This window comes from Palaemon carinicauda, unplaced genomic scaffold (assembly GCF_036898095.1).
Source record: "Palaemon carinicauda isolate YSFRI2023 unplaced genomic scaffold, ASM3689809v2 scaffold390, whole genome shotgun sequence".
Lineage (NCBI taxonomy): Eukaryota > Metazoa > Arthropoda > Malacostraca > Decapoda > Palaemonidae > Palaemon > Palaemon carinicauda.
The window spans coordinates 47,501-99,049 of NW_027171567.1; the positions used below are offsets into that span (position 1 = coordinate 47,501).

Consider the following 51,549-nt stretch of genomic DNA (forward strand, 5'->3'; position numbering starts at 1 on the left):
GCTCATGAACTCCGATTGTGGATGAACAAATATGTAGGCAAGATTTTCCATTTGGTCTTTTGGTTGAACACTGCTCAATTTATTGAATTCGTAAACGGAATTTGTGTATTTATCATAATTGACTTAAGAAAAGTAAGATAAACATATTAAATTTAGATGTTGACGTCATGAACATGAGGAAGAAGTAGAAAGGTAAAATCTATATTTGTTATAAAGCATTACTCCTATGAAGTTAAACTTAGTCTACGATGTACATAAGAAGGAGAGACAAAGTGGGTCCTATACATAGTCTACAGTGTACATAGGATACGATGTACAGAGGAGGAATTCTATAAGGGATTGTCCAAGATAACTAAAACTATAATGTTGGATTTTCCTTTTCATTGCATGTATTAATTCTCTTATTTTCTCGTTTCCTTTCCTTTCCTCATTGGGCTATTTTCCCTATTGGAACCCCATGGGCTTATAGCATCTTGCTTTTGGAACTACGGTTGTAGCTTAGCAAGTAATAATAATAATAATAATAATAATAATAATAATAATAATAATAATAATAATAATAATAATAATTAAAGATGTATGAATGTGCCAGAAATGTATCAATCTTTAGTGACTTTAAATTTGTATGTAGCTGATTAAATTTAAATTTTACAGGTGCTGTTTTAACCTGGAAGTTACGAACGAAAAGCTTCTAACTTCATCAGTGAAAATCAAACTATAACCTTTGCCGTGACTTCATTTAAGGTGAGAGTAACATGATTCTTCTAACTTCAAAAGATAATGTACTAAATTAAAGTTTAATCTTGAGTAATATTTAAGATGAAAAGAAAGCAGCATTAAATTTCTATAGCCATTAACAATTACGAACAAAGTGAATATTTAATTCATGATTTCCCAAAGTGTTTGTGTAATCATCATTGTGAGGAAGGATTTTGCTTTCCAGAGAACTATAAACTGTTAAAAAATCGTATTAAAAAAGGTAAAAATCCTTGATTAAATGTCCCCAGGCCTTTAACCTTTTAAAGATACCCTTTTAAAAACTTGCATTATAAAATGGTAAAAATCCTTGAATAATTGTCCCCAGGCATTTAACCTTTTTAAAGACAAATATATTGACGTAAAGGAGTGATATTACGGTCACCAACCCGTAAAAAATAATGATAAAATAGGGTATAAATTACGGTCACCTGTATCTTACTGAAATACAGCTGAGAACAGTATATTTTCAAGGAGAATTTCTGATTAGAATTACGGTTTTTTAACTGTAGTTTTAGGACTATTGTAGTTTTGGTGTGTATTTTGAATGAGATGGGGGTATCTATATAATGTCTTTGGTATTTTATCTGAATTTAATTATATTAATTTGTATAAAGTTTGTCATAGTTATTATTTTATTTCCAAAATCTTGTTTGCCATTTAGTCTAGCTGTACAATGATGATGATAATGTTGTTACTATTCTGAAATATTTAATTTTTTTTCCTTATTTCCTTTCTTCATTGGGCTATTTTCCCTGTTGAGGCCCCTGGGCTTATAACATTCTGCTTTTCCAACTAGGGTTGTAGCTTAGCATTTAATAATAATAATAATAATAATAATAATAATAATAATAATAACAATAATAATAATAACAACATTGGAAGGTTTGTTGTCAGTATAGTCACTTCATCTAGGTGTATGGCATAATAGGTTGAATATTTTTATGCTGCATGGGTTACCCAATAAACAGTATCTATATTCATTGGTTTATATTAAAACAATGTGTTTAAATAGTGACACTTTAGCCCCACTCTTAACTACGGTTGATTATTCATTGGATAAATATAAATGTTAACATTGAGCAGCTATATGTTAAATGGATTTAGATTATAACTATCCCTTAAGGTGCGTTCACACGGACGGACACTGTTGCCAATTAACAATGGGAAGCTGAAAGAAGAGCTGGTGACGTCAATAACGAGTACCAAGGGGGAGTAAATTCATTGCCCATGTTCGTACTCTCCGGAGGGACATGATGGACGGAGTTATACTTATTTACCAGATGAACTTTAGCTGTTGGTTAATTAGGTTCCACTTGCCCTGTAAACATGGTTATTTGTAATTCTGTTACGAGAGAAATCTGCCATTGGGATCCGATAGAAGAGAAACAGAGTTGCTAATCGAATTTAATCGAAGGACCCATGCTGATGAAACTAAAACAGATGTTTCCAGGCAGAAATAAACGTGTAGAGGCAATGTATAAAATAACGCCAGAACGTCAGAGAAGTTGATTATATGTTACTGGTTTAGAGGTCAAAAAAGAAAATTCAATCCAGTCGCGGTCAATGCAGGAGAGAGAGAGAGAGAGAGAGAGAGAGAGAGAGAGAGAGAGAGAGAGAGAGAGAGAGAGCGCCTTACTTATTGCCTTATTCTATGTTTGGGTTCCCCCAGATCCCTCAGTGTGAGGCACCTCGTATATCCACCAGAGAGAGAGAGAGAGAGAGAGAGAGAGAGAGAGAGAGAGAGAGAGAGAGAGCCTTACTTATTGCCTTATTCTATGTTTGGGTTCCCCCAGATCCCTCAGTGTGAGGCACCTCGTATATCCACCAGAGAGTTGCATATGCAGAGAGAGAGAGAGAGAGAGAGAGAGAGAGAGAGAGAGAGAGAGCCTTACTTATTGCCTTATTCATTGCCATATTCTATGTTTGGGTTCCCCCAGATCCCTCAGTAGGAGGCACCTCGTATATCCACCAGAGAGTTGCATATGCAGAGAGAGAGAGAGAGAGAGAGAGAGAGAGAGAGAGAGAGAGAGAGAGAGAGAGAGAGAGCTTTACTTATTGCCTTATTCATTGCCATATTCTATGTTTGGGTTTCCCCCAGATCCCTCAGTGTGGAGGCACCTCGTATATCCACCAGAGAGAGAGAGAGAGAGAGAGAGAGAGAGAGAGAGAGAGAGAGAGAGAGAGAGAGAGAGAGCGAGCTACGCAAATTGGAGACATGGAAAAAGTTGTGGGCTGGTATAGGAGACATTTGCACCCCTAACTCATGGCGATGATACAAAATGACAATCAGTTTCAGTTTTTGAACATCCACGTCTCTCGTATGCCTGAAGAAGCGTTTGGTAAACTTATTAGGTTCAGTCAGAAAAAGGAATTTGCTGGCCAGCTCTTCCAGGGGAGAATTCGTTTTATCTTCCCAGGGGAAATTTTATTATTCTGTTTTACTGGAATTGACTTTTTCCAGTTTTCCCAGGTGTATTGAAATGTCTTTTGTCATGTAGGCAATTATCTTCGATTTTGGCGACAGCAACTAACATGCGGCAATTGTTATTCTTTTGGAAATTTCTAGTTAGTTTACGTTTGGTATAATTTTGATATTAAAAATTCGATGTTGGGTTTGTGTAGACTAATAGGACCTTATATAAGATACTAGGTCGATTACATTTGCATTTTATTTAATAATGAAATCAATTTACCCATTTACTCTGTCGTTGTAACAGCTTGATTTTATTTTTCAGACAAACCATGGTACTGAAGCAGTTTTTGTCGTAGCAGTTGTTAAGAAGAGACTCCTAAAAACGTAAGCATTTACCTTGGATACGATATATTTTTTTTATGTCAAGTTTCGATTCCTGAGTCATTGATAGCAACTATTTAAATAACTTTACGAGCGAGGGGCTTAGGAAACTTGATTGGCGTTTAAAAAATGTTGGGTATAATTTATTATATTTTGGTTTTGCTGGTAATGTAGGGGCATTTGAAGGCAGTTATGGACTGAAAACACCACTCTCTCTCTCTCTCTCTCTCTCTCTCTCTCTCTCTCTCTCTCTCTCTCTCTCTCTCTCTCTCTCTCTCATTAGACGTATTCCTCATTTCTCTGCATTCCTTATGGTATTCCAATTTGACGTAGGAGTGTATCAGACCTTTTCCAAGATTTTTTGGACCATCTGCCACCCCCTTAATGATATGTTCTCATCTATAGAGAAATTCCAGCTGTACAAAATATAATGTCTGTAGAGCCTCTATTGAGGTCTATTTCAAGATGTGATATGCAGGGCCATTCTTTTCCTATTGTAGTCTATAGTTCACTTAATATATGTAGCATTTTTTTAAGCCTTGCAAGACAAAGAAAGTGTAGCCTGAATTTTCCGGTTGTGACATTATTAAGTCTACCAGGTAACTAAATTGCTTAGTTTTGTATGTTGGTGTAGTAGGATCGAGTTTGTTCTGTCTGTTTATTAAAAGAGGATTTTCCTTGTCCTTGATTTTTAGTAAGATTTCGTATAAGTCATAGATCTGGCCCCATGGTTTTACTTACAAAAAATGAATTTTCCTCTTTGAGCGAAGTTGTCGTACGAATGAAGATGCGTTATCTTGATTGTTACGTTATTTTGTATATCATGCTTAAACTAATATGTAAAAGAAGCCCCCCCCCCCTCTCTCTCTCTCTTCTCTCTCTCTCTCTCTCTCTCTCTCTCTCTCTCTCTCTCTCTCTCCTCTCTCTCTCTCTCTCTCTCCTCTCTCTCTCTAATGTGTTTCACGTTAATATCTCCCAGTGCAGCGAGTTTGGCTTTGCTGTTCAAAATGTATTTTGTGGATGTTTTTGGTCAGAAAACTTTATCCGATTTTGAGTTTTTTTTCTTTAAGATTTTAATTTTGTAAGCAGCAGACGTTTAATAGGTATTATTTGAATATTATTTATTATAGGTTTTTCATTTCTAAAATTTTTATCAACAAGATTTAAGATATTTTTTAGCTCATAAATTTATTACGGCATAATCCGTAGGAATTTAGCCGATTCATTGGGCCTGTTAATGTATTTTTCGTTTTTAGTTTTTTGGCGAGTAGAAATGGAGATGTTGCAATGAGCTTATTGAAAAATCTCTTAAAAATATGGAAAAACAATTTCTATTCCTCCTATGTGTTCCTAGAATATTCTATTTTTCCATGTTTCCTTTCCTCACTGGTCTATTTTTCCGTGTAAGAGCCCCTGAGCTTATAGCATCCTGCTTTCCCAACTACGGTTTTAGCCTAGCAAGTAATGATAATAATAATAATAGTAATAGAAAATACACATTTCAAATAAATAAACAAAACTTCAATGGAAAGAAATCTAAGTAAATGATAACACAACCTTTAATAGCAGAAACGTAGCATTAATTCTATTCTCTCCTATTTTTTTTCTATCTGTTTGGTTTCTTTCTGTTATTCTTGTTAAATGTTTTTCCTGTTTATATTAATCCTGAAAAGTTTACTTGCTCGATAAGTTTCCCCCTATTTTTATCATTACTTCATGACTTAAGATTTCTTCTGTAGTTTTTCATAGTTCAAGTTCATTTCTCCCCTATTTTTGGCATTGTTGGGTAACATTTAGGATCCTGAAATCTTTGTACAGAGGTCTGCTATATATAGTTTTTGTGTGGTTTAGTTTTTGTGAGATTCTGGGAAAGTTTTTTTTTTCAATTGAATCCTGATGAAAATGTTTATCAGCAGTTAGTTTTGGCATACGAAGCTGTTTTGACGAGTTTATTAATTTGATTCTTAATAATGTAATGCTTGATTTGTATACGTTATAATGCACAGGAAGGAAAATAGACATTTTGTTTATATTATCCATTATATGCAGGACGACTTTTTTTTTTATATTGTATTAGTGGTAATTCCTAATAAAAAAAAATACAATGGACACAAGTAAAATTCTTGAAAAGCCCTCGCAGACCTCACACTAGTGTTCTCTTAACTACCTGTTTCCTCAGGGACTTACAACCCCTGACTGACTGACTGATTGACATACTACCTTACAACCTTTCAACCTTACTACCTTACAACCTTACTACCTTTCAACCTTACTACCTTACAACCTTTCAACCTTACTACCTTACAACCTTACTACCTTACAACCTTACTACCTTACAACCTTACTACCTTACAACCTTACTACCTTACTACCTTTCAACCTTACTACCTTACAACCTTTCAACCTTACTACCTTACAACCTTTCTACCTTTCAACCTTACTACCTTACAACCTTACTAACTTACAACCTTACTACCATACAACCTTTCAATCTTACTACCTTACAACCTTTCAACCTTACTACCTTACAACCTTTCTACCTTTCAACCTTACTACCTTACAACCTTACTAACTTACAACCTTACTACCATACAACCTTTCAATCTTACTACCTTACAACCTTTCAACCTTACTACCTTACAACCTTACAACCTTTCAACCTTTTAACCTTTCAACCTTACAACCTTTCAACCTTACTACCTTACAACCTTACTACCTTTCAACCTTACTACCTTACAACCTTACTACCTTACAACCTTTCTACCTTTCAACCTTAATACCTTACAACCTTACTACCTTTCAACCTTACTACCTTACAACCTTACTACCTTACAACCTTACTACCTTTCAACCTTACTACCTTACTACCTTACAACCTTACTACCTTTCAACCTTTCTACCTTTCAACCTTACAACCTTTCAACCTTTCAACCTTACTACCTTACTACCTTACAACCTTACTACCTTACAACCTTACTACCTTGCAACCTTACTACCTTACAACCTTACTACCTTACAACCTTTCTACCTTTCAACCTTAATACCTTACAACCTTACTACCTTTCAACCTTAATACCTTACAACCTTACTACCTTACAACCTTACTACCTTTCAACCTTACTACCTTACAACCTTACTACCTTTCAACCTTACTACCTTTCAACCTTTCTACCTTTCAACCTTACTACCTTACAACCTTTCTACCTTTCAACCTTAATACCCTTACAACCTTACTACCTTTCAACCTTACTACCTTACAACCTTACTACCTTTCAACCTTACTACCTTACAACCTTACTACCTTTCAACCTTTCTACCTTTCAACCTTACAACCTTTCAACCTTACTACCTTACAACCTTACAACCTTACAACCTTACTACCTTACAACCTTACTACCTTACTACCTTACAACCTTACTACCTTGCAACCTTACTACCTTACAACCTTACTACCTTACAACCTTACTACCTTACAACCTTTCTACCTTAATACCTTACTACCTTACAACCTTACAACCTTACTACCTTACAACCTTACAACCTTACTAACCTTACAACCTTACTACCTTACTACCTTACAACCTTACAACCTTTCAACCTTTTAACCTTTCAACCTTACAACCTTTCAACCTTACAACCTTACTACCTTACAAACCTTTCAACCTTACTACCTTACTACCTTACTACCTTACAACCTTCTGACTAAACCCCCCCCCCCCCTACCCCTTTCAGCTTGTCCAAAAACTAGTCCACTCTGGAATTCCTGCCGGTTCCCTGACACGAAAATCTAATTAGTTATAGAAGTCAAAGCGTTTGGGTACACAGACCAATACATTTCTCTAAAATAAATACCAGTGTACATGTATATTATTTTACTTTATATAATTAAAAATGTTTAGGTACATTTAATTCTGCTATAATCAAAATTGTCTCGATTTTAGGAATTTTCTCCATTTTACCATAGCCATTTTATTTTTAATCATATTTAGTGTTGAGGTTTACTTTTCAAGAGTTTTGTGGTTATTCATAGTTTTGTAGTTATACACTTTTCTAATTTGAAAGTTTGTAGTTACACATTTGTCACACACTTTTCTACTTTGAAAATTTGCTAAAAATTTGCAATTACTTTTCTTCTTTGAAAATTTGCAGTTACCTCTCTTCTTTGAAAAATTTACGGTTACTTTTCTTCTTTGAAAATTTTACGGTTACTTTTCTACTTTGAAAAATTGCAGTTACTTTTTCTACTATTGACATTTTGGGTAACATATTTTGGTCCCTCATTTCTTAATACCACCAGTTTCATTTGTATTTTTTCAAACACAATAGAGAAATTTATGGGTTAAATAAAACCAAATGTTTAAACAACCATATAAAGTTTTCTCTAGTCATTTTTTAGTTATAATTTATTGATAAAGTTCGTCGTGTTATAAGGAAATCTAAAATTTCCATATTAATTTTAGAACAACTTTGATTACACTGCCAGTAAGGTTACAAAACACAATAAACCATTTCAATTAGTATATTTATCGATTTCTTTACAGTTTTAAATGTAAATGGAAATAAATATCCCTTCATACAGATTTTGGTTACAATGTGAATGAAGCAAAACTAATTATAAAATAAGCTCATACAACTCAAATGAATATCAATCTACTGTCAGTTCACAATCGAGTATTTTTAACAGTCAAATCTAGATGTATTTAGGTATAAACAACAGAATACAATTATCATACAATGATCATAAATCAACACCAAAACACTCCTTGAGGTTACTGGCAAGTTCCACGTAGCATTCCTTTTCTGCTGCTTGTGTCTCTCTTGTCCCCTTCTAGCTTGAACTGACCTCTTCCCTCGAACTACCTTCTGGCGAAACAGAAAACTAGTCCAAGCCAGGATTTCTGCCGGCTGTCTGTCAAAAGATATAATTAGCATTTTATATTAGTCGATTATTTTTATATATTCACAGCAAAATACTAGATGGCTATGACTCCAGTTTATGCATATATTTTACTAAACGAAATGTCATGTATGTTTAGACTTTGATACTGAAAATCGAAGGCCTTTCAAGCATTTAATGTAGAATCTCTCTCTCTCTCTCTCTCTCTCCTCTCTCTCTCTCTCTCTCTCTCTCTCTGTTGGTTTTAGTTATGAACTGCTTTTACAGAATCACTACTGCTATTAGGAATACAAAAATTACTGCTCTCGTTGGAACTCGCGCGGTGTACTGTAGGCATTGGTTACAGATCTTTGTACTGTTATTATTATTTATTATTTATTATTTATTATTTATTATTTATTATTTATTATTTATTATTTATTATTTATTATTTATTATTTATTATTTATTACTACTAGCTGAGCTAGAACCCAAGTTGGAAAAGCAATATGCTCTAAGCACATGTGCTTCAACAGGGGAAAATAGTCCAGTGGGGAAAGGAAATAAGGAAATAAATAAACGATATGAGAGGTATTGAACAATTGAAATAAGATTTCTTTAAAAAACAATAACATTAAAAACAGATATTTCATATATAAATCATAAAAAGATTTGTTAGCCTTTTCAACATAAAAAACATTCGCTGCAAGTTTGAACTTTTGAATCTTTGGCAGGTGTGTACTGAATATCACCCTTGGATCTCTCTCTCTCTCTCTCTCTCCTCTCTCTCTCTCTCTCTCTCTCTCTTTCATGGTTACTGAAAATATTTTTACTTGACTGTGTTTAGAAAAGTTCTTTGTTGATTAACTTTGAAGTTTGGAATCTTTGGCAGGTGTGTACTGAATATCACCCTTGGATCTCTCTCTCTCTCTCTCTCTCTCTCTCTCTCTCTCTCTCTCTTCCATGGTTACTGAAAATATTTTAACTTGACTGTGTTTAGAAAAGTTCTTTGTTGATTAACTTTGAAGTTTGGAATCTTTGGCAGGTGTGTACTGAATATCACCTTTGGATCTCTCTCTCTCTCCTCTCTCTCCTCTCTCTCTCTCTCTCTCTCTCTCTCTCAAGTTGGCCACTTGTTATTGATAATTTTAGCCACGCTTACGATACTCCTGCATCGTTTCAATGTGAACTCTTGTAATTATCATGGGGTTACCGTTAGCTCAAAGTGAATGCCTTCACTACCTGGCATTCAAAGCCTTTTGGTATTAGCGCCTTATACAATGCACAGATTTCCTAAGCAAGATTAATCGATTTAACTATATTCTTTGACTTGCCTCTCTGGATGACCCTGTGTGTCTCAATCCTTACGTTCTGTTTATAAAATTCCACACAGTCTTCGACTCCGGTACCTTAAAGAACACAATTTCAATGCGGGTAGACTTTTGGATGGTAATTTGGTTCCTCTATTGTTGTTGGGATTCGAAACAATTGCTTATTCATTATTTTTTTTTATTAGAATGATATAGGCGATAGGCATTTTGAATTAATAATCTGTCAGTCAATCAAGATTGGCAAGGCTAATTAATTCTGTTCATTTTGAGGGCAGGGTGATTCGATGTTGATTTCAAAGGCTGTGGTAATTTTATATTTTTTAGGGCAGGGTCATTAACATGATTTTGACAGTAGGGTCATTATAGGTTATGATTTTATATTGGGATAGGAACGTACTGTCTCTTCAAACTGCTTAGCTCTTTGTAGTATGTCTGAAAAGTTGCCTTTCGAGTTTTTGAAATTACGAATATAAAAAAAACTTTATTGGTAATGTTTGACAGTAGTTTGGAAGGGGAATATCTCTCTCTCTCTCTCTCTCTCTCTCTCTCTCTCTCTCTCTCTCTCTCCAATTCAAATAGGTTTTTTACTTACTTTCTATCCCTCATATTAAAAATAGGGTTTCTTCATTCTCTCAAGCGTTTTTTCTCAAGAAGCAATTTGAAAACTTGACAATTTCACTCAAAAAGCAGTATGTTTATTGCCATATTTGTTTGTATTTGTCTCTCTCCAGGTCCAATATTTTGTTCCCCCCTCTCTCTTAATGTCCAATGTCTTTTCATTTCACCTCTATATTCATGGCCACATTTTGTTCTCTCCTCTCTACGCTCTTATAAGTCCCTTATCTAAATTTATTTTCTTAATACCAGTATTTATTTCTTTAAGTCAAAATTTATATGTTGATCTTCCATTGATTCTCCTTCATTTGTTTTATTGTTGGGTTTATATGTGGTGATTTGTTCCTTATTCAATTTCAACGATACCATTTTTTCTCTTTCATAGTAGTTTCATATCTAGTTTTAGGAAATAATTGTTTGACTCGAAGCTCTCAGAATTTACCTTACTGATCAGGGTTCATTTTAGGGAAATAATTGACTCAAAGCTCTCAGAATTTGACATACTGAACAGGGTTAATTTTAGGGAAATAATTGACTCAAAGCTCTCAGAATTTGACATACTGATCAGGGTTTATTTTAGGGAAATAATTGACTTGAAGCTCTCAGAATTTGACATACCAATCAGGGTTTAATTTTAGGGAAATAATTGACTCAAAGCTCTCAGAATTTGACATACTGATCAGGGTTTAATTTTAGGGAAATAATTGACTCAAAGCTCTCAGAATTTGACATACTGATCAGGGTCTATTTTAGGGAAATAATTGACTCAAAGCTCTCAGAATTTGACATACTGATCAGGGTTTATTTTAGGGAAATAATTGACTTGAAGCTCTCAGAATTTGACATACCAATCAGGGTTTAATTTTAGGGAAATAATTGACTCAAAGCTCTCAGAATTTGACATACTGATCAGGGTTTAATTTTAGGGAAATAATTGACTCAAAGCTCTCAGAATTTGACATACTGATCAGGGTCTATTTTAGGGAAATAATTGACTCGAAGCTCTCAGAATTTGACATACTGATCAGGGTTTAATTTTAGGGAAATAATTGACTTGAAGCTCTCGGAATTTACCTTACTGATCAGGGTTTATTTTAGGGAAATAATTGACTCGAAGCTCTCAGAATTTGACATACTGATCAGGGTTAATTTTATGGAAATAATTGACTCGAAGCTCTCAGAATTTGATATGCTGATCAGGGTTTAATTTTAGGGAAATAATTGACTCAAAGCTCTCAGAATTTGACATACTGATCAGGGCTTATCTTAGGGAAATAATGGACTCGAAGCTCTCAGAATTTGACATACTGATCAGGGTCTATTTTAGGGAAATAATTGACTCAAAGCTCTCAGAATTTGACATACTGATCAGGGTTTATTTTAGGGAAATAATTGACTTGAAGCTCCCAGAATTTGACATACCAATCAGGGTTTAATTTTAGGGAAATAATTGACTCAAAGCTCTCAGAATTTGACATACTGATCAGGGTTTAATTTTAGGGAAATAATTGACTCAAAGCTCTCAGAATTTGACATACTGATCAGGGTCTATTTTAGGGAAATAATTGACTCGAAGCTCTCAGAATTTGACATACTGATCAGGGTTTAATTTTAGGGAAATAATTGACTTGAAGCTCTCGGAATTTACCTTACTGATCAGGGTTTATTTTAGGGAAATAATTGACTCGAAGCTCTCAGAATTTGACATACTGATCAGGGTTAATTTTATGGAAATAATTGACTCGAAGCTCTCAGAATTTGATATGCTGATCAGGGTTTAATTTTAGGGAAATAATTGACTCAAAGCTCTCAGAATTTGACATACTGATCAGGGCTTATCTTAGGGAAATAATGGACTCGAAGCTCTCAGAATTTGACATACCAATCAGGGTTTAATTTTAGGGAAATAATTGACTTGAAGCTCTCAGAATTTAAAATGACCTTACTGATCAAGGTTTATTTTAGGGAAATGATTGACTCCAAGCTCTCAGAATTTGACATACTGATCAGGGTTAATTTTATGGAAATAATTGACTCAAAGCTCTCAGAATTTTACTCAACTGATCATGATATATTGTCTGAGAGTTTGCGTTAAAGTTTTTGCTTAGATTTATTTCGTATACAAAATAAGTAAATAATTATAGCCACGAAAAGGAAAATGGAGACTTGATTGGTTAATACCAAAGTCCAAATGAGTAACATGGACGGACTTGAGTCCGTCTATATCACCAATTTGGACTTGGGTGTAAAACTCCTAATCAAAGTCTTTCATTTCTCATTTCGTAGCTATGGTCATGACGTGTCAGTGAATTCAGCGGAGAAAGAAGGGATGTTTTGTTTAGTCTCTAGTAAAATTTCATCAGTCAGGAATTCTTTCATGTAAAACATGTTACACGTGAAATATTCGACAAAACTAAATCCAGTCCTGTGAGCCATCAAGAGGAGTGCGCTAGTCCTGTGAGGCATCAAGAGGAGAGCCCCAGTTCTGTGAGCCCACAAGAGGAGAGCGCCAGTCCTGTGAGCCATCAAGAGGAGAGCGCCAGTTCTGTGAGCCATCAAGAGGAGAGAGTGGTAGTCCTGTGAGCCATCAAGAGGAGAGAGTGGCAGTCCTGTGAGCCATCAAGAGGAGAGAGTGGCAGTCCTGTGAGCCATCAAGAGGAGAGAGTGGCAGTCCTGTGAGCCCTCAAGAGGAGAGAGTGGCAGTCCTGTAAGCCATCAAGAGGAGAGAGTGGCAGTCCTGTAAGCCATCAAGAGGAGAGTGCCAGTTCTCTGAGCCCTCAAGAGGAGAGTGGCAGTCCTGTGAGCCATCAAGAGGAGAGAGTGGCAGTCCTGTGAGCCATCAAGAGGAGAGAGTGGTAGTCCTGTGAGCCATCAAGAGGAGAGAGTGGCAGTCCTGTAAGCCATCAAGAGGAGAGTGCCAGTTCTCTGAGCCCTCAAGAGGAGAGTGGCAGTCCTGTGAGCCATCAAGAGGAGAGAGTGGCAGTCCTGTGAGCCATCAAGAGGAGAGAGTGGTAGTCCTGTGAGCCATCAAGAGGAGAGAGTGGCAGTCCTGTGAGCCATCAAGAGGAGAGAGTGGTAGTCCTGTGAGCCATCAAGAGGAGAGAGTGGCAGTCCTGTGAGCCATCAAGAGGAGAGAGTGGCAGTCCTGTAAGCCATCAAGAGGAGAGAGTGGCAGTCCTGTGAGCCATCAAGAGGAGAGAGTGGCAGTCCTGTAAGCCATCAAGAGGAGAGAGTGGCAGTCCTGTGAGCCCTCAAGAGGAGAGAGTGGCAGTCCTGTGAGCCATCAAGAGGAGAGAGTGGCAGTCCTGTGAGCCATCAAGAGGAGAGAGTGGCAGTCCTGTAAGCCATCAAGAGGAGAGAGTGGCAGTCCTGTGAGCCCTCAAGAGGAGAGAGTGGCAGTCCTGTAAGCCATCAAGAGGAGAGAGTGGCAGTCCTGTAAGCCATCAAGAGGAGAGTGCCAGTTCTCTGAGCCCTCAAGAGGAGAGTGGCAGTCCTGTGAGCCATCAAGAGGAGAGAGTGGCAGTCCTGTGAGCCATCAAGAGGAGAGAGTGGTAGTCCTGTGAGCCATCAAGAGGAGAGAGTGGCAGTCCTGTAAGCCATCAAGAGGAGAGTGCCAGTTCTCTGAGCCCTCAAGAGGAGAGTGGCAGTCCTGTGAGCCATCAAGAGGAGAGAGTGGCAGTCCTGTGAGCCATCAAGAGGAGAGAGTGGCAGTCCTGTGAGCCATCAAGAGGAGAGAGTGGTAGTCCTGTGAGCCATCAAGAGGAGAGAGTGGCAGTCCTGTAAGCCATCAAGAGGAGAGTGCCAGTTCTCTGAGCCCTCAAGAGGAGAGTGGCAGTCCTGTGAGCCATCAAGAGGAGAGAGTGGCAGTCCTGTGAGCCATCAAGAGGAGAGAGTGGTAGTCCTGTGAGCCATCAAGAGGAGAGAGTGGCAGTCCTGTGAGCCATCAAGAGGAGAGAGTGGTAGTCCTGTGAGCCATCAAGAGGAGAGAGTGGCAGTCCTGTGAGCCATCAAGAGGAGAGAGTGGCAGTCCTGTGAGCCATCAAGAGGAGAGAGTGGCAGTCCTGTGAGCCATCAAGAGGAGAGAGTGGCAGTCCTGTGAGCCATCAAGAGGAGAGAGTGGCAGTCCTGCGAGCCATCAAGAGGAGAGTGGCAGTCCTGTAAGCCATCAAGAGGAGAGTGTGGCAGTCCTGTGAGTCTTAGAGAGGAGAGCGCCAGTCCTGTGAGCCCACGTCCTGTGAGCCCACAAGAGGAGAGCGCCCGTTCTGTGAGCCCACAAGAGGAGAGCGCCCATTCTGTGAGCCGTCAAGAGGAGAGTGCCAGTTCTGTGAGCCCTCAAGAGGAGAGCGCCAGTTCTGTGAGCCCTCAAGAGGAGAGCGCTAGTTCTGTGAGCCCTCAAGAGGAGAGAGTGGCAGTCCTGTAAGCCATCAAGAGGAGAGAGTGGCAGTCCTGTAAGCCATCAAGAGGAGAGTGCCAGTTCTCTGAGCCCTCAAGAGGAGAGTGGCAGTCCTGTGAGCCATCAAGAGGAGAGAGTGGCAGTCCTGTGAGCCATCAAGAGGAGAGAGTGGCAGTCCTGTGAGCCATCAAGAGGAGAGAGTGGTAGTCCTGTGAGCCATCAAGAGGAGAGAGTGGCAGTCCTGTGAGCCATCAAGAGGAGAGAGTGGTAGTCCTGTGAGCCATCAAGAGGAGAGAGTGGCAGTCCTGTGAGCCATCAAGAGGAGAGAGTGGCAGTCCTGTGAGCCATCAAGAGGAGAGAGTGGCAGTCCTGTGAGCCATCAAGAGGAGAGAGTGGCAGTCCTGTGAGCCATCAAGAGGAGAGAGTGGCAGTCCTGTGAGCCATCAAGAGGAGAGAGTGGCAGTCCTGTGAGCCATCAAGAGGAGAGAGTGGCAGTCCTGTGAGCCATCAAGAGGAGAGAGTGGCAGTCCTGTGAGCCATCAAGAGAAGAGAGTGGCAGTCCTGTGAGCCATCAAGAGGAGAGAGTGGCAGTCCTGTGAGCCATCAAGAGGAGAGAGTGGCAGTCCTGTGATCCATCAAGAGGAGCGCCGCACCCCCCCCCCATATAAAAAAAAGTCAGCCGGTAATCCAGGGCTTATATAACGCAGTTTCTGGACACTCTTCGTAAACGTTTTGAATATATAGAGACAATTTTAATTTTTTTTTTTTTTTTTTTTTTTTTGGCTGCTGCTTGGGCAGTTTTCTGGCAGTGAAGTTTTCCATTATGTATAAAATTTGCCTGTTAACTTTGTGTATTAAATGTTCAAGTCAAGCAAAAGTCATAATTTTTTTGCCAGTCAACTTTGTATTTCCGTGTTTGAAGTGTTGCCTTGAATTTGTATTTCCGTGTTTGAAGTGTTGTCTTGAATAATTTTATTTGCCCTAAATCTTTTGCCTGTATTCATTTTTGCCTGTATTCATTTTTGCCTGTATTCATTTTTGCCTGTATTCATTTTTGCCTGTATTCATTTTTGCCTGTATTCATTTTTGCCTGTATTCATTTTTGCCTGTATTCATTTTTGCCTGTATTCATTTTTGTCTTTATTCATTTTAGACTTATTATATTTTCCCTGTCAACTATGTATTCCCCATGTTCATTTTTCCTGTCAACTCTGTATTCCCATGTTCCCCTGTCAACTATGTATTCCCCATGTTCATTTTTCCTGTCAACTCTGTATTCCCATGTTCAAGTCTTTTCAATGTGAAAAATAAAAGAAAAATTGATTTTTCAAACTTTCATTTCAAAACCACAAAATTCCAAAAAAAGGGGTGTATTCAAAGAATAGAAGTATTGAATAGGTTTATTTTATTTGAAGGTTTCTCACAGATACAGCATAGAAAATGGTGTTTAAGAGTTCAATGAGTTAGTCACTTTTGGCCTCTTGAGTTGCCTTTAGCTCTCTTGAGTTGCCTTTAGCTATTTTGTAAATGAATTTTTAAAGAAAGGTCTGCAAACCCTTTTAGTACGAGGGAAGAATGAGCGACCAGGGTCCCCCTTCACTGGTGTGGTCTGGTTCCAGGTTCTTCCAGTACCGGCCGGAGGAGGGGGCAGTGCATGTTACCCTTCCAGGTGTACCCCAATCTGCTGCTGGAGGCACCAGGATTTCAGCCATTTCTGGAAAATTTTACATATACTTGAGACATAGAAAATGGGAATCAGCTATATGCCAATTGGGCTGGAATACTTATACTTATATGCATAGAATATGGGGAAAAAATGCAAATTTGCCAAGTGGCTTGGAAAAGTAATAGTTATACATAAAATTAAAACATAGAAAAATTTCTGAGGAGGAAATGGAGAACATAGAAACTGGGAATTCACCAAAGGAAACTGGAAAAGTTATCAAAGCATATATACTTTCTTATAAAGTGGGAATCATATATGCAAGTTAGCCAAGTGGCCTGGAAAATTTATAGTTATACATATACTTGAAACATAGAAAATGAGGAAGAAAAGGGGAACATAGAAACTGAGAATTCACCAAAGGAAACTGGAAAAGTTATCAAAGCATATATACAAGAAACTTACAAATTGGGAATCATATATGCAAATTAGCCAAATAGACTAGAAAAGTTATGCATTCATATACTTGAAGCATATAAAATGAAGTTCATAATTATTAGCCAAATGGAACTGATAAATTACTTATTGACAAATCATGATATGGACACGAAATTTTAGGAAATATTTTAGGAAATCAATTGAATTATGTAAGATGATCTTATTGTTTGGCAAGGTAAAAAAAAATTTGTGCAGTATAGGAATAAAATATCCAAATATGACAAAATTCATAAATAAAAAATATTGAGATTAAATTTAACCTTATTACAGAATAAAGACAGATAATTGTTTATGCTTTAAATAACGAAACCAGCCTATTTTACACATGAATGTGATGAATAGAATGTATAAAAAAATCCATGATTCATTTGAAAAAATTTTATGGTGTGACTGAACGACGATGTGCAAACTACGGTTCTGGAAATAGTAAAAATTTTAGCTGCATTTGGAATGGAATATAAATTGCCAATTAAAAATTCTATATGATTGTCAACAGCAGTCAATAATGGAAAAAGTAAGGTCTTTTATAGTATCACAAGTGAGATACAGTATATGAATTTATGTGGTTTAGTGTACAATACAGACTGGGGAAATACTGATATTTAGTAATCGTATTTTCAAACAAATAAATTTGGGTCCCTATATCCTAAAAACGATGTAATGAAAGCAGTCTTTATCATTAACTACTAGAACCCTACTCTGAGAAGACACAGAGGAACAGAACCCTTCTATTATTATTACTTGCTAAGCTATAAGCCCAAGGGCTCCAGCACAGAAAATAGCCCAGTGACGAAAGGAAACAAGAAAAAAATACAAGAAAAAAATAAAATATCTTAAGAACAGTAACATTAAAACAAATATCTTGTGTAAACTATAAATTTTTTTTTTTTTTTTTAAAAGAGGAAGAGAAATAAGATAGAATAGTGTGCCAGAGTGTACTTATATTTAGGGTGAAGACGGTGGTAGATGTTTCAAAAGGATTTAAGATTATTATTATTGTTTTTATTTACTACAAAAATGGACGAAGTAATGTTGAAGTTGCCTGAAATGCAGAGATGGTGACTGGAAATGAAACGAAGAAAGAACGCTAATTGGATGATGCTGTGAATAGAGAAGAATGGAGGGAAGGTGAATTAGAGTTTTAATATATTTGTAGGAGATTGACCTCTGCAAACAGGTGATTGAAATGGGGAAAGGCTGAATTTGGTCATGTGAGAAACTTGAATCTGAAGGAACGTATGTTTTAAGAGTAACTTTGGTCAGAATGATTGTGATTGAGAAGGGAAAGGTTGAATAGTGGTCATGTGAGAAACTTAAATCTGAAGGAACGTATGTTTTAAGAGTAACTTTGGTCAGAATGGTTGTGATTGAAAAGGGAAAGGTTGAATGGTGGTCATGTGAGAAACTTAAATCTGAAGGAACATCTGTTTCAAAGTCACTTTGGTCAGAATGGTTGTGATTGAAAAAGGGAAAGGTTGAATGGTGGTCATGTGAGAAACGTAAATCTGAAGGAACATCTGTTTCAAAGTCACTTTGGTCAGAATGGTTGTGATTGAAAAAGGGAAAGGTTGAATGGTGGTCATATGAGAAACTTGAGTCTGAAGGAACGTATGTTTTAAAAGTAACTTTGGTCAGAATGATTGTGATTGAGAAGGGAAAGGTTGAATGGTGGTCATGTGAGAAACTTAAATCTGAAGGAACGTATGTTTTAAGAGTAACTTTAGTCAGAATGATTGTGATTGAGAAGGGAAAGGTTGAATGGTGGTCATGTGATAAACTTAAATCTGAAGGAACGTATGTTTTAGGAGTAACTTTGGTCAGAATGATTGTGATTGAGAAGGGAAAGGTTGAATGGTGGTCATGTGAGAAACTTAAATCTGAAGGAACATCTGTTTCAAAGTCACTTTGGTCAGAATGGTTGTGATTGAAAAAGGGAAAGGTTGAATGGTGGTCATGTGAGAAACTTGAGTCTGAAGGAACGTATGTTTTAAGAGTAACTTTGGTCAGAATGATTGTGATTGAGAAGGGAGAGGTTGAATGGTGGTCATGTGAGGAACTTGAGTCTGAAGGAACGTATGTTTTAAGAGTAACTTTGGTCAGAATGATTGTGATTGAGAAGGGAAAGGTTGAATGGTGGTCATGTGAGAAACTTAAATCTGAAGGAACGTATGTTTTAAGAGTAACTTTGGTCAGAATGATTGTGATTGAGAAGGGAAAGGTTGAATAGTGGTCATGTGAGAAACTTAAATCTGAAGGAACGTATGTTTTGAGAGTAACTTTGGTCAGAATGATTGTGATTGAGAAGGGAAAGGTTGAATGGTGGTCATGTGAGAAACTTAAATCTGAAGGAACATCTGTTTCAAAGTCACTTTGGTCAGAATGGTTGTGATTGAAAAAGGGAAAGGTTGAATGGTGGTCATGTGAGAAACTTGAGTCTGAAGGAACGTATGTTTTAGGAGTAACTTTGGTCAGAATGATTGTGATTGAAAAGGGAAAGGTTGAATGGTGGTCATGTGAGAAACTTAAATCTGAAGGAACATCTGTTTCAAAGTCACTTTGGTCAGAATGATTGTGATTGAGAAGGGAAAGGTTGAATGGTGGTCATGTGAGAAACTTAAATCTGAAGGAACGTATGTTTTAAGAGTAACTTTGGTCAGAATGATTGTGATTGAGAAGGGAAAGGTTGAATGGTGGTCATGTGAGAAACTTAAATCTGAAGGAACATCTGTTTCAAAGTCACTTTGGTCAGAATGGTTGTGATTGAAAAAGGGAAAGGTTGAATGGTGGTCATGTGAGAAACTTGAGTCTGAAGGAACGTATGTTTTAAGAGTAACTTTGGTCAGAATGGTTGTGATTGAAAAGGGAAAGGTTGAATGGTGGTCATGTGAGAAACTTGAGTATGAAGGAACGTATGTTTTAAGAGTAACTTCGGTCAGAATGATTGTGATTGAGAAGGGAAAGGTTGAATGGTGGTCATGTGAGAAACTTAAATCTGAAGGAACGTATGTTTTAAGAGTAACTTTGGTCAGAATGATTGTGATTGAGAAGGGAAAGGTTGAATGGTGGTCATGTGAGAAACTTAAATCTGAAGGAACATCTGTTTCAAAGTCACTTTGGTCAGAATGGTTGTGATTGAAAAAGGGAAAGGTTGAATGGTGGTCATGTGAGAAACTTGAGTCTGAAGGAACGTATGTTTTAGGAGTAACTTTGGTCAGAATGATTGTGATTGAAAAGGGAAAGGTTGAATGGTGGTCATGTGAGAAACTTAAATCTGAAGGAACATCTGTTTCAAAGTCACTTTGGTCAGAATGATTGTGATTGAGAAGGGAAAGGTTGAATGGTGGTCATGTGAGAAACTTGAGTCTGAAGGAACGTATGTTTTAAGAGTAACTTTGGGCAGAATAATTGTGATTGAGAAGGGAAAGGTTGAATGGTGGTCATGTGAGAAACTTAAATCTGAAGGAACGTATGTTTTAAGAGTAACTTTGGTCAGAATGATTGTGATTGAGAAGGGAAAGGTTGAATGGTGGTCATGTGAGAAACTTAAATCTGAAGGAACGTATGTTTTAAGAGTAACTTTGGTCAGAATGATTGTGATTGAGAAGGGAAAGGTTGAATAGTGGTCATGTGAGAAACTTAAATCTGAAGGAACGTATGTTTTAAGAGTAACTTTGGTCAGAATGATTGTGATTGAGAAGGGAAAGTTTGAATGGTGGTCATGTGAGAAACTTAAATCTGAAGGAACGTATGTTTTAAGAGTAACTTTGGTCAGAATGATTGTGATTGAGAGGGGAAAGGTTGAATGGTGGTCATGTGAGAAACTTAAATCTGAAGGAACATCTGTTTCAAAGTCACTTTGGTCAGAATGGTTGTGATTGAAAAAGGGAAAGGTTGAATGGTGGTCATGTGAGAAACTTGAGTCTGAAGGAACGTATGTTTTAAGAGTAACTTTGGTCAGAATGGTTGTGATTGAAAAGGGAAAGGTTGAATGGTGGTCATGTGAGAAACTTGAGTCTGAAGGAACGTATGTTTTAAGAGTAACTTCGGTCAGAATGATTGTGATTGAGAAGGGAAAAGTTGAATGGTGGTCATGTGAGAAACTTAAATCTGAAGGAACGTATGTTTTAAGAGTAACTTTGGTCAGAATGATTGTGATTGAGAAGGGAAAGGTTGAATGGTGGTCATGTGAGAAACTTAAATCTGAAGGAACATCTGTTTCAAAGTCACTTTGGTCAGAATGGTTGTGATTGAAAAAGGGAAAGGTTGAATGGTGGTCATGTGAGAAACTTAAATCTGAAGGAACGTATGTTTTAAGAGTAACTTTGGTCAGAATGATTGTGATTGAGAAGGGAAAGGTTGAATGGTGGTCATGTGAGAAACTTAAATCTGAAGGAACGTATGTTTTAAGAGTAACTTTGGTCAGAATGATTGTGATTGAGAAGGGAAAGGTTGAATGGTGGTCATGTGAGAAACTTAAATCTGAAGGAACATCTGTTTCAAAGTCACTTTGGTCAGAATGGTTGTGATTGAAAAAGGGAAAGGTTGAATGGTGGTCATGTGAGAAATTTGAGTCTGAAGGAACGTATGTTTTAAGAGTAACTTTGGTCAGAATGATTGTGATTGAAAAGGGAAAGGTTGAATGGTGGTCATGTGAGAAACTTGAGTCTGAAGGAACGTATGTTTTAAGAGTAACTTTGGGCAGAATAATTGTGATTGAGAAGGGAAAGGTTGAATGGTGGTCATGTGAGAAACTTAAATCTGAAGGAACGTATGTTTTAAGAGTAACTTTGGTCAGAATGATTGTGATTGAGAAGGGAAAGGTTGAATGGTGGTCATGTGAGAAACTTAAATCTGAAGGAACGTATGTTTTAAGAGTAACTTTGGTCAGAATGATTGTGATTGAGAAGGGAAAGGTTGAATGGGGGTCATGTGAGAAACTTAAATCTGAAGGAACGTATGTTTTAAGAGTAACTTTGGTCAGAATGATTGTGATTGAGAAGGGAAAGGTTGAATGGGGGTCATGTGAGAAACTTAAATCTGAAGGAACGTATGTTTTAAGAGTAACTTTGGTCAGAATGATTGTGATTGAGAAGGGAAAGGTTGAATAGTGGTCATGTGAGAAACTTAAATCTGAAGGAACATCTGTTTCAAAGTCACTTTGGTCAGAATGGTTGTGACTGAAAAAGGGAAAGGTTGAATGGTGGTCATGTGAGAAACTTGAGTCTGAAGGAACGTATGTTTTAGAGTAACTTTGGTCAGAATGGTTGTGATTGAAAAGGGAAAGGTTGAATGGTGGTCATGTGAGAAACTTAAATCTGAAGGAACGTATGTTTTAAGAGTAACTTTGGTCAGAATGATTGTGATTGAGAAGGGAAAGGTTGAATGGTGGTCATGTGAGAAACTTAAATCTGAAGGAACGTCTGTTTCAAAGTCACTTTGGTCAGAATGGTTGTGATTGAAAAAGGGAAAGGTTGAATGGTGGTCATGTGAGAAACTTGAGTCTGAAGGAACGTATGTTTTAAGAGTAACTTTGGTCAGAATGATTGTGATTGAGAAGGGAAAGGTTGAATGGTGGTCATGTGAGAAACTTAAATCTGAATGAACGTATGTTTTAAGAGTAACTTTGGTCAGAATGGTTGTGATTGAAAAGGGAAAGGTTGAATGGTGGTCATGTGAGAAACTTGAGTCTGAAGGAACGTATGTTTTAAGAGTAACTTTGGTCAGAATGATTGTGATTGAGAAGGGAAAGGTTGAATGGTGGTCATGTGAGAAACTTGAGTCTGAAGGAACGTATGTTTTAAGAGTAACTTTGGTCAGAATGATTGTGATTGAGAAGGGAAAGGTTGAATGGTGGTCATGTGAGAAACTTAAATCTAAAGGAACATCTGTTTCAAAGTCACTTTGGTCAGAATGGTTGTGATTGAAAAAGGGAAAGGTTGAATGGTGGTCATGTGAGAAACTTGAGTCTGAAGGAACGTATGTTTTAAGAGTAACTTTGGTCAGAATGATTGTGATTGAGAAGGGAAAGGTTGAATGGTGGTCATGTGAGAAACTTAAATCTGAAGGAACGTATGTTTTAAGAGTAACTTTGGTCAGAATGATTGTGATTGAGAAGGGAAAGGTTGAATAGTGGTCATGTGAGAAACTTAAATCTGAAGGAACATCTGTTTCAAAGTCACTTTGGTCAGAATGGTTGTGATTGAAAAAGGAAAGGTTGAATGGTGGTCATGTGAGAAACTTGAGTCTGAAGGAACGTATGTTTTAGAGTAACTTTGGTCAGAATGGTTGTGATTGAAAAGGGAAAGGTTGAATGGTGGTCATGTGAGAAACTTAAATCTGAAGGAACGTATGTTTTAAGAGTAACTTTGGTCAGAATGATTGTGATTGAGAAGGGAAAGGTTGAATAGTGGTCATGTGAGAAACTTAAATCTGAAGGAACGTATGTGTTAAGAGTAACTTTGGTCAGAATGATTGTGATTGAGAAGGGAAAGGTTGAATGGTGGTCATGTGAGAAACTTAAATCTGAAGGAACGTATGTTTTAAGAGTAACTTTGGTCAGAATGATTGTGATTGAGAAGGGAAAGGTTGAATGGTGGTCATGTGAGAAACTTAAATCTGAAGGAACATCTGTTTCAAAGTCACTTTGGTCAGAATGGTTGTGATTGAAAAAGGGAAAGGTTGAATGGTGGTCATGTGAGAAACTTAAATCTTAAGGAACGTATGTTTTAAGAGTAACTTTGGTCAGAATGGTTGTGATTGAAAAGGGAAAGGTTGAATAGGGGTCATGTGAGAAACTTAAATCTGAAGGAACGTATGTTTTAAGAGTAACTTTGGTCAGAATGATTGTGATTGAGAAGGGAAAGGTTGAATGGGGGTCATGTGAGAAACTTGAGTCTGAAGGAACGTATGTTTTAAGAGTAACTTTGGTCAGAATGGTTGTGATTGAAAAGGGAAAGGTTGAATGGTGGTCATGTGAGAAACTTGAGTATGAAGGAACGTATGTTTTAAGAGTAACTTCGGTCAGAATGATTGTGATTGAGAAGGGAAAGGTTGAATGGTGGTCATGTGAGAAACTTAAATCTGAAGGAACGTATGTTTTAAGAGTAACTTTGGTCAGAATGATTGTGATTGAGAAGGGAAAGGTTGAATGGTGGTCATGTGAGAAACTTAAATCTGAAGGAACATCTGTTTCAAAGTCACTTTGGTCAGAATGGTTGTGATTGAAAAAGGGAAAGGTTGAATGGTGGTCATGTGAGAAACTTGAGTCTGAAGGAACGTATGTTTTAGGAGTAACTTTGGTCAGAATGATTGTGATTGAAAAGGGAAAGGTTGAATGGTGGTCATGTGAGAAACTTAAATCTGAAGGAACATCTGTTTCAAAGTCACTTTGGTCAGAATGATTGTGATTGAGAAGGGAAAGGTTGAATGGTGGTCATGTGAGAAACTTGAGTCTGAAGGAACGTATGTTTTAAGAGTAACTTTGGGCAGAATAATTGTGATTGAGAAGGGAAAGGTTGAATGGTGGTCATGTGAGAAACTTAAATCTGAAGGAACGTATGTTTTAAGAGTAACTTTGGTCAGAATGATTGTGATTGAGAAGGGAAAGGTTGAATGGTGGTCATGTGAGAAACTTAAATCTGAAGGAACGTATGTTTTAAGAGTAACTTTGGTCAGAATGATTGTGATTGAGAAGGGAAAGGTTGAATAGTGGTCATGTGAGAAACTTAAATCTGAAGGAACGTATGTTTTAAGAGTAACTTTGGTCAGAATGATTGTGATTGAGAAGGGAAAGTTTGAATGGTGGTCATGTGAGAAACTTAAATCTGAAGGAACGTATGTTTTAAGAGTAACTTTGGTCAGAATGATTGTGATTGAGAGGGGAAAGGTTGAATGGTGGTCATGTGAGAAACTTAAATCTGAAGGAACATCTGTTTCAAAGTCACTTTGGTCAGAATGGTTGTGATTGAAAAAGGGAAAGGTTGAATGGTGGTCATGTGAGAAACTTGAGTCTGAAGGAACGTATGTTTTAAGAGTAACTTTGGTCAGAATGGTTGTGATTGAAAAGGGAAAGGTTGAATGGTGGTCATGTGAGAAACTTGAGTCTGAAGGAACGTATGTTTTAAGAGTAACTTCGGTCAGAATGATTGTGATTGAGAAGGGAAAAGTTGAATGGTGGTCATGTGAGAAACTTAAATCTGAAGGAACGTATGTTTTAAGAGTAACTTTGGTCAGAATGATTGTGATTGAGAAGGGAAAGGTTGAATGGTGGTCATGTGAGAAACTTAAATCTGAAGGAACATCTGTTTCAAAGTCACTTTGGTCAGAATGGTTGTGATTGAAAAAGGGAAAGGTTGAATGGTGGTCATGTGAGAAACTTAAATCTGAAGGAACGTATGTTTTAAGAGTAACTTTGGTCAGAATGATTGTGATTGAGAAGGGAAAGGTTGAATGGTGGTCATGTGAGAAACTTAAATCTGAAGGAACGTATGTTTTAAGAGTAACTTTGGTCAGAATGATTGTGATTGAGAAGGGAAAGGTTGAATGGTGGTCATGTGAGAAACTTAAATCTGAAGGAACATCTGTTTCAAAGTCACTTTGGTCAGAATGGTTGTGATTGAAAAAGGGAAAGGTTGAATGGTGGTCATGTGAGAAACTTGAGTCTGAAGGAACGTATGTTTTAAGAGTAACTTTGGTCAGAATGATTGTGATTGAAAAGGGAAAGGTTGAATGGTGGTCATGTGAGAAACTTGAGTCTGAAGGAACGTATGTTTTAAGAGTAACTTTGGGCAGAATAATTGTGATTGAGAAGGGAAAGGTTGAATGGTGGTCATGTGAGAAACTTAAATCTGAAGGAACGTATGTTTTAAGAGTAACTTTGGTCAGAATGATTGTGATTGAGAAGGGAAAGGTTGAATGGTGGTCATGTGAGAAACTTAAATCTGAAGGAACGTATGTTTTAAGAGTAACTTTGGTCAGAATGATTGTGATTGAGAAGGGAAAGGTTGAATGGGGGTCATGTGAGAAACTTAAATCTTAAGGAACGTATGTTTTAAGAGTAACTTTGGTCAGAATGATTGTGATTGAGAAGGGAAAGGTTGAATGGGGGTCATGTGAGAAACTTAAATCTGAAGGAACGTATGTTTTAAGAGTAACTTTGGTCAGAATGATTGTGATTGAGAAGGGAAAGGTTGAATAGTGGTCATGTGAGAAACTTAAATCTGAAGGAACATCTGTTTCAAAGTCACTTTGGTCAGAATGGTTGTGACTGAAAAAGGGAAAGGTTGAATGGTGGTCATGTGAGAAACTTGAGTCTGAAGGAACGTATGTTTTAGAGTAACTTTGGTCAGAATGGTTGTGATTGAAAAGGGAAAGGTTGAATGGTGGTCATGTGAGAAACTTAAATCTGAAGGAACGTATGTTTTAAGAGTAACTTTGGTCAGAATGATTGTGATTGAGAAGGGAAAGGTTGAATGGTGGTCATGTGAGAAACTTAAATCTGAAGGAACGTCTGTTTCAAAGTCACTTTGGTCAGAATGGTTGTGATTGAAAAAGGGAAAGGTTGAATGGTGGTCATGTGAGAAACTTGAGTCTGAAGGAACGTATGTTTTAAGAGTAACTTTGGTCAGAATGATTGTGATTGAGAAGGGAAAGGTTGAATGGTGGTCATGTGAGAAACTTAAATCTGAATGAACGTATGTTTTAAGAGTAACTTTGGTCAGAATGGTTGTGATTGAAAAGGGAAAGGTTGAATGGTGGTCATGTGAGAAACTTGAGTCTGAAGGAACGTATGTTTTAAGAGTAACTTTGGTCAGAATGATTGTGATTGAGAAGGGAAAGGTTGAATGGTGGTCATGTGAGAAACTTGAGTCTGAAGGAACGTATGTTTTAAGAGTAACTTTGGTCAGAATGATTGTGATTGAGAAGGGAAAGGTTGAATGGTGGTCATGTGAGAAACTTAAATCTAAAGGAACATCTGTTTCAAAGTCACTTTGGTCAGAATGGTTGTGATTGAAAAAGGGAAAGGTTGAATGGTGGTCATGTGAGAAACTTGAGTCTGAAGGAACGTATGTTTTAAGAGTAACTTTGGTCAGAATGATTGTGATTGAGAAGGGAAAGGTTGAATGGTGGTCATGTGAGAAACTTAAATCTGAAGGAACGTATGTTTTAAGAGTAACTTTGGTCAGAATGATTGTGATTGAGAAGGGAAAGGTTGAATAGTGGTCATGTGAGAAACTTAAATCTGAAGGAACATCTGTTTCAAAGTCACTTTGGTCAGAATGGTTGTGATTGAAAAAGGAAAGGTTGAATGGTGGTCATGTGAGAAACTTGAGTCTGAAGGAACGTATGTTTTAGAGTAACTTTGGTCAGAATGGTTGTGATTGAAAAGGGAAAGGTTGAATGGTGGTCATGTGAGAAACTTAAATCTGAAGGAACGTATGTTTTAAGAGTAACTTTGGTCAGAATGATTGTGATTGAGAAGGGAAAGGTTGAATAGTGGTCATGTGAGAAACTTAAATCTGAAGGAACGTATGTGTTAAGAGTAACTTTGGTCAGAATGATTGTGATTGAGAAGGGAAAGGTTGAATGGTGGTCATGTGAGAAACTTAAATCTGAAGGAACGTATGTTTTAAGAGTAACTTTGGTCAGAATGATTGTGATTGAGAAGGGAAAGGTTGAATGGTGGTCATGTGAGAAACTTAAATCTGAAGGAACATCTGTTTCAAAGTCACTTTGGTCAGAATGGTTGTGATTGAAAAAGGGAAAGGTTGAATGGTGGTCATGTGAGAAACTTAAATCTTAAGGAACGTATGTTTTAAGAGTAACTTTGGTCAGAATGGTTGTGATTGAAAAGGGAAAGGTTGAATAGGGGTCATGTGAGAAACTTAAATCTGAAGGAACGTATGTTTTAAGAGTAACTTTGGTCAGAATGATTGTGATTGAGAAGGGAAAGGTTGAATGGGGGTCATGTGAGAAACTTAAATCTGAAGGAACGTATGTTTTAAGAGTAACTTTGGTCAGAATGATTGTGATTGAGAAGGGAAAGGTTGAATAGTGGTCATGTGAGAAACTTAAATCTGAAGGAACATCTGTTTCAAAGTCACTTTGGTCAGAATGGTTGTGATTGAAAAAGGAAAGGTTGAATGGTGGTCATGTGAGAAACTTGAGTCTGAAGGAACGTATGTTTTAGAGTAACTTTGGTCAGAATGGTTGTGATTGAAAAGGGAAAGGTTGAATGGTGGTCATATGAGAAACTTGAGTCTGAAGGAACGTATGTTTTAGAGTAACATTGGTCAGAATGGTTGTGATTGAAAAGGGAAAGGTTGAATGTTGGTCATATGAGAAACTTAAATCTGAAGGAACATCTGTTTCAAAGTCACTTTGGTCAGAATGGTTGTGATTGAAAAAGGGAAAGGTTGAATGGTGGTCATGTGAGAAACTTGAGTCTGAAGGAACGTATGTTTTAAGAGTAACTTTGGTCAGAATGATTGTGATTGAAAAGGGAAAGGTTGAATGGTGGTCATGTGAGAAACTTGAGTCTGAAGGAACGTATGTTTTAAGAGTAACTTTGGTCAGAATGATTGTGATTGAGAAGGGAAAGGTTGAATGGTGGTCATGTGAGAAACTTAAATCTGAAGGAACGTATGTTTTAAGAGTAACTTTGGTCAGAATGGTTGTGATTGAAAAGGGAAAGGTTGAATGTTGGTCATGTGAGAAACTTGAGTCTGAGGGAACGTATGTTTTAAGAGTAACTTTGGTCAGAATGGTTGTGATTGAAAAGGGAAAGGTTGAATGGTGGTCATGTGAGAAACTTGAGTCTGAAGGAACGTATGTTTTAAGAGTAACTTTGGTCAGAATGATTGTGATTGAGAAGGGAAAGGTTGAATGGTGGTCATGTGAGAAACTTAAATCTGAAGGAACATCTGTTTCAAAGTCACTTTGGTCAGAATGGTTGTGATTGAAAAAGGGAAAGGTTGAATGGTGGTCATGTGAGAAACTTGAGTCTGAAGGAACGTATGTTTTAAGAGTAACTTTGGTCAGAATGATTGTGATTGAGAAGGGAAAGGTTGAATGGTGGTCATGTGAGAAACTTAAATCTGAAGGAACGTCTGTTTCAAAGTAACTTTGGTCAGAATGGTTGTGATTGAAAAGGGAAAGAGTGAATGTTGGTCATGTGAGAAACTTGAGTCTGAAGAAACGTATGTTTTTAGAGTAACTTTGGTCAGAATGGTTGTGATTGAGAAGGGAAAGAGTGAATGTTGGTCATGTGAGAAACTTAAATCTGAAGGAACGTCTGTTTCAAAGTAACTTTGGTCAGAATGGTTGTGATTGAAAAGGGAAAGGTTGAATGTTGGTCATGTAAGAAACTTGAGTCTGAGGGAACGTATGTTTTAAGAGTAACTTTGGTCAGAATGGTTGTGATTGAAAAGGGAAAGGTTGAATGTTGGTCATGTGAGAAACTTGAGTCTGAGGGAACGTATGTTTTTAGAGTAACTTTGGTCAGAATGGTTGTGATTGAAAAGGGAAAGGTTGAATGGTGGTCATGTGAGAAACTTAAATCTGAAGGAACGTCTGTTTCAAAGTAACTTTGGTCAGAATGGTTGTGATTGAAAAGGGAAAGGTTGAATGTTGGTCATGTAAGAAACTTGAGTCTGAGGGAACGTATGTTTTAAGAGTAACTTTGGTCAGAATGGTTGTGATTGAAAAGGGAAAGGTTGAATGTTGGTCATGTGAGAAACTTGAGTCTGAGGGAACGTATGTTTTTAGAGTAACTTTGGTCAGAATGGTTGTGATTGAAAAGGGAAAGGTTGAATGGTGGTCATGTGAGAAACTTGAGTCTGAGGGAACGTATGTTTTAAGAGTAACTTTGGTCAGAATGGTTGTGATTGAAAAGGGAAAGGTTGAATGTTGGTCATGTGAGAAACTTGAGTCTGAGGGAACGTATGTTTTTAGAGTAACTTTGGTCAGAATGGTTGTGATTGAAAAGGGAAAGGTTGAATGTTGGTCATGTAAGAAACTTGAGTCTGAGGGAACGTATGTTTTAAGAGTAACTTTGGTCAGAATGGTTGTGATTGAAAAGGGAAAGGTTGAATGTTGGTCATGTAAGAAACTTGAGTCTGAGGGAACGTATGTTTTAAGAGTAACTTTGGTCAGAATGGTTGTGATTGAAAAGGGAAAGGTTGAATGTTGGTCATGTGAGAAACTTGAGTCTGAGGGAACGTATGTTTTTAGAGTAACTTTGGTCAGAATGGTTGTGATTGAAAAGGGAAAGGTTGAATGGTGGTCATGTGAGAAACTTGAGTCTGAGGGAACGTATGTTTTAAGAGTAACTTTGGTCAGAATGGTTGTGATTGAAAAGGGAAAGGTTGAATGTTGGTCATGTGAGAAACTTGAGTCTGAGGGAACGTATGTTTTTAGAGTAACTTTGGTCAGAATGGTTGTGATTGAAAAGGGAAAGGTTGAATGGTGGTCATGTGAGAAACTTAAATCTGAAGGAACGTCTGTTTCAAAGTAACTTTGGTCAGAATGGTTGTGATTGAAAAGGGAAAGAGTGAATGTTGGTCATGTGAGAAACTTGAGTCTGAAGAAACGTATGTTTTTAGAGTAACTTTGGTCAGAATGGTTGTGATTGAAAAGGGAAAGAGTGAATGTTGGTCATGTGAGAAACTTAAATCTGAAGGAACGTCTGTTTCAAAGTAACTTTGGTCAGAATGGTTGTGATTGAAAAGGGAAAGGTTGAATGTTGGTCATGTGAGAAACTTGAGTCTGAGGGAACGTATGTTTTAAGAGTAACTTTGGTCAGAATGGTTGTGATTGAAAAGAGAAAGGTTGAATGTTGGTCATGTGAGAAACTTGAGTCTGAAGGAACATCTGTTTCAAAGTAACTTTGGTCAGAATGGTTGTGATTGAAAAGGGAAAGAGTGAATGTTGGTCATGTGAGAAACTTGAGTCTGAAGGAACATCTGTTTCAAAGTAACTTTGGTCAGAATGGTTGTGATTGAAAAGGGAAATGTTGAATATTGGTCATGTGAGAAACTTGAGTCTGAAGGAACGTAAGTTTTAAGAGTAACTTTGGTCAGAATGGTTAAGTTCCTTGCAAGAAAGTGATTTAAAAAAGAAAACTAAATGAAGTCAGTTGCTTGATTGAAGAAAACAGGCAGAGATAGAACTCTCTCTTTGAATAAATACTTAATGAATGAAGTATGTAAAGGTGATAAGGATCAATCACTGGTGGGAAAATAAGAAATTGAATTTGGTTCATGAGAGATGAATGCAGACAGAGAAAATTGCAGAAGAATGTGAGTGTGTTATGATTCATGTGGAAGAATGGAATGTCAGAAAAGGAAATAAAATAAGGAGTCAGATTCTCCTGAGAGAGAGAGAGAGAGAGAGAGAGAGAGAGAGAGAGAGAGAGAGAGAGAGAGAGAGAGAGAGAGAGAGGTTATTAAACTAGGAAGTGTATGAAAACATATTTTAAAGGAAATTCAAGTAGAGTTTAAAATGGAAAATGAAGCAAGACTGAAATGAATGTCTGGCATAGCATTCCATAGGGGTTATTTATATACTTTGTCGTACTGTCTGTATTAAGTTGATTTGTGCAAGGTTAATGAGTGAAAGTAGATAGTTCATTGAATAAAACTCGTACTGTAATATTTAATGCTTATTTGACTCTAGTCCTTGTAGCGCTAAGGAAATGTGAAGGAAATTTATTTATAATAAACTAAAAGGAAAACTACATAAATAACACTAACAGAGCATACAACATAAGGGAAAGGACAACGTGCCAAGGCAACAGATAGATAGGCATTGAGAAGCTAGACGTTATCAGAGCTTACTTCAATATATCACTAGATATAGCAAGAATTATTTGGGGGGAAAGTGTTGGAGTCTATTGGTGATAGGCTCTGGGTCACGTGCTGTTAAGGGAGGTCACAAATGTTGATATTTGAAACTATTGATTGACTGATTGATTTTAGGTTTTCTGGCATCCTGAAATGACAGTACTGTATTATTATTATTATTATTATTATTATTATTATTATTATTATTATTATTATTACTTACTAAGCTACAACCATAGTTGGAAAAGCAGGATGCTATAAGCCCGAGGGATCCAAAAGGGAAAATAGCCCAGTGAGGAAAGGAAACAAGGAAAAATTAAATGTTTCAAAAACAGTAACAATAAAATAGATATTTCCTAAATAAACTATAACAATTTAACAAAACAATGGAAGAGAAATTAGATAGGACTGTGTGTCCGATTGTACCCTCAAACAAGAGAACTCTAACCCAAGACAGTGGAACACCATAGTATAGAGGCTATGGCCCTACCCAAGACTAGAGAACAATGGTTTGATTTTGGAGTGTCCTTTTTCTAGAAGAGCTCTTACCACATCTAAAAGGTTTAAAATGTTCAAATAAAATGAAAGCAGACATCAACACTATTTCAGATGAATTTGATAAAAAGATCATGTATAGGAGAACCAATAATTCATGTGAAAGAATGGAGAGACAGAAATAAGTGTCAACCATTTAGTATTTGTAAGTTCTTGTGTGAGACCAAGAATCTTCTGTGAGATTAAAGGAAACAGTGAATGGGAATGTGTATAATATGATTGTGGAAATATAAGGAAATGGAAAAAGTTTTACTGAATTTGGAGTGCAATATAGAAAAGAGAGAAAAGTGTCAAGTAACATAGATAAATATGTTGATTCCAAAATGAAAGGAGACAATGTAAGGTCTTGTATAATATCACATGAGAGAGAGAGAGAGAGAGAGAGAGAGAGAGAGAGAGAGAGAGAGAGAGAGAGAGAGAGAGAGAGAGAGATACAGTATTTGTTAATTATGTGGTTTAGTGTACGATAGAGACCGAGGTAACACTGAAATCTAGTAGAGAGGTAGCATTAGTAATATGTCAATTTGCAAGAGAATAAAAAATATTTGTGTATGAGTTATATACCGTTTAATTAACAACGCTGGATAGAGTATATAGTGCTTGATAAAAGTCCCTATATTTTGAAAGTAATGCAAAAAAAGGCAACCCTGATAATGAGTTAACCCTTTTACCCCCAGGCTATTTGGAACTTTCCAACCCTTAACCCCCAGGGTTTTTTTTTTCAAGCACATTTTGCAGTATATTTTATTTAAATTGCTCTAACAGCCTTAATTTTTGTCTTAGAGAGGTCAGGTTGGTCTCATTCTTTTGGAAAATGCCTGAAGTTTCTCAAAAAATTATCAAAGATATGCAAAAAAAAATGTAAATAGCAGTTTTTTGCAAGGACGTACCTGTACATCCATGGGGGTAAAGGGACGAGTTTTGTGAAACGTACCAGTACGTCCTTTGGGGGTAAAAGGGTTAAGATACTTATTAAATTAGCATATCAAGCAATTAGATGGACTGACTCCCTTATACATATTTAGAGTGAAGACAATGGTAGGTGTTTCGAAAGTATGAGAAAAATACTAGAAGTTTATCAAGAACTGGGTTAATTACCTTTTATCTCAAAAGAGTTCTCTTGTTTGAGGGTACACTCTGACACTAACTTCTTTTTCTCTTGTTTTGTTATTTTTTATAGTTTATATAGTAAATATTCATTTTAATGTTGTTACTGTTCTTGAAAGATTTTATTGTCCCTTGTTTCCTTTCCTCACTGAGCTATTTTCTCTGTTGGGCCCACAAGGGCTTATAGCATCCTGCTTTTCCAACTAGGGTTGTAGCTTAGCAATTAATAATAATAATAATAATAATAATAATAATAATAATAATAATAATAATAATAATAATAATTGCCATAGTACCAATATTGAGATAGGCTGTAAGTGTGAAATACTACACATGAAGAAAACGGTGATGTGAGATACTACATATGAAGAAAACGGTGATGTGAGATACTACACATGAAGAAAACGGTGATGTGAGATACTACACATGAAGAAAACGGTGATGTGAGATACCACACATGAAGAAAACGGTAATGTGAGATACTACACATGAAGAAAACGGTGATGTGAGATACTACACATGAAGAAAGCGGTGATGTGAGATACTACACATGAAGAAAACGGTGATGTGAGATACTACACATGAAGAAAACGGTGATGTGAGATACTACACATGAAGAAAACGGTGATGTGAGATACTACACATGAAGAAAACGGTGATGTGAGATACTACACATGAAGAAAACGGTGATGTGAAGTACGTCTGGATGGTAAAAAATGGATTTATTCCTATAAGCATTGCAAGAAAGAGATTGCAGAATTACTGCACGAGTAAAAAATAGATTGTAAAATAGTTTCTTGATAGGTACTGGTGCAGAGATATCCTGGGGCTACCTTAGCTAGAGAATGTGTCGTGCAGAGATTTCCTGGGGCTACCTTAGCTAGAGAATGTGTCGTGCAGAGATTTCCTGGGGCTACCTTAGCTAGAGAATGTGTCGTTCAGAGATTTCCTGGGGCTACCTTAGCTAGAGAATGTGTCGTGCAGAGATTTCCTGGGGCTACCTTAGCTAGAGAATGTGTCGTTCAGAGATTTCCTGGGGCTACCTTAGCTAGAGAATGTGTCGTGCAGAGATTTCCTGGGGCTACCTTAGCTAGAGAATGTGTCGTGCAGAGATTTCCTGGGGCTACCTTAGCTAGAGAATGTGTCGTGCAGAGATTTCCTGGGGCTACCTTAGCTAGAGAATGTGTCGTGCAGAGATTTCCTGGGGCTACCTTAGCTAGAGAATGTGTCGTGCAGAGATTTCCTGGGGCTACCTTAGCTATAGAATGTGTCAAGTGGTCAAAGAACTGGACAGACATATTTCACTTTAGGGAGAAAGAAGTGGACATTGAACATAATGTGAATACACGTGAATAAATGAGAGTAAGTGCTTCAATGTCTAATGTTTGAAGTAGGAGAGAGAGTTCAGATAATAGTTTACAAGGACTGGTTGAGTGTTTGCAAAGAAAAAATAAAGTCTGAAAGACCATATATTGGGTCAAGTTCCTCTTACTTAAGGATACAATCAGGCAATATATTCTATCTAATTTCTCTTTCTCTTGTTTGGATGTTAAAATTTTTATAGTTTATATTGGAAATATTTATTTTATTGTTGTTACTCTTCTTAAAGTATTTTATTTTTCCCTGTTTCCTCTCCTCACTGGGCTATTTTCCCTGTTGGGGCCCCTGGGCTTATCGCATCCTGCTTTTCCAACTAGGGTTGTAGGTTAGCAAGTAATAATAATGTTAATAATAATAATAATAATAATAATAATAATAATAATAATAATAATAATAATAGAATGTGATCTTGTAAACAAAACAGTGTAGGCAGTTAAGTAAAAGAAGAAACAGCCAATGGAAGAACTCTCCTTGGGATTAAATACTTGATAATGGATGCAATCGATAAACGAGAGAAAAGCAGACCGCCATACAATTGCAGATGAGTTGAGAAATAAGAGGTCGAATGTTTCAGGATGATGATTGGAATGACAGACATAATAACATTAAGAGTATCATATTTGAGCTTGTAGTGAGGGCAAGATTTGTCCATGCTGAGAGAGAGAGAGAGAGAGAGAGAGAGAGAGAGAGAGAGAGAGAGAGAGAGAGAGAGAGAGAGAGAGAGATGCAAATAATATACGGTATGTGGTAGATGAAGAAATATCGGATGAAGTGTGGAATAAATTCTGAAACATTGTCAAGTAGAGTTTGGAATGGAAGATGAACTGAGATTTAGGAGAAGGCCTTGTATCGTATAACAGGTGCTATGTGTCCTAGCTCCGTGGTTTGATATACAGCGTCTGTATTAAGTTGATTTGTGCAAGGTTAATGAGTGCATGTGTATAGTTCATTGAATAAAGTTTGGTACTGTAGTGTATAGCCTTTTGGGCATTGTAGCTCATAAGAAAGGCAAAGAAAAAGTAGTTTTTGTAATGAATTAACTAAAGGAAAAGTACCTAAATAAGAAGCAAAGTTACATACATACATATCCCAACAAATGAAACAAAAAAGGGGACCTCTCCTCTCTACGTTCCTCCCAGCCTGACAAGGGACTCAACTGAGTTCAGCTGGTACTGCTAGGGTGCCACAGCCCACCCTCCCCCGTTACCCACCACAGATGAAGCTTCATAATGCTGAATCCCCTACTGCTGCTACCTCCGTGGTCATCTAAGGTACCGGAGGAAGCAGCAGGGCCTACCGGAACTGCGTCACAATCGCTCGCCATTCATTCCTATTTCTAGCACGCTCTCTTGCCTCTCTCACATCTACCCTCCTATCACCCAAAGCTTCCTTCGCTCCATCCATCCACCCAAACCTTGGCCTCCCTCCTGTACTTCTCCCATCAACTCTTGCATTCATCACCTCCTTTAGCAGACAGCCATTTTCCATTCTCTCAACATGGCCAAACCACCTCAACACATTCATATTCACTCTAGCTGCTAACTCATTTTTTACACCCATTTTCACCCTCAGTTCTTCGTTCCTAACCCTATCTACTCGAGATACACCAGCCATACTCCTTAGACATTTCATCTCAAACACATTCAATTTCTGTATCTCCATCACTTTCATACATCACAGTTGGTACAATCACTTTCTCATATAGAACTCTCTTTACATTCATGCCCAACCCACTATTTTTTACTACTCCCTTAACTGCCCCAAAACACTTTGCATCCTTCATTCACTCCCTGGCGTAAATCTGCTTCCACTCCACCATTGCTGCAACAAAAGACCCCAAGTACTTGAACTGATCCACCTCCTCAAGTAACTCTCCATTCAACATGACATTCAACCTCGCACCACCTTCCCTTCTCGTACATCTCATAACCATACTCTTACCCACATTAACTCTCAACTTCCTTCTCTCACACATCCTTCCAAATTCTGCCACTAATCGGCCAAGCTTCTCTTCCTCGTCTGCAACCAGTACCGTATCATCCGCAAACAACAACTGATTTACCATCCATTCATGGTCATTCTCGTCTACCAGTTTCAATCCTAGTCCAAGCACTCGAGCATTCACCTCTCTCACCACTCCAACATACAAGTTAAACAACCACGGCGACATCACACATCCCTGTCTCAGCCCCACTCTCACCGGAAACCAATCACTCACTTCATTTCCTATCCTAACACATGCTTTACTACCTTTATAGAAACTTTTCACTGCTTGCAACAACCTTCCACTAACTCCATATAACCTCATCACATTCCACATTGCTTCCCTATCAACTCTATCATATGCTTTCTCCAGATCCATAAACGCAATATACACCTCCTTACCTTTTGCTAAATATTTCTCGCATATCTGCCTAACTGTAAAAATCTGATTCATACAACCCCTACCTCTTCTAAAACCACCCTGTACTTCTAAGATTGCATTCTCTGTTTTATCCTTAATCCTATTAATCAGTACTCTACCATACACTTTTCCCACCACACTCAACAAACTATTAACCCTTGAATTACAACACTCATGCACATCTCCCTTACCCTTATATAGTGGTACAATACACGCACAAACCAAATCTACTGGTACCATTGACAATACAAAACACATATTAAACAATCTCACCAACCATTCAAGTACAGTCACACCCCCTTCCTTCAACATCTCAGCTCTCACACCATCCATACCAGATGCTTTTCCTACTCTCGTTTCATCTAGTGCTCTCCTCACTTCCTCTCTTGTAATCTCTCTCTCATTCTCGTCTCCCATCACTGGCACCTCAACACCTGCAACAGCAATTATATCTGCCTCTCTATTATCCTCAACATTCAGTAAATTTTCAAAATATTCTTCCTACCTTTTCCTTGCCTCCTCTCCTTTCAACAACCTTCCATTTCCATCTTTCACTGTCTCTTCAATTCTTGAACCAGCCTTCCTTACACCCTTCACTTCTTTCCAAAACTACTTCTTATTTTCTTCATAGGAATGACCCAATCCCTGACCCCACCTCAGGTCAGCTGCCCTCTTTGCCTCACTTACCTTGCACTTCACTTCCACATTTTTCTCGTCTATATCTTTCATACTTCTCTACACTATTACTCTGCAGCCATTCTTCAAAAGCCCTCTTTTTCTCTTCCACTTTTACCCTCACTCCTTCATTCTACCATTCACTGCCCTTCCTCATGCTGCCTCCAACAAACTTTTTGCCACACACATCACTTGCAATTCCAACAAAATTTTCTTTTACTAACTTCCACTCCTCTACATAATAATAATAATAATAATAATAATAATAATAATAATAATAATAATAATAATAATAATAATAATAATAATAATAATAATAATAATAATAATAATAATAATGTAGAAATGAGAGAAGGGACAAAGGACTAAGGCAAGCAGGTGGTGAGAATTAGGAACGCAGGTCACCAGAAAAAATTTTATTTGGATATCGTTATTTTAATCTAAGATGATTTAAAAAATGAAACTATTTGAGAATAATGCCAATTTCTATCAATTATCAGCCCTGTATCATTTGGTGTTGAGGGAGGTAAGGAGATGTAATTGGAGAGAGAAAATATCCAAATAGCTTACGTATAAAGAGGTGACAGCCAGAGTATTACTGTAGAATAGTTGTCCCATAAAATAAATACTTTTGAAGGAATAAAGTTATGGGTAGGATGCTCAATTGATTATAGTTGAAATAAAATGAAAGCAGATATTAAGAATATTATGGATAAATGTGATTGAAAAAGTTTTTATTGGAGTACGAGTAATACATGCAAAAGAATGGACAAACAAGAAAAGTGTCAATCAGTTAGTATTTGTAAGTTTCTATTTTGGGACCAAGAATTTTCTGAGATTGAATAAAAGAATGGAGGAAAATGTGTGGAAACATGAATGTGGAAATAGAGGAATTACTGCCAGTTCTTTGCTCAAACAGCTTCTATAACGTTTAAAAAGCTTCCATAAGACTAAAATTACTGCCAGATCTTTGCTCAAACAGGTTCTATAATGTTTAAAAAGCTTCCTGGATGAAATGTTACTGAATTTGGAATGCAATATAAAAAGAAAGAAAATTAGAAATGAAAAATTCCAGATGAATAGAATATAAAATGAGTCTAAAATGGAAAACGAAATGAGACAGGAAGTAAGGTCTTGTTTGATATCACATGGGAGAAACATTACCCTATTTATGTAGTCCAGTGTGAAATACAGACAGAGGTAATAGATTCATTTGCAAGGGCATAAAATATGTTCGTGTTTGAGTTATACACAGTTTGATTAACAACGTTGGATAGTGTAGATAGTGCTTGATCAGGGTCCCTGTATCTTAAAGGTAATGTAACAGAGACAGTCATGATAATGAGTTAAATACTGCAATGATACCTCGAGAAGACACTTATTAAAGTAGTAAGGCAAGCAGTTATTTGGACAGAGTCCTTTGTATAATATTACTATTATCATTACTTGCTGAGCTACAACCCTAGTTGGTTGGGAAAACAGGATGCTATAAGCCCAGGGGCTCCAAACCAGGAAAATAACCCAGTGAGGAAAGGAAACAATGAAAAAATATTCTAAGAACAGCAACAACACTAAAATAAGTATTTCCTATATAAACTATAAAACTTTTAACAAAACAAGAGGAAGAGAAATTAGATAGAATAGTGTGCCTGAGTGTACCCTCAAGACAGTGGTAGGTGTTTGAGAAGACATACAATGCCACTATTTGTAGGAATTAGATGGACAGACTACTTAACATATATCTAGGGTGAAGACAGTGGTAGGTGTTTGAGAAGTATACGAGAAAAATCTTAGATGCCTTTCCAGGATAAACCCTATATCATTTACTGTTTATCCTAATAATGGACGGAGAAGCATAGAAATGTTGAAGTGGAGGAGAAAAATGTAGAGATGAATGTGCTAAACATAAGCAAAACAGATCCTATGATGACTGGAAAGGAAGGATATCAAATAGAAGATAGGAGAGCTGCTTAAAGGATGCTGTGAGTAGAAACGAATTCAGGAGATGCTAAGGATCATAAAATGAGTAAAAGAATATGATGTAGTCCTTTTAGATGTTGATTATTTTTGTTGCAATTGTGAAAAAAACAAGAGAGAATACTAAATGTTTAAATGATCTTTGAGATAAGGCAATACGGGTTTTTTTTCAATATATCAACCTTAATCTGGGACACCAGGACGTGAACAGGAAAACCTTTCAGAAAGGTGACCAGGATCAGTAATGGGCAAGACGAATGAACTTGGTTAGAAGACGAGATAAAGCAGCCTACAACTAAATAAAATTTCCTCTTGTTAGGGGTAGAAGAGATACTTTAGCTATGGCAAGCAGCTCTTCTATTAGGACACTCCAAAATCAAACCATTGTTCTCTAGTATATGGTAGTGCCATAGCCTCTGTCCCATGGTCTTCCACTGTCTTGGAGTCGAGTTCTCTTGCTTGAGGGTAAAAGGGTACACTTGAGCACACTATGCTATCTTATTTTACTTCCTCCTTTTTTGTTAAACTTTTTAGTTTATATAGGAGACATTTATTTTAATGTTGTTACTCCTAAAATATTTTATTTTCCCTTTTTCCTCTCCTCACTGGGCTATTTTTCCTGTTGGGACCCCCTGGGCTTATAGCATCCTGCTTTTCCAACTAGGGTTGTAGCTTAGCAAGTAGTAATAATAATAATAATAATAATAATAATAATAATAATAATAATAATAATAATAATAATGTGACAGGAGATAATTGAAAACTCCAAAGAATGGAGACGTTCAACAGATTGGACTCATAGCAATAAGAACGGTCAGCATTAAGATGAGGATCACCTTGCTGTATCAGTTGGTCCTAAGAGATGATTATTTGATAATGATGGATAGAAAAGTTGGTAGACACTTTAGATCTGTGTTCAAAAGGACAGATTTATTCTAAGGATTTCGATGGAAGGGGTACAGTATGTTATTGTTTGAGAGTGGGCTGAATAGACAAGAGATTTCACGAGTGACTAGTTTGCCGTTGCTATTACAGAAGTGCAATTGAATCGAGGAAATTAGTAATGGGAGAAGTTTTGCAAGAGAACACAGCAAATCAGATTGATGTTAATGTAGGAATCATATATATATATATGTACATATATATATATATACATACATATATATATATACATACATATATATATATACATACATATATATATACATACATATATATATACATACATATATATATACATACATATATATATACATACATACATATACTGTGTGTATATATATATATATATATATATATATATATATATATATATATATATATATATATATATATATATATATACATAAATATGTATATATATATATATATATATATATATATATATATATATATATATATATATATATATATATATATATATATATACAGTATATATATATATATATATATATATATAGATAGATAGATAGATAGATAGATAGATGGATAGATAGATATAGATATATGCTGCAGTATATAAACTTTTCAAGAGATTGTCGTTGGCTGTGTAAGAATATAGTTCAGTTGTGTGTGAACTATCGGTTGTTAAACCCTGCTGCGTATCATTGCTAAGTCTGAAAGAAAGTGAGTAAGTTGTGCATGTTTGGTCCTTGAATTGTGTTCATTATAATAGGGTTGTTGATAGGAACTTATGATAGAGCAAGATGGATGTATATGAGAATGTAAGGAAGAGAATGTCGAGTAAAAAAAAATGGATTTTATTCTTGCAATCATTGAAAGGAAATAGTAGAAATGTGAGATGTTGCTTTGATAAATACAGTTGTAAAGATTTCCTCGAACTGTGACAGATATATTGGTAGAATGGTCTATTCAGAGAAAATGTTGAAGTGTAATAATGCCCTGAAATGAATAGGGACATATTTCAGTTTAATAAGTATACTTAGAGAAAACTTCTAGTATATTAATGCTTAGAACTGGACAGGCAAATATTTCTGCTTAGGAAGAAGGGATGCTGGCAGTAAACCTAAGAATAGGGAAGTATAGAGGAACGTGAATATGAGTTTGTGATGTATACTGTGTGTGTTCTGAAAAAAAGGATGAAAATGTAATTATGTTCAAATAAGTTGTTATTGCCTGGAATATAGACTTGAAAATAGATTTATAAAAGTAGCTAGTTGTGTAAAACAAGAGAATATTCTGAGAATTATTATTATTATTATTATTATTATTATTATTATTATTATTATTATTATTATTATTATTATTATTATGACACCCTAGCAGTACCAGCTGAACTCGGTTGAGTCCCTTGTTAGTCTGGGAGGAACGTAGAGAGTAGAGGTCCCCTTTTTGTTCTTGTTTCTTTGTTGATGTCGGCTACCCCCCAAAATTGGGGGAGGTGCCTTGGTATATGTATGTATGTATGTATGTATGTATGTATTATTATTATTATTATTATTATTATTATTATTATTATTAGCCAAGCAACAGCCCTAGTTGGAAAAGTAAGATGATATGAGCCCAAGGGCTCCAACAGGGAAAAATAGCCCAGTGAGGAAAGGAAATAAACGATGAGAAAAAATCAACAAAATAATTTTAAAACAGAAACAAAATCAAAACAGATATGACAAATATTGACAAATATAAACTATTAAAAGACTTATGACACCATTAAAAGAAAATTATACAAGAATAGGCAGCAAACAGAAATGGATACTGAATAGTTGATGAATAATCAATGTAAATATATAGAGCAATATTAGTGGTGACTGAATCGAAAGCTAAAAGTATAACTATGGCAGTGGCTGTCTAGGTAATGCTAAGGTGTGAAGAGTCAGCTTAAGACGATGTACAAATATTAATAAATGGTATGCCTATCATCTTGGTATCACTAATCAAAGTAAGGGATTTCAAACCAAAAAACCTATTGAAAGGAGCCATTTGGGGAAGAGGAATAAGAAGTGTGTTCCTGAGTGTACCCTCAAGCAAGAGAACTCTTAACCCAAAACAGTGAAATGCCATGTTACAGAGGCTGTGGCACTACCCAAGACTAGAGAACAATGATTTGATTTTGGAGTGTCATTGAAGAGCTGCTTACCAGAGCTAAAGAATCTTTTATGCTTGGGCAAGTAAAAATAGAAGTGTAAATCAGAGAGTTGGAAGGACAGATGATGTACAGAAAAGAGGGTGTTACAGGTAGAGGGTCATTGCTTGCCTGTTATGATTGCAGTGAGATTGGTCAGGGAAAAGATTGTGAAAGACAAAGCAAATTAAAATGGTTTTGTATGTGGTGAACTGAGGTATAAAGGATGGAGTACAGATAGAAGAATTAATCTATTTTGGAATAATGGTCAATGGGGTCACTTTCCCAGGACAGGATTGCCTTTATACATCTCCTCCAGGATGTACAAAGTAATGTGAGTAGCACAGGTAAGGCTAAAAGGGGTGAACTAGAAAACTAAAGTGTGTACTACAGAGCACAATACATGTGCTTATGTTAGATTGTAGTTAGTGTAAAACTGTATATAAAAGCAATTGCCACACGAGAAAGAATATCTCAGGAATTAATGGAAGTATGGTTCAAGGAAAAGGAGCTTGTGTTCAACAAAGTAAATACTAAAGTTTGAAAAATAATCATGGTTTGAGTAGATGGTTAGAGAATGATACTGTTTCAGTAATCCCAAAAAGGTTTGCTAATTCATATTGTGTTATTATTATCATCATTTTTTACGGGTTTATTTCTCGCCCTCCGTCAGAAAATAAAAGTCTGTTCAGGCGGGCCTTGGTGTGTGAAAAAATCATCATCATCATTATTATTATTATTATTATTATTATTATTATTATTATTATTATTATTATTATTATTATTATTACTTGCTAAGCTACAACCCTAGTTGAAAAAGCAAGATGTTATCAACCCAGGGGACCCAACAGGGAAAATAGCCCAGTGAGGAAAGGAAACAAGCAAAATGAAAATATTATAAGAACAGTAACAACATTAACATAAATATTTCCTATATAATCTATAAAACTTTAACAAGAGGAAGAGAAATTTGATAGAATAGTGTGCTCAACTGTACCCTCAAGCAAGAGAACTCTTTTAATCCAAGACAGTGGAAGTCCACGGCACAGAGGCTATGGCACCATACAAAACTAGAGAACAATGGTTTGATTTTGGAGTGTCTTTCTCCTTGAAGAGCTGCTTACAATAGCTAAAGAGGATGTTAATCCGCGAGTTGATTGTCATAAGGGAAAAATATAAATGAACTATTATTAGTGGCAGTAAGTATACTACAAAGTAATATAAATGTATAGTAATAGTGGCAAATCATATAGGAAAGTTTGTATATTAATTCATTGAGAGAAGAAAGAATATTGAGTGAGACTTTAAGTGAGTTTATGACTGTGTGTGTGAAACCATATATAAGTATTCAGTGACAATAGGGCATGATCTTCAAGACAGAAGTATAGATGTGAGAAGAATAAAAGCTGGCGTAAGGCATAGAAAAATGCGTTTGAAGAAGCACATATGGTGAAAAATGAGATACAGACTGGACATTTCAGCATGGAAGAAGTTTTGGGATGAGACTATAAAGGAATATGTGGTATGGATGAAGTTCTTGCAGTTGTTACTACCAGTGTATGTGCGAGTTTTTCGATTCTTAAGAAAAAAGAAAATCAAACAGAAAATGAGATAGGCAAATGAAAGGTTATAATAGGAAGATGTGTTTGGAGTAGTGAAAGATCAAGTATGACAATGATGCCCATGCAAGGAATGATGAAAGATAAAAATGTTGTTAGTTTTGGAATCCAAAATAGGTTGGCATATTTTTATACATGGTAATGGTACGCTAGGCGAAATTAGGAGATTTGCTAGTTCGTTGTGGGGTAGTATTATTTTGCTGGTGTATGGATAAAGAAGTATATGTATACATATTTTCTGTGAATGGTGCAATCACAATGTGTATAATTGTGCATGACACAGGAACATATGGGTAGGTTCAAGTTGAGACAATGTATGAAAAAAATGAATATTTCACAATTTCTTAGTAAGATCTGTATGGCTGTCATGACAAAGGGCTGTGTCATAATTATCAGAGGACTTTTGCAATTAAAAAGGGAAAGAAGCAAATGTTTAGGATAGCTCATTAGGTGAAGGAAGACTGGAATAATTAGAATAAATTTCACAAATCTGGTTTGTGTTATTTTATGATATCCTAAGAGTGCATAGTACCTGAAATAAACCAGTCACATTTCCATATGAACACCTTACCTGTAATTTGTGAATTGAATCTCTCCAGTACTGTTAACGTATCCTCTTGAAAACTTGGAACACAGGTATATAATTCTGAAAGAAAGTAAATGAATTAGAGTTCTTATACTTTTAGCTAAATTACATTTTAGACATTGCACATATAACACATTATTATTATTATTATTATCATTATTACTATTATTATTATTACTTGTACATACAACACATTATTATTATCATTATTATTATTATTATTATTATTATTATTATTATTATTATCATTTTTATTAATATTATTATTATTATTAATATTATTATTATCATTTTTATTAATATTATTATTATTATTATTATTATTATTATTAATATAATCATAAACAATTATTATTACTATTATTAATATAATCATAAACAATTATTATTATTATTATTATTATTATTCTTAATATTATTATTATTATTTTTATTATTATTATTATTATTATTATTATTAATATAATCATAAACAATTATTATTATTATTATTATTATTATTATTATTATTATTATTATTATTATTATTATTATTGATAGCTAAGATACAACCCTTGTTGTAAAAGCAAGGTGCTATAAGCCCAAGGGCTCCAACATGGAAAAATAGCTCAGTGAGGAAAAGAAACAAAGAAATTGATATTTTAAGAACAGTAACAACATTAAAATAGATATTTCATAAATGAACCATTCAGGTTCCACCTATTCAACTACCTGATTAAGAAAATCATTCCACAATCTGGTTCACAGCAGGAATAAAACTTCTAGAATACGGTGTATTATTGAGCTTTTTGATGGAGAAGGCAAGACTGTTAGAATCAACTGCATACTATCTAGTATTACGAACAGCAGGGTACTGTCCAGGAAGATCTGGATGTAAAGATTGGTCAGAGTTATGAAAAATTTTATACATTATGCATAAAGAACTAGCTGAACGACTGTGCCAGAGATTAATATCTAGATCAAGAATAAAAAATTCAATAAACCGCCAGTTCTTGTACAATAAATTAAGATGAGAATCGGCTGCTGAAGACCAGACAGGAGAACAATATTCGAAACAAGGTAAAATGAAAGAATTAAAACACTTCTTCAGAATAGATTATCATAAAAAATTTTACGACTTTCTCAATATGCTATTAATTGTTCAATTGAAAAACTGATTGAAAATTTTTCTCAAAAGTATATTTGCTACAAGAATCACACCCAAACTTTAAAGAGTCGTATTTAGTTAAAGAAACATTATCAATGCAGAAATCTGGATGTTGAGGTGACAGTCTTCGACCTACTTACAATCAAACCTAGAGTTTTGTTAGGGTTCAACTTCATGCCCCATAATTTGCACCATATACTAATTGTACCTAGATCTCTATCTAGAGATTCAGCGACCCAAGATCTACATTCAGGAGATTATATTGAAGCAAAAAAAAAAAAAAAAAAAAAAAAAAAAGTCATCATCATCTATACTTGCAACAAACTTGAGTTCCAGGAGAAACCATATGTGTATAAAGTACGAGAAGTAATGGGCCAAGAACACTACCCTGAGGAACACCGGATATATTCCTATACTCAATATGGTGCCCATCAACAACTCCTCTTTGCAATATATTACTTAAAAATTCAATAATAATGGTAAAAAAAAAGACACCCCACTCCCAACTGTTTAAGTTTGAAAAGAAGTGCCTCATGATTAACAAGGTTTAAGGCAGCACTAAAATTGATGCCAATCATATGAACTCTCTTATCACAATCAAGGGATTTCTGTACAGCTTTGGAGATTATAGGAAGGGCATCATAGGCTCCAAGGCCTCTCAAAGCCTAATTTCAGACTAGGGAACAGATGATCAATCTCAGCATTCATATCTAGACAATTTGCCAAAAGACGTTCAAAAACTTTAGATAAAATGGGGGCGACGGAAAATAGCCGGTAATCACAGCTTGACTAGAGCTACCACAAATACATTTACATAATAGAGTAACATTACCAAGCTTCAACAAGTGCTAAAAGAACCTTATCCTAACTTGTGAGAAATAACAGTTAACTTTGGAGTTAAGAAATCTACAGTCTTTATAAAAAGCAAAGGAAAAATACCATTTGGGTCTACACCTCCATAAGCATCAAGGTCATTCAAGAGAGCTTTAATTTCACAAGATCAAAGAGCAAAGTTAGTTAGTTCAGCCTCAGGAAAACAGGAATGTGGAAAACCAAGTTTCTCATTACTCTGTTTACTGTCAAACACATCAGCCAATAGTGTTACCTTTTGCTTTGGACAATGCGTGACTGAGCTAGTTGTTTTAAGTAAAGGAGGAAATTGTTGCGTCTACACCAAAGAGTGCAGATTTAAGGGTAGACCACCACTTATGCTCCTGTGTTCTGCTTAAATTGTATCTCTTTTCAGTTGAAGCATAAACTCTGAACAACAGTTCTTACCCGAGTATAGTTATTCAAAGTCAAATCTGATCTGTTACCCTGCCAAAGATGATATGCCTCCTGCCTCTCCAAATGACCACGTCAACAATCATCATTAAAACATGGTTTGTCCTTCACTCGGTACCTTAACGCATCTAAAGTGCTACGCTTACCGATTATGTTGACTAGATTACTATTATTACTTGCTAAGCTACAATCCTAGTTGGGAAAGCTATAAGCTTGAGGATTCAGACAGGGAAAATAGCCCAAATAGGCTCAACACTACCATACAATTGTGACCAATTCATGTTAGAAAAAATCACTTATATATCATTCCAGTCTGAGATTTTATATAAATCTTACATTAAAATATACATTAGGGACAGGTTGTTCTGTCTTTACCACTAATGAAATCAAAGCATGATCAAATGACCCAAAAGGAAAATCAACCTTACTTGTTATAACGACAGGGAAGTCGGTGTATACGAGGACCAGGCAGCTACCAGACCTGTGAGTAGCTTTACTTTAGCCAGGGTCCTAGGAGGCCAATCAGAACTCACGTGCAACAGGGAGCAAACCCAAGGTAAGTTGGACAGGCAGATGAGAGAAGGGAAGTGGGAACTGTGATATAGTTGAAGTGCACTTGCACTTAACAGCTGGTTGGCGACCTCACTCCATCAGATCTGGAAAAGGGAAAACAGATTAGCAGTCTTTTCTTTTCAGGCATAAAAGCCAATTTCAAGGCAATAGCCAATAATCACTTTTGTGTTGGACACTATTATTATTATTATTATTATTATTATTATTATTATTATTATTATTATTATTATTATTATTATTATTATTATTATTATTATTATTATACAGTTCATAGGCTACCACAACTAAAACCTCCCCTCCTTGTCAACCCAGGAATGAGGAGGAGAGAATCTCTCCTCCTATTTTCTGTAGTGCCTGCCCTGGCAGTGTGTTGATAGCCAGCTTTCACAGCCATGACACACTGCTGCCTGATTTGTCTCGTTGCTAAACTGGTGTTCTGATTAGATAAGTTACAACCTGGGTAGGAAAAACTGATGGGGTGTCTCACCCTGATTCCCAGACTTTATAGCTCACCAGATATACACAACACTTCACCATTGGAAACAAGTCATTAATGCAGACTGGCATGTTTCCCTTGACATAAAACATTGCATTATAGATTATTGTTATTATCGTTACTAAGATACAACTCTAGTTGGAAAAGCAGGATGCTATAAGCCCAAAAGTTCCAACAGGGAAAATAGCCCAGTGAGGAAAGGAAATATGGAAATAAACTATATGAAAAGTAGTGACTGATAGATCTGGTATATATCAACTATAAAAAGAGAGTTGTGTCAGCCTGTTGAACATAAAAACATCTGAAGTTACAAAGATTCAACTGTCTTTCCACTATATAGTCATAGCTGGAATAAAACATCTAAAATATTGTGTAGTACTGACCTTAATATTTGTGATTGAGGGGGCAAGTCTGTTGGAACTAATAACATAAAGAATAGTTTATATTTAAGGACTTCAGTATACTTAAGCTGATCTTGCAACGTCTCTACTTGCAAAACTAACAAGTTTAGTTAATGATGCTCTGTGCTGGCAGACCACATCTCCCTAAAAGCCCTGATCAGGGAAACCCTTTGCACACCTGAACACATTAAAACACAAAACATGACTTCATCAGCAGCACATTAAACTCTGATATAAATAAACAGTTCAAAGACCTTGTTATATATGCAGCAGCACTCCCTAAATCCTATCAAGCAATGCCTTTCTTTGTCTTGCAAGCAATTGCAATCATAAAAACTCTAGAAGATTCGATGAGCAATTAAGAAAACACTGATATGCATATACCTTAAGTTCAATCTTGTACATTAGGGTTAAAATCTCACTGAAGATGTAAACTTAATATTATTATTACTTGCTAAGATACAACCCTAGTTGGAAAAGCAGGATGTTATAAGCCCAAGGTGCCCAACAGGGAAAATAACCCTGTGAGGAAAGGAAAAAAAAAAGAAATTACAACAAAATATTTTAAGAGTAACATTAAAATAAATATCTTCTACATAAACCATGAAAAACTTAACAAAACAAGAGGAAAAGAAATAAGATAGAATAGTGTGCCCGAGTGTACCCTCAAGCAAGAGAACTCTATCCAAAGACAGTGGAAGACCATGGTATTGAGGCTATGGCACTACCTTCTCCTTCTCCTCCTAGAAGAGCTGCTTACCACAGCTAAAGTGTCTCTTCTACCCTTACCAAGAGGAAAGCAACCACAGAACAATTAGAGTGCAGTAACCTCTAAAGTGAAGAAGAATTGTCAACAATAAGAAAATATCATAGGAACACTTGGAGGGATCCCTGAATCAAACAGGAAATTAAAGAGTTCTTGCTCAGCTCAGCAAATGAATACGGCTAGACTTGTTATCCTGCCCCTCTAAAGACTGCATTTATCAATTGAGATCATTAGCTCCAGGGGATAGGGGTCATACACTGCCAAGGGAATATACATACGTTCTACTACATAGTGTATTAAGAGAGGTCGAACAACAGGGTGGAAGAAAGGAGGCAAAAAAGACAGCAGTATGGCAAATCGTCCAACGAGAGAGAGAGAGAGAGAGAGAGAGAGAGAGAGAGAGAGAGAGAGAGAATACCACAGTGAAAATAGACTCGGTAATAACTCAGTACCATTATTATTCCTATAAAAATAGTTATTATTCAATCTCAAATTTTTTTCTTACCAGTCAAATGATGAAACCTTTTCTATTAACATCTGAAAAGTTATCATCAATACATTTAACAGACACGATAAACTAAAAAAAGATTAAATGACTGAAATATCAAGTATTGAAATCTACGCAACCAGTCAGTACTGATGCCACATGCTTGCGTTACATTAAAGGAGTCGAAATCCTTTAATATGTACCACCGCCAGGTTTCCACATGCAGACGTCACCAGCCAGGAGACACAAAAGGATATTTAGATTCACAGAATACAAGATGTATTAATAAATGAGATGCAAACTTGTCTCTCCTGGGTGACCATCATTAAAGACTGGGTTTGATAATTACAAAAAAATAGTTAATTTTAAAGTCTCAGTAATACCCTCTTTATTTACCTTACTTCAAGGGACGCTTTTCAGGTCCTATACTGCAGGGGAACCCTACTCTTACTTGTTTAGGGTTTAGATCCAACCCTCCACTGACTTCGAGTGAACTACTTCTCTTTGGGTCCATATTAATCATCAAACGAAACATTTTCATTATAACTTTATACAATTCTTTGATTGTAGCATCTTCCAAATCATATGATCTTGTGAAAAGTAATGTCCTTAGTTTCTTCTTAAATTCAATTGCTCCCTTTAGGTCCTTCATTTCAGTTGGCAGTCTATTACAATATCTGCAAAAAAGATAAATACATAATAAGGATCAAGTATGAAACTGATTATGATATGCAAAGAGTGCCCCACTGAAATCGTACCTCTCCCCCACCTAGAGTCCCCACTGAAATCGTACCTCACCCCACCTAGAGTCCCCACTGAAATCGTACCTCACCCCACCTAGAGTCCCCCACTGAAATCGTACCTCACCCCACCTAGAGTCCCCCACTGAAATCGTACCTCACCTCACCTAGAGTCCCCACTGAAATCGTACCTCACCCCACCTAGAGTCCCCACTGAAATCGTACCTCACCCCACCTAGTCCCCCCCACTGAAATCGTACCTCACCCCCACCTAGAATCCCCACTGAAATCGTACCTCACCCCACCTAGAGTCCCCACTGAAATCGTACCTCAACCCCACCTAGTCCCCCCACTGAAATCGTACCTCACCCCACCTAGTCCCCCCACTGAAATCGTACCTCACCCCACCTAGTCCCCCCACTGAAATCGTACCTCACCCCGCCCTCCCGTCAAACGGGTGTTATAATTGACCTCCCAGGCTCCAGTGCCAGATTGTAT

At 36.5% G+C, this 51,549-nt stretch overlaps 1 long non-coding RNA gene across 1 annotated transcript; it reads right to left on the reverse strand.

Moving 5' to 3' along the window:
• Positions 1–16,154: 16,154 nt before the first annotated feature.
• LOC137636791 (uncharacterized) lies at positions 16,155–50,976 on the reverse strand. The gene is made up of 4 exons (XR_011043222.1): positions 50,708–50,976; positions 48,017–48,244; positions 45,143–45,217; positions 16,155–16,482 (listed from the first exon to the last, which is right to left on the reverse strand). It is a non-coding gene; the product is annotated as an uncharacterized lncRNA (long non-coding RNA).
• Positions 50,977–51,549: the final 573 nt, after the last annotated feature.